At 41.2% G+C, this 72,089-nt stretch overlaps 2 pseudogenes and 1 gene segment (V, D, J or C); 2 read left to right on the forward strand and 1 right to left on the reverse strand.

Moving 5' to 3' along the window:
• Positions 1–7,056: 7,056 nt before the first annotated feature.
• LOC134477453 (UDP-N-acetylhexosamine pyrophosphorylase-like) lies at positions 7,057–39,336 on the reverse strand (annotated as a pseudogene).
• Positions 36,348–37,045, forward strand: LOC134477256 (Ig heavy chain V region 1B43-like; annotated as a pseudogene).
• Positions 39,337–39,637: 301 nt separating the features above from the next.
• Positions 39,638–40,247, forward strand: LOC101787890 (immunoglobulin heavy variable 3-72-like). The segment is given in 2 exon segments: positions 39,638–39,790; positions 39,889–40,247. Coding segments are annotated over 2 exon segments (390 nt in total).
• The last annotated feature ends 31,842 nt before the right edge of the window (positions 40,248–72,089 follow it).

Here is a 72,089-nt window from a genome sequence, read left to right on the forward strand (position 1 = left end):
TATTTGTAAATTTTTCTAAAACAATCAAATATACCCCTATGGTTACTAATATCACTCTTATTGTTACGGTTTTCTGTGACCAGGTACATAGTGAACAGCACGAAATCACTTGCATGCACATCCATGACTCCTGAAGGCAAACTGGAGCTGGCATTATCACACACAGTCCCCATGTCTCAGATATGACCAAGGACTGCACCCTCACACTCATCCCCAGAGACTAACATACCTCCACCTCTACATCCTGCTCTGCTCCTCATGTGGTCCAGCATCCTCGCTGATATGTCCTGTCTACGGACTGAAAATTCACATTCTTGATGTCGTGTCTCAGGGGCATCCGTTGTTTTCCACCTAGGATGCAGACGTCTTTGAAAATATCCCCTTCCCTGAGACGGAGTCTGATCCTCTCCATTTCATCTTCTGAATTATAGTTTCCTGCAGGTCCCTGAAAATCTGAAATATTTTATGAGTTTTCTTCTTTTTCATTTTTCTCTATTATTGTGTTCAGTCACAATTGTGCAGATACCATTTTCAAATTGTGACCTTAGAAATGCAGCTGAAGTAAGAATTCAAATTTATTGTTGCAACTTGTGTTTCAAAAAAAGTAGTGAATGAGACTGTGAGGAACGTGGAGCTCCTGGCTGTGCATCTCACCACGCACCTCAACTGAGCTTTATTCAGCAACACTGCCACTCCTCTGTCTCAGTGTCTCCACATTCCTGACCTGACAGTTATGAAGAGCCTCATTTCTTCTCAGATGTGTTTCACAAAGTTCACCTCCCACCTTAGTTTATGCTCTCCTCTCATATTGGAGGAAAAAAATCCATCAGTGAACCATCCTCACTTCCTAAGCATGAAACCGACCACCATCTTCACTCTGGCTATCAATTTCCTCCTCACTGATACCTTCCAGGTTCCGTGCTCTCCTCTTCATGTGCCAGTATCTGTTAATTGTTGGATCTTCCCACAAGATCTGTAACATGATGTAAAGTACAGGCAATGCTTGTCAATTATAGAACCCACAAATGAAACATGCATTTTCCTAACCTTAGTGACCAAATCCTCACTGACTTCCAAGGCTATAGTAGAGCCTGTGACCCCCTTCCAGCACTAGAGCTTATGCATAACTGAACCTTTATTCTTCTCTCTATGGAATACATGTCAGTCTACCTACAACTCCATTAAAATCATGTAACTCAGAACAGAAATCATAACTGTGCACGCAGCAGTAACTCTAAGAACAACCTCAGAGCAGGGAGGAAGAAGGGTCTTGTATCAAAGATCAGAACCAGTGCCCAACCAGGGAGAAACAAACTGGCCTCCTTCTGGATGTCAGGGTCAATGCTCTCCTGCTTGGACTCAGAACAGCTCCACCCCGTGTCTGGAGCCTACCCTGAGGGTCCACATGTAGCCTGTTAATCTATTTCTCTTTACTACTGTAGATTCAACTGCTATCTGCATTCAGGTCAAAAATGGCAGAAAAGCATGTTGCATTATCTAACACATGATGCATGCAATCATTATATCCTGCAAATATGCACTAATAAAAAATCTTTTAAAAGTAAATTATATCCTGCAAATATGCACTAATGAAAAAAAAACTTAAATAATAAATTAACAGAGAGTCCTTGCTGCATTGTACTGGAAAACATGTGTTTGCACTGAATGTGCAGTGCAACAATAATGCACTGAATGTGCAGTGCAACAATAGTGAACAAGAACTGCACACTTCTGGCTGAAAAAAGATTGGAAATTCAGAGATAAGTTTTAATTTTAGGGACATTCTCACCATGGGTAAAGTGTTTATCATGCATAACTGTTCTCAAAGACACAACTGTAATTAGGTAAGTGTTTGGAATTTAGGACTGACTTTCAGGAAACAAGAGGAGAAGGTGAAACTAGAAAGGAAATGACAACAAGCAACTACACAAGGTCAAAGAGGGAAGGCACACTTAGCACAGACCACCTCCTTCCCTACCCAGTGAGGCTTCTCAGTGAGGGAGGCAGAGGACACACATCCTCATCTCCAGTCTCTACAGGCTCTGGTCAGTGGGACCTGGATCACAGGACATTTCAGAGCAGGAGGCAGGAGGACCTCTCCTGACAACGTTAATGGTGGTGAATCAAGCTCTCCAGAAGCACGTATGACACAAGAGGGGAGAGATCGGGAGAGGAGGAAGGGGCTGTGCTCATCTTTATACTGTGGAAGCAGCACCACAGCCAGTGTGGGAGGGCAGAGTCAGGCTGGGAACAAGAAAGAGAACAGGACCGGAGGAAGCTGGGGTAGGGTCAAGAAGGAGGGGTGATGACTCTGTGCCCTCCACTTCAGGGAAGGCAGCTTTCTGCCTATCACAGACATGGACACCATGCAAGTGCAGGGGAGGAGATTCCTCTCTGCAGCACGAGTACCAGACACACCCTAACATCTGCATCACCACCATAAAGGAAATGGCCTCCCTCATGGAAATTTGTCTCTCAAATCTATACTCAAATTCCCTTCTTGGGCTGATGGATCTGACAGCTCCTTCCTCAGACACCTCTAAGATCTCTGCAGAAGGTGAAGCTGTGGCCTATAATATGAAATTGCTGGGTCTGCTCCTGTGCCTGGTGACAGTTCCGCATGGTGACTGTCCTCGATATCAGACACAGGTCCATGGGGAGATTAAGAAAGCAATTGGCTGACAGGAATTTTACACTTGTTTCAAGGTGTCTTGTCACAGGTGCAGCTGAAGGAGTTGGGGCCTGGCCTGGTGAAACCCTCACAGACCCTGTCCATCACCTGCTCAGTCTCTTGATTATCCATCACAACCAGTAGTTACAAGTGGAGCTGGATCCATCAGCCCCCAGAAAGAGCCTGGAGTGGATGGGGTACATGTATTTCAGTGGTGGCACTAACTACAGCCCTTCCCTCAAGAGCCACATCTCCATCTCCAGAGACACAGGCAAGAACCAGTTTTCTCTGCAGCTGAACTGTGTCACTGCAGAAGACACAGCCATCTATTACTGTCAAGAGACACAGTGTTTGGGGGGACTTCCGGGAGAACATGGTGGATAGATAGCAGCAACTATGGAGGATCTCTGAGATACCCTGCTTAGAATCCAGGAATGAGGTGGTGCAAGGAGTCCTAAGCAAGGAGAGATACACCCTGCCAACCCAGGAATGAACTAAGCTAAGAGAAACCAACTGGAAATGCAATCCCGGTGCTATAACAGGAACAGATAAAATCTCAACGCAGAAACTGGATCCCACACCATTGGAAGCCACGATTTGAATTTCCTGCTGCCACTACTGCATCCAAATTGGCACAGCAGGGAGAGAGACACACGAGTGTCTGAGAGTGGGAATCTGTGAACAGAGTTGAGAACGGGACTGGCAGGGAGCCCCGCATCAACCTGCAGTGAGTGAGTGGAACAGGGACCCTTCCATAGAGTAGGGGGCTTCAGCAAAGGACATACTGGGACCAGGCAGACTAGCTGGAACAGGACGCTGCAGTGTCCTTAGTCGCATATTCCTCTCTCAAGTGGGATTGGTGGGGAGTGCCTGGCCTGGGTGACGCCGCAGACTAAGACCTAGTAGGCTAGCCCAAACCAGGTCCCAGCGCCTGGAGGTGCACCCTAGCAGTGAAGCCTTTGGCAGGTTGACCTGGAGGGGCAGGCCCAGCAGAGGATTCCCAGGTCTGTGTCTCCCTAGTACACTGCAGTGGGCAGGAACACCTAGCCAGTGGATTCAACAAACTGCAACAGACAAAGAAAAAAAATTGAGCCTCCTACATACGCTTGTATGGAAGGAACAAAAAGTATGGGAAAAGGAAGCAACAAGAAAGGGTCCTCAGTCCCCAGTCCTGAGAACACTGATCCAGGAAAGGTAAATGCAAAAGAGAATGAAGACAGAAAACATGCAATATCAGACACGGCATCTATAAACATAAAGCGGTATCTCCGAAGCCTCATAGATGAGTTCAAAAATGAAGTATTTAATGAATTAAAGCAAGAAATAAGTAGAATAGTTAGAGAAATGCTAAGCACTGCACAAGAAAAAATAGATGGTAGAATGGAAGAACAGAAAAAAAGGGGAAAATTGTTTGATGGAGAAAATAGTGAAAACATAGAATATGTGAAGCAGGTTCAAAGAGATTACCAGGAAACTAAAAACTCTATCAAAAGCTGGCATAACAGCTTGAAAGAAACAAAGGGTAGATTATCTGAACTGGAGGGCAGTTTTGTAATGTGGGAGCATGAAATGAAAAACTTCTTAAAAATAACAAGAAAACAAACAGCAATAATACAAAGGCTAGAAGATGATAAGAGGGTCTATAACTTAAGAATTAAGAACATAAAAGAAGAAGTAGGGACACAAACAAATGGACTATAAAAGCTATTCACAGAAATAATCCAGGAGAATTTCCCTAATTTACAAAAGGTAAAGATACTCAGATGTATGAGGCATACAGGACACCAGCCACCTACAACCCAAACAGAGCTACACCCAGGCATATAATAATCAAAATTCCAGAAATCCAATATAAGAACAGAATATTAAAAGCCATCAGAGACAAGAAACAGATCACTTACAAAGGAGCACCCATCAGAATTACAGCAGACTTCTTGGCACAAACCAACAAATCATGAAGAGCATGGGGGGAAATAATCCAAGCTTTGAAAAATAATAACCTCCAGCCAAGATTGATATATCCTGCACAACTGTCCCTAGAAATTGATGGAAAAACCAGGTGCTTCCAGGATAAAGAGGAACTAGGGTAATTTGCAACCACCAATTCAACTCTACAGAGAATACTGAAGGATATTCTAAAAAAGGAAAATATCAAGATTCCAGAAACAGTAGCAGAGAGGCCACAATGAATGGAGTAGAAAGCAAAATGAAGACAAACTGACAACAAACAACAGAAAAAGATCTCAACAGAAATGAGGCAGAGAAGATTGGGTGGTAGGAACAGCTATTTTGGAGAAAACAAGGCATTGTAATAGCTAGTGCTGATTTAGTATTATCTTGTTTTGAAGTCCCATCAACCTTTTATTCTTCTGTCTCCATCGGTCTTAAGTTATATCTTATTGGATTTTATTATATGTGATAATATAAGCAAAAACTTTTATGGACAAGGAGATTATACAGAAACCATTATTCATTTTCTGATAGTTGGTTCTAAATACCCTGTAATACTGTCATTCTCTTTTGGTTTTACATTGTCTTGATATGTTTGGTGCTACAGTATACAAAGTTATACTCAAAGATTTCAAGGAAAGAGACACTATGGTAACTACTTTTACATCAGGATATCTTGTAGTGAAACACTCTTTTTCTTAAATGGTTATGTTTCAACCTGTGCTGTTTTGTTGTTATGCCCTCTTTTATCTCAATATCCTTTTTTTAATTATTTACTTTTTTGTTTTTATCTTTTTAATTAAGGGAAAAATAAAATAAAAATATCAGGATACATTACAGTAACCTACTTTGATTTCCTATTAACTTGATTTGAAACCCGGGATTGCCCTCACCGTCTTGTTTTGACTGATTTTCCCCTATTCTGCTTTGCTTGATAGTACCAAGTTTGAAAGTATAGGAAACAACTGTGAAGACAATAAGATTCATTATGATGCCCATTCTGGTTGACTATTATCTTCTTTTAAAGTCCTGTAATATCTCCAGTGTTTTGGTTTTGTTCTTTACTGTTTTGCTCAATTTTATTACAACAGATCATGAAAAATTCTTTTTAAGATAGCAAGAGGCAGTATGGTAACCATTCTTGATCACCTTGTATTTTGTTTTTACATTATCTATTATGTCCATCCTTTTGATTTGACTGACTCTTCTGTTATGTTATGTCACATTTGGTTTTACTCTCTTCAAAAAAAAAAAAAGGTAATAAGAACTGAGGGAGTAATATAACCCAAAATGTGTGATTGTCATTGTACAAAAGAAAGGAAAAGAAAGTGCTCCAAAGGATATAACTGCATAGATATTTAAGTGTATAAGATGAATAACCATATTACTAAGTTTTGTTGGATCATTGAACAAAACTGTTTGCAGTCTCACTGTTTGAAAGTCCACTTTATATGCTTTAATTTTGTAACTTGAACAACTATTTCTAAGATAACAATATGTAATCTATTAACTAGTGATTTCCTACTGTTTATTCTTTCTGAAATTCTGTATAACTTGTACCCTTTTTCTGTTTTTTTTTTCTTTTTCTCCTTATATAAAATTTTTAAAAAAGAGAGAGAGAGACACAGTGTTTTGATGCAAGTGTGAGCCCAGACACAAACCTCCATGCAGGGAAACTAAGGACCAGCAGGGGGCGCGCAGAACCCATTGATGTAAGGAACCACCTTCCCAGCAAAGGAGGAGAGAAAGTTGAGAGGGTTTTCTCTGCAGTTGATTCACATGCCCATCAATGGCCCCAGGCACAGATTATCCAAGGATCTTTTATATCTCTGATCAAGCAGGGTCATAATTACATGGACTGAGGTTTCTTTGTTTCTTTTTTCAGACATTTATGTCATAATAGGTTGCACAGTAAATTTTTTCAATAAAACTATTGATTATAACTTAATGCACTGTATTTTATCCTTAATTTTTAAGATAAATTTATTTTGTTGTCCAGTTATTTTCTTTAAAACGTTTAATGCTTGATAAAATAAAACAAACTTTTAGTACCATGGGAAACGTCTAGCAAGTACAATGACACATTATTACTACGTACCATTTCACAAAGAAAAGCTTCCACTTCCAAGGAAAGTGTTATTGAATATCCTGACTATCCTTACACTATAAGAAATTTCCTAGATGGCCAGTGTTTCCCTTGACTTGGAAATAAATCAGACAATCTAAAAATATAAATCAAACTTTCAGTGAGCTGAGAATCATGAAAATGCTGTCAGAAGCTCAGTCATCTGGACCTTGAGAGTCTGTGGTAGACGTAAGACTTCAACAAGCAGCATGAAACCTTGTGAATGTTTACCCTTCAGTCTCCTGGGACAGGTCTTGTAGGCTTCCAGTTGGTCTATTAATAATAAAAAGTTATGTCAGAACCTGGTGACTCATAAGCCATTATTCACCAGCTCATGGACTCCATTCCCATCAGTGATTAAAGATGCATGGAATTCTTTACCTGCCACATAACTTTCTCATCCTTCTCAAGTGTAGGAAATAAGAGGAGAGGTTTCACACTGAATTGGTGCATCACTGGCATCTTTCAAACAGGGAATCTCTGGAAGGCAAGAACCATCTCCACCTATGAGCACTGAGCACCCAGCAATGGTGCAGGGAACCAAAACACTCATAGGGTTGTCCTTGCCACTCTGACCATCTGCATCCTTTAACAGAAAAAAATCCATCCTTCCGAAATCCTTCACACACCATAAGCTTCTCTGCAATCTGGAAGATGTCAGAGGCTACTTTTGGTGTCTTTATTCCACTTGACTTGTCTGGTGTAATTAACTCGCCCCAGGATTCCACATACAGAATCTTCCAGTGAGCCAGGTGGCACTGCAGCTGAGGTGCATCAACACCAACAGCATCTCTCAGACATGGGACAGTGAAGACGTGATTGATGGTGCTGCCTGAATTGAACAGCACTGGTACATCTGAGCTTTGTTTCTGAGTCATTGCCAGGGGAATTTCGCTATAATTCTACCACCCAGTTGTCCCTCAAGGCAGTTCATGGTCTTCTTATAGATGTGATGATTTCCACAGATGAGAGGCAGAAGCAGAAACTACTGGCCAATCAGTGGGATAAGCAATAACTGACATTTAAGTGAGAATGTGTACCTAGTATCCAAGATAATGTCACAGTTATACATGGATGAGTCCAACTCCATTATAGTCCTTGGAAATGTAATATGGTTAAAAAAAGTTTCCATGAAGGGAACCAGTAGATGAAATCACATTCACTAGGTGTATTGTTCTGAATTAGTATAAATATTATTGAAAAAAGATGATACAGATAAGTAGGCAGATAAATAGATAATAGATACATATACCAGGTTCTGTCCTAGATCCCCGATCACCCCAACTAGTGTACAACAGAGGTTAAATAAAAAGAGACAAATTGTATGATTTTTAGGGCTCCCGGAGGGTCAAAACCCTTTAATTAAGCTTGAGACTTAGGGTAAAGACAAAAGCTTCTCTGGATCAGTCCACTTATGTTAGGACCAAGGACAAAGAGCAGAGAGACTGAGGAAAGTGCAGGCAGTGAGCAGGACCTTCAAGGACGTCTCCAAATCATGAATCAAGTCAATTCAGTAACACTGTCTTATCATGAAGACATGGTAGAAGTGAGACCTTAGGAGTAATTTTTGCAGCTGGAGCCAGAGTGCCCGAAGCTATGGCCTTATCTTGCCATTTGAGGTATCACTGGCCTCACAGGCCACTACAGGCCTCAGCCAGGACCAGTGATTCAGAGACGTTCACTTACTATGAATCAACTCCCTTCACCAGGCAAGGGGCCAAGGTCTAGGAAACCCACAGATAAACATAGAAAGCCAATTAGTAAAATTGAAATCCTGCTCAGAGATGCTTCATAGTGGTCTCCAACATACATAGATAGATCAATAAAGAAATTATGTTAGACAGATATATAGATTATTTAATGCCTGTATATTATAGTTTTCTTACCAAATTTATGTACATTGTACACAAACCAAATTGCAGCAGCATTTTTGTTTGATGCACCCATGCAAACCTAATTCACCTGAAAGGAAGCAACACTGCCTCCCAGGCGACCTACATCCTTCCTCAATGCTGAGTTACCCGGATGTGCAGAGAGTGACGCATCCCTGAAGCACAGGTAACTCTGCAGGAAGACAAATAAGAGCACATTTTCAGTACAGTAAAGAGGCTCTGTGGATCTCACTGCACATGTCCAACTCTATACTGTAGGTCATGAAGTAGGACCTGGGTCCACTGTACTTCTCACATAATATATCAATAATTGATCACATTATATCATTCACTCTTGCATCTATGAGAAATTCTACATTTGTACAATGATTTGCATGTATATTCTTTGAATCTGTAAAAATAAATTAAGATTATGAATTGGACGTGAACATCATAACAGCATTACATGAAATTCTTATTTTACATAATGATGTTATTTTCACCAAGCTTGATTTGAAAATTCACATGTAATGTGTTTCTGAACATTTTCTGCTTCCTGGCAACAGAGCTATCTATGCAAATAGGGCCTCCCTCTCCCGATAAAAACCAGCCCAGCCCTCACTCTGCAGCTCTGCAGAGGTGCCCAACCTTGGATGTCCAGGTGTTTTCTCTCGAGGATCAGGACTGAGCACAGACGGCCCACCATGGAGCTCGCACTGACCTGGGCTTGCCTTGTTATTGTTTTGAAAGGTAATTAATGAAGAACAAGAGATACTTAGTGGAAGAGAGTGGGATAAATAGACATATGTGACAGTTTCCTGAGCAGGATGTCCGTTTTTCTAGGTGTCCAGGCTGAGGTTGCAGCTGGTAGAGTGCGAGGAGGATTGGTGGAGCCTGGGGAGTCGCTGAGACTCTCCTACATCGCTTCTGGATTCACTTTCAGTGACTGATACATGCACTGGATCTGCCAGGCTCCAGGAAAGGATCTAGAGTGCGTTGCTCTTATCAGAAACAAGGCAAATAGTCACACAACGGAGTATGCTACATCTGTGAAAGGCAGATTCTTATCTCCAGGGATGACGCCAAAAGCATATTTTATCTTCAAATGACCAAACTGAAACCCGAGGACATGGCCATGTACTCCTGTGCAAGAGACACAGTGAAAGGATGTCAGTGTGAGCCTGTGCTGAGCAGGAACAGCAGGGGTTGCACAGGAAACACGGAGTTCAGCCACGTCCCTGACAGGAGCAGAGCATGAACAGCCTGATTTCTTGTGCAGGTGTGAGTCTTACAGTCCACGTGACATAGTCCCTGGGAGACTCTGCACTCATGAGTCTGTGCCTATCTTTCATGCTCCTGAAGGAGAAATTTGACTCAATAGTTAGATATACATCCGTTTCCCCATCCTGGCTGCACTTGGAGAATGGTGGAGCTTCCAACAAGTAGGCGGGCACACGCTATCCGCGGAGCCCAGCCTATTTGGGACTCCTGCACCTCACCATGGGTGTGCAGAGGAGGAGCTGGCAGATCTGGGGCACCTGCATCCCCCACCCATGTGTCTGGAGGACTTTGAATATCTCAGCAAGCAGGGGAGCATTGCAGGTTCCAGAGGCCCTGTGGCCTGTGGTAAGTGCTCAGTGCACTCTGCCCAAAGCCCAGACTGTTTGGGACCCTCCAGGCTTCCGGGTGCAGTGAAGTGGATAAGTAGGTTTGAGGCATCTACATCCGCCTCCCCATCCCAGCTGTGCTTGGAGAACTTTGGAGCATCCAACAAGGAAGGGAGCACACAGTGTCCCTGAAGCTGAGCTTATCTGCAACTACGGAGTTCTAAACAGGCAGAAGAAGGCCATTGGATCTACAGGACCACTGGCTTGGGGTAACAGGGTGCCAGAGTCTCAGGAGCAGCGAACATAGAAGGGGATTTCCAACAGACCTTGAGGAAGCTTTCAAATAACACTTGAAACACAGAAATATAGGAAAATGACAAAACGAAAGACCAAATTACAACCTCAAACCTCCATCCCATCTCAAAAAAACCTAGGAGCAATGTATGTAGAAGAAAATATATGCCATTCACCTCAAATATCAGACACAATAGCTACTGAAATTAACAAGCACCTGCAGGAGGCTTTAAAGAAATTCAAACTCGAAATAATCTCATAGGTAAAAAAACAAATGATAAAAGAAATGAAAGAGATTCTGAATATATCTAAAGAAAACACAGTTAAAAATTGGAGGAACTAAACAAAAAAATAGAATCCCTAGATGAGCAATATAAGAAACAAAAAGAATACATAATGCAGATGCACAGAGATATACAGGAAATAAAAAATTCCACTGAAAGTTGTAAAAACTGCCCTAATGAAAGTGAAGATAGAATTTCAGACCTTGAAGACAGGATCGCAGCTAGTGAACAGGAAAGGAAAGATCTTTTAAAAATAACAAGGAATCAGGAAACAACAATTCAACAACTGCAAGACGATGCAAAGAAAAATAACATAAGAATGATAGGGATTAATGAAAAAGAAGGAGACAACATAAAGGATGTGAAGAGGATATTTTGAGAAGTAATAGCTGAAAATTTCCCAAGCATGAGATCATAAACTGACATCAGGATCAGTGAAGCACATAGAACTCCAAATAGTCATAACCAAAATAAAACTACACGCAGACATATAATAATCACCATCCCAGAAATTCAACACAAGAATAGATTATTAAAAGCTGTCAGAGAGAAAATACAGATCACTTACAAAGGAAAACCTATCAAAATCACAGCAGACTTCTCAGCACAAACAATAAAGTCAAGAAGAGCATGGAGTGCAGTATTCCAGATCCTAAAGCATAATGATTTCCAGCCTAGACTGATGTATCCTGCAAAACTGTCATTCAAAATTGATGGTGAAATACAATACTTCCATGACCAAGAACAGCTGAAGAACTTCATGAACACCAAACCAACCCTGCAAAAAATATTGAAAGACAGTTTAGATATACAAAGGAAAAAACCACTAACCAAAGCAGATAATTAAACAGAACAGAAAGATAAAGAAGCAACAGCAGAGATATAACATGTCAACAATAAACCAGCATTTAACAGTAATAACCATTAGTGTAAATGGTCTCAATGCACCAATCAAAAGAAACAGACTAGCAGAATGGATCAAGAGATAAAATCCAACCATATGCTGTTTACAGTTTCTAACCCAGAAGGATACTCACAGACTGAAAGTCAAAGGATGGAAAACAATACTTCATGCAGCAGGAATCCAAAAAAAGCAGGAGTAGCCATTATGTTTGCAGACAACATGAACTTTAAACCAACAATGACTATAAACCACAAAGAAGGTCACCACATACTCGTTAGGGGAAAACTCCAAGAGAAAGAGATAACTATCTTAAATATATATGCACCAAACTCCAGAGCACACAGTTATGTAAAACAACTATTAACAGAAATGAAAAATCAAATTATCAGTAACACAATTGTAACAGGGGACCTCAATACGCCATTGACACCAAGGGACAAATCAACCAGACAGAAAATGAGCAAAGAAATAACAGAACTGAGTCACACCTGTGAACAAATGGATTTGATAGACATATACAGAATGTTCCACCCAACACCATGAGAATACACATTCTTCTCAGCAGTACATGGGTCATTCTCTAAAACAGACCATATATTAGCTCACAGAACATATTTAAACAAATGCAAAAGAGTTGAAATCATCCATTGCATGTTATCGGATCATAGCGCTCTGAAATTAGAAATTAATGATAAAAGATACTGCAAAAATCCCGCAAACACATGGAAACTGAATAACACACTCTTGAGGAATCAGTGGGTCACAGAAGAAATTAAACAATACCTAAAAGAAAGTGAAAATGCAGATACAACTTACCGGAATTTGTGGGATGTAATGAAAGCCGTCCTGAGAGGAAAACTTATTACACTGAGTTCCCACATCAGGAAATCAGAACGAATACAAATAAATAACTTGATGTTACACCTCAAACAGCTAGAAAAAGAAGAGCAAGTCAAGCCCAAAGCCAGAAGAAGAGAGGAAATTATAAAAATCAGAGCAGAAATCAATGCAATAGAGAGTAAGAAAACTATCCAAAGAATCAACGAATCAAAGAGTTGGTTCTTTGAAAGAATAAATAAAATCAATAAACCCCTAGCCAACCTTATTTAAAAAGGGGGGAGGGGAAGCTCAAATTCACGCAACAAGAAATGAAAAAGGTGAAATAATTACAGACCCAATAGAAATACACCTATTTTGAAAACCTCTACTCTCAAAGGTTTGATAACACAGAAGAAATAGACAGATTCTTAGAAACATATGAAGTACAAAAGCTAGATCAAGAGGATGTAAAACTGTTGAATAACCCAATCTCTGTTAATGAAATTGAAAACATAATTAAGTTCTTACCTACAAAGAAGAGCCCAGGCCCAGATGTATTCACTGCAGAATTCTACAAGAAATACAAAGATGACCTAATGCCGACACTCCTCAAACTATTCAATGAAATTGAAAGGGAAGCAATCCTTCCTAAGTCATTCCTGGAAGCAAATATTACTCTAGTACCAAAACCTGAGAAAGACCCAGCTAAAAAAGAGAACTATAGACTGATCTCCCCAATGAACACAGATGCAAAAATCTTCAATAAAATATTGGCAAATAGGATGCAACAAATCACCAAGAAGATTATACATCGTGACCCAGTGGGATTCATCCCAGGAATGCAAGGATGGTTCAACATACATAAATCAATAAATGTTATCCACCATATCAATAAAGTCAAAAGTAAGCATCACATGGTCATTTCTATAGATGCAGAAAAAGCCTTCGATAAGGTTCAACATTCATTCATGCTAAGAACTTTACAGAAAATTGGAATAGATGGTCTTTACCTCAATATAATAAAGGCCATTTATGACAAACCAACAGCCAGCATCATACTAAATGGCCAAAAATTGAAAGCCTTTACTTTAAAATCAGGCACAAGACAAGGATGTCCTTTATCACCACTCCTAGTTAATATAGTACTGGAAATACTAGCCAGAGCAATTAGGCAAGAAAGAGAAATAAAAGGGGTAAAGATAGGAAAAGAAGAAGTTAAATTATCATTGTTTGCAGATGACATGATACTCTACATAGAAGACCCCCTAAACTCCATTGAAAGACTCTTAGATACAATAAATAAATTCAGTAATGTAGCTGGATACAAAATCAATACTCAGAAATCAATAGCATTCCTATACACGAACAACAAAATCACAGAGAGGGAAAAAAGAGAAACCACACTCTTCACATTAGCAAGCAAAAAAATGAAATATTTAGGAATTACTCTTATGAAAGAAGTGAAAGACCTATACAAGGAAAATTATAATACACTGAAAAAAGAAATTGAAGATGATCTAAGAAAATGGAAAAACATCCCTTGCTCATGGATAGGAAGAACAAACATTGTGAAAATGGCCATTCTCCCAAAACTATTATACAGATTCAATGCAATCCCAATAAAAATACCATCAACATACCTTATAGATCTAGACAAATCACTCCTAAAACTCATCTGGAACCAGAAGAGACCTAGAATAACAAAGGCAATTCTAAGCAGCAAAGACAAAGCAGGAGGCATCACAATCCCTGACTTGAAGTTATACTACAAAGCAACAGTAGTAAAATCAATATGGTATTGGAATCAAAACAGAGCCGAAGATCAATGGAATAGATTAGAAGATACAACCACAACCACAAACACACTCAACCACCTTATCTTTGATAAAGGAGCCAAGCAGGTTCACTGGAAGAATGACAGTCTCTTTAATAAATGGTGCTGGAAAAACTGGCTCTCCATTTGCCAAAAACTAAAGCTAGACCCATGTCTATCACCATGTACTAAATTAAAATCTAAATGGGGCAAAGATCTGAATATTAAAACAGAAACACTAAATCTATTGGAAGATAAATTGGGTAGAAACCTTGAAGACATAGGAGTGGGTAGAGAATTCATTAACAGGACTCAAACCGCACGGGAAATACTTCCCAGAATCTATAACTGGGACCACTTCTTATTAAAAAGTTTCTGCATGTCAAAAGAAATCTCCAGCATAGTGAAAAGAAAACACAAAAACCGGGAATAGATTTTAGTGAACTCTCTCTCAGACAAGGGACTCTTGTCTAAAACATATAAAGAATTAAAAAAACTCAGACCCCCAAAATTCAAAGATCCAATCCAAAAATGGGCATCTGAGATGAATACACACTTCTCAGATGAAGAAATACAAGTGGAAAATAAATACATGAAAAAATGTTCATCATCATTGGTCATTAGAGAAATGCAAATTAAAATCACACGGAGATACCATCTCACTCCTGAAAGAATGGCCAGGATCAAGAAAACCAACAACAACAAATTTTGGAGAGGTTGTGGGGAAAAAGGAACTCTCCTACACTGTTGGTGGGAGTGTAGACTGGTGCAACCTTTGTTGAGGTCAGTCTGGAGATTTCTCAAAAAGCTGGAATTGGAAGTCCCATTTATTCCAGTATTCTTAATACTGAAGTGGAAATATGGAATAAAACAATTAAGAACAGAGAGAATTCAGTGTGGGCTGGACTACCATTCAAAGGATGGTTAGAAAACAAAAAAAAGAGTCACAAAGCAGGAATGCTGGTTCATGTGCCTACTGCCAGAAAATGAAAGTATCAGGAAACAGAATCACAAGATCAAGACTAAGGTGAACTTGTAATAAAATCCACTCTCACAAAACAAAGCAAAGCAAATGTGTGTTTCACATCAGACATGGTGTCACAATCCGGTAATTCTGACCTTAGCAGGATGAGGCAAGAAAACCACAACACATGTGAGGTCAGCCCTTGCTAACTAATGAAAATCAACCTTATATCCTGGGCTGTAAAAATGGCACTGTCTTTCAGAAAAACAACTAAAAAGAATGTGGATTCAATATGATTAGCAAGTGGTCAGGTTGAATATTAGAGACATTCATATCGTTTCCATGGTGCACATAGTATATAATTGTTCAAAACAGAAAATTAACACGAGTTAAATATTTGCAGTGTTGAAATATCTGACAGAGAACAAGAGCAGAAGCTGAATCCAAACAGGCAATGACCACCTAGTTGCTCCACAAGCTCATTTGGGGAGAGGAAAACTAACCCAGATTGCCTCCTTCTCTTCCCAGAGGATTAGAAACTTCTCTGTGAGGTAAGCACAGAACTCATATCCTGATTTCCAGTTTCTTCTGGCTCTGCTCAGCTGAGACTTGGATCATAGAATGTCTTAGAGCAGGAGGCAGATGGACCTCTCCTGACAACAGAAATGACAGTGAAGCAAGCTCTCAAGCAGCATGTGTGGAACCGAAGGAGAGAGACCAGGGAGACACAGAGGGAGCTGTGCTCAGTTTGGCCTGAGAACCAGTACCAGAGCCTGGATGGGAAGAGAGTTGGATTGGGGTACAGGAGGGCAGAACATCCAGGAGGAATCCATTCCTGGGATCAACAAGGTGGGATCATCATTGCCCTGCTCCCACTATTCATCTGAATTTAATGTTCCACTTGCCACAGACTCAATCCAGCTGAAATTCAAAATATTAGTAATAAAGAAGCAAACATAGCATGAACTCAATGTCCCCTTGACATAGGAATTGTGCTCAGTATATGCAAATATATGCTCCAACATTAGATTGAAAGTCTTCCATCGAATGTGGGAGCTCACAGCTCCATCCCCAGACAGGGCTAAGGTCTCTCAGCAAGGCAGCAGTGTGTTATATAAGATGAGACTGCTGGATCTTCTCCTGTGCCTGGTGACAACTCCCCAAGGTGAGTTTTCTCGATGTCAGACATGAGTTCATGGAAAGGTTACCCAAGCATGTGACTAATGGCTTTTTATTGTCCCCCAGTATCCTGTCCCAGATGCAGCTGCAGGAGTTGGGGCTTGGCCTGGTGAAGCCCTCACAGATCCTGTCCCTCACCTGCTCAGTCTCTGGCTACTCCATCACAACCAGTTATTCCTCCTGGACCTGGATCTGTCAACCCCCAGGAAAGAGCCAGGAATGGTTTGGGCACATAAACTAAGATGGTAGCACTAACTAAAATCCTTCCATTAAGAGCTGTAGCTCCATCTCCAGAGACATGGGCAAGAATCAGTTCTCCCTGTAGCTGAACTCTGTCACCTCAGAAGACTCGGCCGCCTAATACTGTGCAAGGGACACAGTGCTTTGATGCAAGTGTAAGCCCAGACATAAACTTCCCTGCAGGAAAATTCACATCCAGCAGGGGGCGCACTGCACACCCTGCTCTAGGGAACCAAGTTCACACCCCTGTGGTAAAAGCCTGGAGGGTTTTTTCAGTATCCAGGGACAGACACTCTATGAATCTCTTGTATCACTATTCCTACAGTGTTATATTTTCTTGAAACCAGGGTTTTATTCGTTTCCCCATCTATTTATGATTCATTACACAATGCATTTTCAATGAAGACCTTGTTCAAAGTGAAAGTGATTACACTGTCTCAATAGTTTTTAGGTGTAGAAATATTTAACCATGAAAATTATTTCTCTGTTGACTACAAGTCTTGTCTCCACGTCTAAGGCTTCATCCTGAGGGGCACTTTCCAATTCTGTTCATGCAGAGACTTTTACTCTGAACAGCTAGATATCATTGATCTGAGTGTTAACCTGTTATTGGAGCTGTTCATTTCACTGCCCTTGGCAATGTAGGGCAATGCCTTCGAGACCTGTGCTAGATCCCACTGTGGAGGGGCCTTTCTCGGCATCTCATTGGTAGAGACCATCACACTGTCACACATCCTACAGTCATACAGCACTGCCTGAGCATTATTTATTAGATCTTAGAATCAGTAGCAGTGAATCTCAGAAACTCTTAGAGAATGTCTTAAACATCGTGTCTATTGGCATTACAAAGTGAATCTGGTATATTCACATTTCCATTCATAAAATTTGAACATCAAAAGCTGGCATCAGCACATTTGGAAACAATGTCGCCCAAATCTGTCAACTGAGAAGGGAACACTGAGGGACCTGACCATGAATCCACAAAAGAACAAGATACCCACAGCATAGTCTAGACCAGAGAGAAAGCCGGGGCCTGCCACAGAGGAGCCTGGACTCCAGCTCTTTATGTGCCCTCCTGGGTCCCTGAGGACGAGCCTGGGCCAGGACTGGACACTGACTCCCTCTCATGTGAAATGATTAGGAGAGAGCTTTGGGATCACCAGGATTTAGGGACATGGGAAAATGTTGAGTTGATTCCCTAAGATGCAGATCATTCCTGCTGTATCTCTAGAGCTTCAGCTATATAACAGTAATTTATTTATAGTTTCAAAATTATGATCAAAATTAAGTATTACAGAGAGAATCTGGCCAATAATTTTAATATGACTATGCATCTTTCTATGATCTGTTGATTGAACTATTTGTCTATATTTCCTTCTATCATCATTATATCTATCTATGCTCTGACATATCTACAGACCCATCAATTCTCTACGCAGTTGCTGTTCATTTATGTATGTACTATAAATTTATTATTTATTCACATACTTGTTATTTATTTTTTAACATTGTGCCTTGTAATTTTCTGTCCTTTGTGCCTTTGTCATCCAAAATAGACTATTTTGTATCACTGTGTCCACACACATCTTGAATATTTCATCAATTGCCACCTATCTATCATTTGTGGATGTACCATCTGCTTATCTTAACTACTTTATTGACATAGATGACACACAAAACAGTCAATATGTAGTCTAAAGATTGATACACTTGAGAAAGTTGCCTAAGAGGCTAAGAAAATGGTATACCCAACAATACCAGCTTCCCATGATTTACTCCCATTTGTAAAAATCCTTGACAGCACTATGCTGAAGGAGACCACATTTTCTTTTAAACTTGTGCTTGCAAGAGGCTAGGAAGCTGGAGTGAGTGTCTTCTCACCATGCCCAAGCCCAGCTTGTTAGGGATCCTCGCTCAGCCCCAGACAGGGAACTCTACATCTTCCTGTTGCACTGGACCAACTCAGTGAGTCTTAAGTGGGCCTCGCAGCTCTCTTCCATGCTTGGTGGACTCTGGAGTTCTAGGCATGCTGGTGCCATCACTTCCAGAGGCTGGGCAGCCTGGGGTGAGTGTCCCCCCATGATCCACGAGCCCAGCTAGTTTGGAACCCTCAGTCGGCATCGGGCAGGGAACTCCATGTCTTCCTGTAGTACTGGACCAGCTTAGCAGGTCTTGAGCCAGCCTGCCCTACCCCCAGTGACCCTCTGTCAGTCCAGGGAACTGGGCAGCCAGAGTCACAGGAGCTGAGGGCATAGAAGAGGATTTCAAACAGGCCCTGGGGAAGCCTTGGAATAACACTTGAAACACAGAAATATAGGAAAATGACCCAAAAAATGACTAAATTACAATCTCAAACCTCTAGCCCATCCCAAGAAACCTTAGGAGCGATGTACATAAAAGAAAATATATGCCAAGCACCTGATATATCGGACATAATAGCAATTAAAATAAAGAAGCAACTCCAGGAAGCTTTAAAGGAATTCAAACTAGAAATGATCTCCCAGGTAAAAGAAGAAATGATAAAAGTAATGAAAGAGATACTGAACAAATCTAAAGAAGACAAAGTTTAAAAACCTGGAGGAACTAAACAAAAGGTAGAATCCCTGGATGAACAATATAAGAAACAAACAATACATAAAGCAGATACAAAGAGATATACAGGTAATCAAAAATTCCATTGAAAGCTGTAAAAACTACCTCAATGAAAGTGAAAATAGAATTTCAGACCTCAAAGACAAGATTTCAGCTAGTGAACAGAAAGGCAAGATCTTTTAAAAACAACAAGGAATCAGAAAATAACAATTCAACAACTGCAAGATGATGCAAAGAAAAACAACATTGATAGGAATAAATGAAAAAGAAAGGTACAACATAAAGGATGTCAAGAGGATATTTAGAGAAGTAATACATGAAAATTTGCCAACCATGAGACTGGAAATTGACATCAGGATCAGTGAAGCATATAAAACTTCAAATAGCTATAACCAAAATAAAACTAAACCCAGACATATAATAATCACCATCCCAGAAATGCACCATAAGAACAGAATATTAAAAGGTGTCAGAGAGAAAAGATAGATCACTTATAAAGGAAAACCTATCAGAATCACAGCAGACTTCTCAGCACAAACAATAAAGTCAAGAAGAGCATGGAGTGAAGTATTCCAGATCCTAAAGCAAAATGACTTCCAACCTAGACTGATATATCCTGCAAAAGTATCATTCAAAATTGATGGTGAAATATGATACTTCCATGACAAAGAACAGCTGAAGAACTTCATGAACACCAAACCAACCCTGCAAAAAATATTGAAAGACAGTTTAGATACACAAAGGAAAAAACCACTAAGCAACGCAGATAATTAAACAGAACAGAAAGATAAAGAAGCAACAGCAGAGAGATAACATGTCAACAATAAACCAGCATTTAATAGTAATAACCATTAATGTAAATGGTCTCAATGCACCAATCAAAAGAAGACTAGCAAAATGGATCAAGAAACACAGCAGACTTCTCAGCACAAACAATAAAGTCAAGAAGAGCATGGAGTGAAGCATTTCAGATCTTAAGCAAAATAATTTCCAACCTAGACTGATGTACCCTGCAAAACTGTCCTTCAAAATTGATGGAGAAATAAGACACCTCCATGATACTTCCATGACAAAGAACAGCTGAAGAACTTCATGATCACCAAACCAATCCTGCAAAGAATACTGTAAGACAGTTTAGATACACTTGGGGAAAAAAAAACCCTAAACAAAGCAGACAATTAAACAGAACAGAAAGATAAAGATGCAATAGCACAAATATAACATGTCAACAAAAAAACAACATATAACAGTTATAACCATTAATGCAAATGGTCTTAATGCACCAATTAAAAGAAACAGACTAGGAGAACATGGTGGACAGATAGCAGCAGCTACGGAGGCTCTCTGAAAGACCGAGCTTAGAATTCAGGAATGGTGTAGAGTAAGGAATCATAAGCAAGTGGAGATATGCCCTGCTGACCCAACAACGAACTGGGCTGAGAGAAACCAACTGGGAATGCAATCCTGCTGCTATAACAGGAACAAAAAAGCCTCAGTGTGGAAGCTGGGGCCCGTGCCATTGGAAGCCGCAATTTGGGTTTTCTGCCACCACTGCTGCATCTACATCTGCTTGGCAGGGAGAGAGACAAGCGAAAGCTCTGAGAACGGGAATTGGTGAACAGAGTTGAAAGCAGGACAGGTAGGGAGCTGTGCATTGACCTGCAGTGAATGAGAGAAACTGGGACTCTTCCACGGTCTAGGAGACTATAACAGAGGACATTCTGGTACTGGGCAGACTTGAGGGAACAGGGCGCTGCAGTGACTTCAGTCACATATCCACCTCTCAAGCAGGACTGGTGAGAAATGCCTAGCCTACGTGACACTGCTGGCTGAGACCCAGTAGGCTAGCACAACCCAGGTCCCAGCGCCTGAAGGAAGATTGACCTAGAGGGGCAGGCCCCGCATAGGCTGCCTGGTCTGCAACTTCCTGGTGTGCTGCAGTGGGCGGGAACACTGACACAAATCAGACTGTGGCTGAGAGGGAAGGAAACTGGGCCTCTAACATACGTTTGCATATGTAAGGAACAAAGAATATGGGAAGAGGCAGCAACAAGAAAGGCTCCTCGGTCCCCAATCCTGAGAAAGAGGCAATAGCAGACACAGCACCAATAGATATAAAGCGCTATCTCCAGAGCCTCATAGACAAGTTCAGGAATGAAGTTATTAATGACCTGAAGCTAGAAATAAACAGAATAGTTAGAGAAATGCTAAGAACCACCCAAGAAAAAACAGATGGTGGGATGGAAGAACAGCAAAAGGGGGAGAATTGTTTGATGGAGAAAATAGAGAAAGCATAGAATACGTGAAGCAGGTTCAAAGAGATTACCAGGAAACTAAAAACTCTATCGAAAACTTGCATAACAGCTTGAAAGAAACTAAGGACAGATTATCTGAACTGGAGGACAGATTTGTAATATGGGAGAATGAAATGAAAAACTTCTTAAGAATAACAAAGAAACAAACAGCAATAATACAAAGACAAGAAGATGATAAGAGGATCTATAACTTAAGAATTAAGAACATAAAAGAAGAAGTAGGGACACAAACAAATGAACTACAAAAGCTACTCACAGAAATAATCCAGGAGAATTTTCCTAATTTAGCAAAAGGTAAAGATACTCAGTTGTATGAAGCATACAGGACCCCAGCCAACTACAACCCAAACAGAGCAACACCCAGGCATATAATAATTAAAACTCCAGAAATCCAATATAAGAACAGAATATTAAAAGCCATCAGAGACAAGAAACAGATCATTTTCAAGGAAACACCCATCAGAATTACAGCAGATTTCTCAGCACAAACCATCAAATCACAAAGAGCGTGGGGAGAAATAATTCAAGCTTTGAAAGATAATAATATCCAGCCAAGATTGAGATATCCTGCACAACTATCCCTGGAAATGAGTGGAAAAACAAGGTGCTTCCAGGATAAAGAGGAACTAGGGGAATATGCAACCACCAATTCAGCTCTACAGAGAATACTGCAAGATATTCTAAAAAAGAAAAATATGAAGAATCCAGAAATAGTGGCAGGGAGGCCACAATGAATGGAGCAGAAAACAAAATGAAGAAGACAAACTGACAACTAATGACAGAAAAAGAGCTCAACAGAAATGAGGCAAAGAAGATTGGATGAGAGGAACAGCTATTTTGGAGAAAATGACATCCTAATAGGTAATGCTGATTTAGTATCATCTTGTTTTGAAGTCTCATCAAGCTTTTGTTCTTCTGTTGCCATTGGTCTAAACAGGTTGTATTTTATTGGATTTTGTTATATATGATAGTATAAGCAAAAACTTTTATAGACAAGGAGATTATACAGAAACCATTGTTCATTTTCTGTTAGTTGATTCTAAATACCCTGTAATACTGTCATTCTCTTAAATGGTTTTACATTGTTTTGATATATTTGATGCTACAGTATACAAAGTTATACTCAAAGATTTCACAGAAAGAGACAATATGGTAACTACTTTTATGTCGGGATTATCTTGTGGTGAAACACTATTTTGCTTAAATGGTTATGTTTTGATCTGTGCTGTTTTGCTGTTATGCCCTCTTTTATCTCAATCTCCATTTTATTATTTACTTTTTTATTTTTATCCTTTTAATTAAGGGAAAAATAAATAAAAAAGTAGCAGGATATATTACAGTAACCCACTTTGACTTTCCATTATCTTGATTTAAAGCCCTGTATTGCTCTCACCATCTTGTTTTGACTGATGTCCCTCTATTCTGTTTTGCTGGATAGTACCAGGTTTGAAAGTTTAGGCAACAGCTGTGAAGATAGTGGGATTCATTATGATGCCCATTCTAGTTGACTATTATCTACTTTTGAAGACCTGTAATATCTCCAATGTTTTGGTTTTGTCGGTTTTGTTCTTTACTCTTTTGTTCGATTTTATTATAACTGATGATATAGGCAATTCTATTAGAGATAGCAGGAGGCATTATGGTAACCATTCTTGATCACCTTGTATTATGCTTTTACATTATCTATTATGTCCACACTTTTGATTTGACTGACTCTGTTCTGTTATGTCACATTTGGTTCTACTCTCTTCCAAAAAAGTAATAAGAACTGTGGGAGCAACAAATCCCAAAATGTGTAATTGTCATTGTACAAAAGAGAGGAAAAGAAAGTTCTCTAAATGGTATAACTGCATGTACATTTAAGTGTATAAGATAGATAATGATATTACTGAGTTTTGTTGGATCATTGAACAGAACTGTTGCAGTCTCACTGTTGGAATATCCACATTATAAGCTTCAATTTTGTAACTTGAACAACTATTTCTAAGATGACAATGTGTAATCCATTAACTAGTGATTTCCTGCTGTTTATTTTTTTCTGTAAATCTGTATAACTTATACCCTTTCTCTGCTTTTTTTATTTTTCTCTTTAAATAAAATTTTTAAAAAACAATAGAAAAAAAGAAAGAAGGCACCTATCCATCAGTGTGCAGAGGAGGGGCTGGGCAGATCTGGGGAGCCTGCATCAGCCACCCCATGTGTCTGGAGGACTGTGGATATCTCAGCAAGCAGGGAGGGATTGCAGGTTCCTGAGGCACCGTGGCCTGCGGTGAGTGCTCAACGCACTCTGCCCAAATCCCAGATTGTTCCGGACCCTCCAGGCTTCCGGGTGCAGTGAAGTGGAGAAGTGGGTTTGAGGCCTCTACATCCGCCTCCCCATCCCAGCTGCACTTAAACAACTGCTGAGCTTCCAACGGGTGGGTGGGCCCACACTATTCCCAGAGCCCAGCCTGTTTCAGACTGCTGCACCTAGCCATCGGTGTGCAGAGGAGGGGCTGGGCGAATCTGGGGGACCTGTATGGGCCTCCCTGTGTGTCTGGAGGACTGTGGATGTCTCGGCGGGCAGTGGAGTATCGCGGATTCTGGAGGCCCTGCAGCCTGTGGTGAGTGCTCAGCACACTCTGCCCAGAACCCAGACTGTTTGGGTCCCTCCAGGCTTCCAGGTGCAGTGACGTGGAGAGGTGGGTTTGAGGCGTCTACATCAGCCTAAACATCTCAGCTGTGATTGGAGAGCTGTGGAGCTTCCAAGGGGCAGGTGGGAGCACAGTGTCACTGAGGCCCAGCTTGTCTGGAACTGTGGAGTTCTGAGCAGGCAGAGGAGGGCCATTGGTTCTGCAGGCCCAGTGGCTTGGGGTAGCATGGTGCCAGAGTCTCAGTAGCTACAAACATAGAAGGGGATTTTCAACAGATCCTGAGGAAGCTTTTAAATAACACTTGAAACACACAAATATAGGAAAATGACAAAACGAAAGACCAAATTACAACCTCAAACCCCAGCCCATCTCAAGAAACCCTAGGAGCAATGTATATACACGAAAATATATGCCATTTACCTCAAATATCGGACACAATAGCTACTGAAATTGACAAGCAACTCCAGGAAGCTTTAAAGAAATTCAAACTCGAAATAATCTACCAGATAAAAGAAGAAATGATAAAAGAAATGAAAGAGATTCTGAATATATCTAAAAGAAAAAACAGATAAAAAGTTGGAGGAACTAAACAAAAAGATAGAATCCCTAGATGAGCAATATAAGAAACAAACAGAATACATAATGCAGATGCACAGAGATATACAGGAAATAAAAATCTCCACTGAAAGTGTAAAAACCGCCTTACTGAAAGTGAAGATAGAATTTCAGACTTTGAAGACAGGATTGCAGCTAGTGAACAGGAAAGGAAAGATCTTTTAAAAATAACAAGGAATCAGGAAACAACAATTCAACAACTGCAAGATGATGCAAAGAAGAATAACATAAGAATGATAGGGATTAATGAAAAAGAAGGAGACCAAATAAAGGATTTGAGGAGGATATTTAGAGAAGTAATAGCTGAAAATTTCCCAAGTATGACATCAGAAACCGACATCAGGATCAGTGAAGCATATAGAACTCCAAATAGTCATAACCAAAATAAAACTACACCCAGACATATAATAATCACCATCCCAGAAATCCAACACAAGAATAGATTATTAAAAGCTCTCAGAGAGAAATGACAGATCACTTATAAAGGAAAACCTATCAGAATCACAGCAGACTTCTCAGCACAAACAATAAAGTCAAGAACACCATGGAGTGAAATATTCAGGATCCTAAAGCAAAATGACTTCCAACCTAGACTGATATATCCTGCAAAAGTATCATTCAAAATTGATGGTGAAATATGATACTTCCATGACAAAGAACAGCTGAAGAACTTCATGAACACCAAACCAACCCTGCAAAAAATATTGAAAGACAGTTTAGATACACAAAGGAAAAAACCACTAAGCAACGCAGATAATTAAACAGAACAGAAAGATAAAGAAGCAACAGCAGAGAGATAGCATGTCAACACTAAACCAGCATTTAATAGTAATAACCATTAATGTAAATGGTCTCAATGCACCAATCAAAAGAAGACTAGCAAAATGGATCAAGAAACAAAATGCAACTATATGCTGTTTACAGGAAACCCATCTAACCCAGAAGGATACTCACAGACTGAAAGTCAAAGGATGGAAAACAATACTTCATGCAGCAGGAATCCAAAATAAAGCAGGAGTAGCAATTCTGTTTGCAGACAACCTGAACTTCAAACCACCAATGACCATAAAGGACAAAGAAGGTCACTACATACTCGTAAGGGGAAAACTCCAAGAGGATGAGACAACTATCTTAAATAGATACGAACCAAACTCCAGAGCACCAAGTTATATAAAACAAGTATTAACAGAAATGAAAACTCAAATTATCAGTAACACAATTGTAACAGGAGACCTTAATACACCATTGACACCAAGGGACAGATTAACCAGACAGAAAATGAGCAAAGAAATAACAGAACTGAATCATACCCGTGAACAAATGGGTTTGATAGACATATACAGAATGTTCCACCCAACAACATCAGAATACACATTCTTCTCAGCAGTAAATGGATCATTCTCTAACATAGACCATATATTAGCTCACAGAACATATTAAAACAAATGCAAGAGTTGAAATCATCCCTTGCATGTTATCAGATCATAGTGCTCTGAAATTAGAAATTAATGATAAAAGATACTGCAAAAATCCCGCAAACACATGGAAACTGAATAGCACACTCTTGAGTAATGAGTGGATCACAGAAGAAATTAAACAATACCTAAAAGAAAATGAAAATGCAGATACAACTTACCGGAATCTGTGGGATGCAATTAAAGCCGTCCTGAGAGGAAAATTTATTGTACTGAGTTCCCACATCAGGAAAGCAGAACGAATACAAATAAATAACTTGATGCTACACCTCAAACAGCTAGAAAAAGAAGAGCAAGTCAAGCAAAAAGCCAAAAGAAGAGAGGAAATTATAAAAATCAGAGCAGAAATCAATGCAATAGACACTAAGAGAACAATCCAAAGAATCAACGAATCAAAGAGTTGGTTCTTTGAAAGAATAAATAAAATCAATAAGCCCCTAGCCAACCTTATTTTAAAAAGGGAAGAAAAAGCTCAAATTCATGCAATAAGAAATCAAAAAGGTGAAATCACTACAGACCCAATAGAAATACAGAAGATCTAAGGAGTAATAAAATCCAAAATGTGTAAATTTTGTTGTAAAAAAGAGAGGGAAAAAAAAAGAAAAAGAGCTCTAACGGATATAACAGCAAGTGTGTTTAGGGGTGTTAAATAGCTGACTATATCAATGTTTTTGGATCATGGAACACAGCTGTTTGCAGTCTCCCTGTTTGAATGTCCACCTTGTATTCTTTGATACTGTGATTTGAGGAACTATTTTCAAGATGATAATATGTAATCTACTAACAGGTGATTTCTTACTGTTATGTTTTTTTTTTGTAGTTCTGTATTATGTGTACCCTTACACCACTTTGGTTTGTTTTGTGTTTTTCTCTTTTTCCTCTTAAATAAAAAAAAAGAAATACAGAAGATCATCAACACCTATTTCGAAAACCTCTACTCTCAAAAGTTTGATAACACAGAAAAAATAGACAGATTCTTAGAAACATATGAAGTACCAAAACTAGATCAGGAGGATGTAAAACTGTGGAATAACCCAATCTCTGTTAATGAAATTGAAAATGTAATTAAGTCCTTACCCACCAAGAGAAGCCCAGGCACAAATGGATTCACTGCAGAATTCTACAAGAAATACAAAGATGACCTAATGCCGACACTCCTCAAACTATTCAATGAAATTGAAAGGGAAGCAATCCTTCCTAAGTCATTCCTGGAAGCAAATATTACTCTAGTACCAAAACCTGAGAAAGACCCAACTAAAAAAGAAAACTATAGACCGATCTCCCTAATGAACACAGATGCAAAAATCCTCAATAAAATATTGGCAAATAGGATGCAGCAAATCATCAAGAAGATTATACACCATGACCAAATGGAATTCATCCCAGGAATGCAAGGATGGTTCAACATACGTAAATCAATAAATGTAATCCACCATATCAATAAAGCCAAAAATAAGAATCACATGATCATTTCTATAGATGCAGAAAAAGCCTTTGATAAGGTCCAACATTTATTCATGATAAGAACTTTACAGAAAATTGGAATAGATGGTCTTTACCTTAATATAATAAAGGCCATTTATGACAAACCAACAGCCAGGATCATACAAAATGGCAAAAAATTGAAAGCCTTTACTTTAAAATCAGGCACAAGACAAGAATGTCCTTTATCACCACTCCTATTTAATATAGTACTGGAAGTACTAGCCAGAGCAATTAGGCAAGAAAGTGAAATAAAAGGGGTAAAGATAGGAAAAGAAGAAGTTAAATTATCATTGTTTGCAGATGACATGATACTCTACATAGAAGACCCCCTAAACTCCATTGAAAGACTCTTAGATACAATAAATAAATTCAGTAATGTGGTTAGATACAAAATCAATACTCAGAAATCAATAGCATTCCTATACACGAACAACAAAATCACAGAGAGGGAAATAAGAGAAACTGCACTCTTCACATTAGCAAGCAAAAAAATGAAATATTTAGGAATTACTCTTATGAACGAAGTGACAGACTTATACAGTGAAAATTATAATACACTGAAAAAGGAAATTGAGTATGATCTAGGAAAATGGAAAGACATCCCTTGCTCATGGATAGGAAGAATAAACATTGTGAAGATCGCCATTCTCCCAAAACTGTTGTATAGATTCAATGCAATCCCAATACAAATACCGTCAACATACCTTATAGATCTAGAGAAATCACTCCTAAATTTCATCTGGAATCAGAAGAGACCTAGAATAGCAAAGGCAATTCTAAGCAGCAAAGGCAAAGCAGGAGACATCACAATACCTGACTTGAATTTATACTACAAAGCAACAGTAGTAAAATCAACATAGTATTGGAATCAAAACAGAGCCGAAGATCAATGGAATAGATTAGAAGATACAACCACAACTACAAACACACTCAACCACCTTATCTTTGATAAAGAAGCCAAGCAGGTTCACTGGAAGAATGACAGTCTCTTTAATAAATGGTGCTGGAAAAACTGGCTCTCCATTTGCCGAAAGCTAAAGCTAGACCCATGTCTATCACCATGTACTAAATTAAAATCTAAATGGGTCAAAGATCTGAATATTAGAACAGAAACACTAAATCTACTGGAAGGCAAATTGGGTAGAAACCTTGAAGTCATAGGAGTGGGTAGAGAATTCATGAACAGGACTCAAACCACACAGGAAATACTTCCCAGAATCAATAACTGGGACCACTTCTTATTAAAAAGTTTCTGCATGTCAAAAGAAATCTCCAGCATAGTGAAAAGAAAACCCACAAACTGGGAAAAGATTTTAGTGAACTCTCTCTCAGACAAGGGACTCTTGTCTAAAACATATAAAGAATTAAAAAAAACTCAGACCCCCAAAATTCAAAGATCCAATAAAAAATGGGCATCTGAGATAAACACGCACTTCTCAGATGAAGAAATGCAAATGGAAGATAAATATGAAAAAATGTTCATCATCATTGGTCATTAGAGAAATGCAAATTAAAACCACACTGAGATACCATCTCACTCCTGAAAGAATGGCCAGGATGAAGAAAACCAACAACAACAAATGCTGGAGAGGCTTTGAGGAAAAAGGAACTCTCCTGCACTGTTGGTGGGAGTGTAGACTGGTACAGCCTTTGTGGAGGTTGTCTGGAGATTTCTCAAAAAGTTGGGATTGGAAATCCCATTTACTGCAGGTATTCCACTTCTAGGCATATTCCCAGAAGAACTGAAAGCATCATACCACAGTGATATATGTGCACCTATGTTTATAGCAGTACAATTTGTAATTGCCAGATCTTGGAAACAACCCAAGTGTCCATCAACTGAGGAATGGATAAAAAAAAGTTGTGGTATTTCTATACAATGGAGTATTATTCAGCTATAAAGAAGGATCACATTGAGATATTTATCAATAAATGGGCGCAGCTTGAGGCCATACTCATAAGTGAAATAAATCAATCTCGCATGTGTGAATACAGAATAGTTTCCCTAATGTAAGTAATGATTCAAATATATAAAAATATGTGGTAATCATGATTCCCCATTATGTGGCCTTGAAGCCTTATAAAGTTTTCACTTATTAATTGGAAAGGCTTTATTCTGGGCTTCTTGATATGGAAATATTTGAAGCTATAGTATATGAGGTTTTATTCAAATATTTCAAGGAAAAAGACAGACACTATGGTAACTGCTATTAAGTTGGGTTATATGGAGGTGAAGCACTAGGTTTCTGAAACAGTCATGCTTTGACCTGTATTGTTATATTGTTATGTCCTCTTTTATCTCAATCTCTCCCTTGTTCATTAAAAAAATTATTTAGTTATTTCTTATGTTTTTTTTAATTAAGGGGAAAAATTAAAAAATTAGCAGGATATACAATAGTAACTTTTTTTGATTTTCTATTAACTTGTTTTGAAGTCCTGTAATACTCCCACGATCTTGTTTTGATTGATTAGACTCTATTCCATTCTGTATGATAGTATCAAGTTTGAGGGTATAGGCAACTACTTTGAAGGCAATAAGATTCACTAAGATGCCCATTCTGGTTTGACTATTGTCTCCTTTCGAAGTCCTGTAATGTTTACAATGCCTAAGTTTTATTGGTCTTGTTCTCTACTGTTTTGTTCAACTTTATAATATCTAATGAGATAGACAATTCTTTTAAAGGAAACAAGAGACATTGTTGATAACCATTGTTGATAACCTTTTACTCTGTTTTACATCATGTGCTATGTCTATCCTTGATTTTGACTGACAGCTTTGTTTTGCCATATTTGACTTTATTCTCTCCCCCCCCAAAAAATAAGAACTAAGGAGTAATAAAACCCAAAATGTGTAAATTTTGTTTAAAATTTGTTTTGTAAAAAATTTGTTTAAAAAAGAGAGGGAAAAAAGAGCTCTAAAGGATTCAACAGCAAGTGTGTTTAGGGGTGTTAAATAGCTGACCGTATTAATGTTTTTGGTTGGATCATTGAACACAACTGTTTGCAGTCTCACTGTTTGAATGTCCACTTTGTATGCTTTGATAAACTGTGATTTGAGCAACTATTTCTAAGATGATAATATGTAATCTATTAACTGGTGATTTCTTACTGTTTTTTTATTTTTTTTTGTAGTTCTGTATTACGTGTACACTTACACCGCTTTGTTTTGTTTTGTGTTTTTCTCTTTTTACTTACAAATAAAAAATTCAGTTAAAAAAAAGACCAAGAATTCATCTCATGATGAGTTTTTATGTTGTCTTGAATGACATCATTGTAGCCAAATATTCTCAGCACATTAACATCAGATGGGAGCTCTGTGCTTTCTGAGTTTTTGATGCCCAGAGCTGTCTATATAGCAGGAGGCCATGCAAATAGGGCTTCCCTGTGCTCATGAAAACAAGCCCATTCTTCACCCTGCAGCTCTGCAAAGGAGCCCAGCCCTCGATACCCAGCTGTTCCCACTTGGTGATCCAGACTGAGCACAGACAATCACTATGGAGTTTGGGCTGAGTTGGGTTTTTCTGTTTGCACTTCTGAAAGGTAAATTATTGAGAACAAAGGATACGGAATGAGAAAATGGACATGTCTTGGACAAACAGTGGACATGTGTGACAGTTTCCTGAACAGAATGTTCTTGTGTTTTTCAGGTGTCCAGGCTGAGGAGTAGCTAGTGGAGTCCCTGAGACTCACCTGGGTGACCTCAGGATTCACCTTCAGTAGCTATGACATGAGCTGGATACCCCAGGCTCCAGGGAAGGGGCTGGAGTGGATCACATACATCAATACTGGTGGTAGCACATACTATGCAGACTCTGTGAAGGGCAGATTCACCATCTCAAGACACGACGGCAAGAAAACGCTGTCTTTGCAGATGACCAGCCTGAAAACTGAGGACACAGCGGTGTATTATTGTGCCAGACTAGTGTGAACCCAAAAACCTCACTGCAATGGAGCACATGGCCAGCAGAGGTAGCTGTGGTCCGTGGAGAACTAGACAGGGCCTAAGGAGCAGGTGCAGAGAAGGAAGCAGAGGAGAGAGGGCTTCCTGGGGCCTCTGGGGTTCCCTTCTGCTTTAAGGCCTTCGGTCCTGAATTGAACCACAATGAAGTACCCAAGCTCAAGCAAAATTTCTCTGTTACATGGAATTGTGTGAGTACATAAGAACTGATATTTTTTTTCATTTTCTGTGTATGAATTTTACTTGCACCCATCTCAACTAACCTATGCCTTTTATATAGTTAATTTTTTATTCAGTGTCATATTCTCATCATATAGAAATGGATCTGCTCGTTTAGTTTGGGTGATGAGGAACTATCTCACGCAGTAATAAATGCTTCAGATTAGGAAATTAAATCCTTCCCATCTCTCTCTGTGGGAACTCAGATCACACAGCTCCCTCCCCTCTTTGGCCACCTCAGGAGACCTGGTCCCCAGGCTCAGCCCCAGCACCATGAGGAGCCCTGAGCTCAGGAGAGGAGAGAGAGGGGCAGCCTGACTGGACTCAGGGCAGTATCTGTGGGCGGAAATTGCTCTTCCTAGACAAGAGGGCTGAGTAGGACTTGGTCCTGTGCCTTTCTTTTGTACCTGACAAATTAAAAAATTTATAAAATACAGCAAAACCATCCTCTATCTTAATCTCCATTTCTCTCTGTTGCACCACTTTCTTTTCCTGTTTTTTTACATTTTTACTTTACAGTGAAACAAAACAAAACAGTGATAGGACAGTAGGAGACTCACCATTGTTACTATACTGCATATCCTCATCCTCTAATTAGTTGCTCAGGCTCTGGCCCCAGGCTTGCAAAGTCAATCAAACAATTTAAGTGTCCGGTCGCTGTCTTACTTCAATCAGTAACATCCTAGCCTGCACTGCATCCCATTGCTTATGTGTGTGTTACTGAGGGGCAAGAGGGATAGGCTGCATGGCTTCCTTGCTGCTTCTCCCCACTTGACAGGGCCTCCACCAGCACATGTGGTGAAGGGACTGCCCTGCTTCCAGCTGTTTTCCTCATCCAGCCAGACCAGCACCCCTGGCTCTCTTATTCTTGCTTGGTCCCTGAATTCTCTCTCTCCATGGATTTCAACTCACAAGTGCGACCCTTCCCGTGTCCATGGGCCTCACTGCTGTTTTCCTGCTCTCCCTCATGTTGCTTTGATCCAGGGTCTGGATAGCAGGCAAGGAGCAGTTCTCCCTGGAACTCACTCCTCCTCCGTTCTCCTGTGTTGTCTCTTTCTTACTCATCTCTCCGTTTCAGTCTATCAGGAAAACAATGGAGAATAGAGGAGATGAAACCCTCCAGTCTCACAGAGTTCATGGTTTTTCCTAAATGGATTCTCATGATTCTGCCTTGATGCATTTTATTTTATCTCACTTAATTCTGCATTTGACAGTCATCCATGTATTTGGAAATTTTTCTAAAACAATCAAATATACTCCAATGGTTACTAATATCACTCTTATCACTACAGTTCTCTGTGACCAGGTCCCTAGTGAACAGCACTAAATCACTTGCATGCACATCCATGGCTCCTGAAGGCAGAGCAGAGCTGACATTCTCACACACAGTCCCCATCTCTCAGATGTGACCAAGGACCTCACCCTCACACTCATCCCCAGAAGCTAACACACCTCCACCTCCTCACCCTGCTCTGTTCCTCATCTGGTCCAGCATCCTCACTGATGTGTCCTGTGGTTAAGGACTGAGAATTCATTTTCTTGATGTGATGTCTCTGGGGCATCTGTTGTTTCCTACCCAGGACCTCCCCATCTTTGAGAATATGCCCTTCCCCAAGATGGTGTCTGATCCTCTCCACTGCACTTTCTGAATTACAACTTCCTGCAGATTCCTGAAAATCTGAAATATTTTATGAGTTTTCCTTGTTTCGTTCATCTCTGTTGCTCTGAGTTAAGTCATGATTGTGCAGATACCATTTTCAAATTGAGACCTTAGAAATCTGGCTCAGGTAAGAGTTCAAATTTAGCATTAATGTTGTAAAAAGAAAAGTAGTGAATGGAACCAGGAGGAACATGGAGCTCCTGGGTGTTCATCTCATCACGCACCTCAGCTGAGCTTTATTCAGCAAATCTGCTGCTCCTCTGTGTCAAAGTGTCTCTACATTCCTGACCTGACAGTTATGAACAGCCTCATTTCTTCTCAGATGTGTTTCACAAAGTTCACCTCCCACACTTAGTTTATGCTCTCATCTCATCATGGAGGGAAATCCATCAATGAGCCATCCTCACTTCCTACTTATGAAATCCACCACTGCCTTAGTCCCTGGTTTTCAACTTCCTCATCACTGCTACCTTCCAGGGGTTTTCCTCTTCCTCTTCCGGTGTCAGTGTCTGTTAATTGTTGGAACTTCCCACCAGAACTGTAACACAATGTAGATTACAGGCAATGCTTGTCAGTTTAAAAACCCACAAAGGAAACAGGCACTTTCCTAACCTTAGTGAACAAATGCTCACTGGCCTCCCAAGGATTTAGCAGAGCCTGTGACCTCCCCTCCCCACCACGAGAGCTTATGCATAACTAAATGATTATTCTTCTCTCTGTGGAATATATTTGTCTTCCTACAAATCTGTCAAAGTCGTGTAATTCAGAACAGAGATCAGAACCGTGGATGCAGGAGTAACTCTAAGCATGACCTCAGAGCAGGGAGGTAGAGGGGTCTGGTATCAAAGATCAGAACCAGTTCCTACCCAGAGAGGTACAGACACACTTACTTCTAGATGTCAGGGTCAGTGCTCTCTTACTAGGATCAGAACAGCTCCACCTGCTTGACCTGATCCTACCCTGAGAGTTCATGTACAGCCTGGTAATCTACTTCTCCTTATTATTATTGACTGCACAGTTACCTGCATGCAGGCTACCTGAATTGAGTAGATTTGGGGAAGGAGATAAAAAGGGTAAAAAGCATATTGTATTGCCTAACTAACCCTGATGAATATAATCATTATATCCTGAAAATATGTACTAATGAAAAATATCTTTAAAAATGATAAATGTAAACAGAGTGCATATGCTAGATTGAGGTCTCTATCCAGGGAGTGACATGATGAAATAAGAATTTCAGAGGACATGGATAGAGATCAGTCAATGCATTGAAAGGACAGTGCACTGAAGGGCAGGGTCCCATCCCAGTCACAGGTGTGACACAATAGCACAGTAGACCTAGTCTTGTAGATCACAGGTAAGATTTCCATGGGTCTTTTCCTTTTCCAAAGTAGACAAATAGCACTCAAGGCAGTGGTGATGATGTTGGACATTTGTGTCTCCCTGCTGAAGAGGTCCCACACACAGAGTGACCCCTTCATCCAGAATCTGCTCCTCTTCACACTGGAGGTCAGAATGCACAGTCCCCATGCTCAGGGTCTCCCAGTTAGGTGGAATGGCGCTGGGCTCAGATCTCCATCATGACTCACTCAGGAATCCTCAGCCCCACTTTCCTGACTCACAGATGAATTGATAAGGAGGTGAGCTCACACAGGAATAAATTTGGGACATCTAATTAATGACATTGGTAGATTCCATCTCTTTGTGGTAACCTTAGAAAATTTATAAAGTGTTTGCTATGGAACTGAGTGGCAAGAAATCATTAGAGTGCTTGCTGCACTGCACTGGAAAACATTTCACCGAATCCCCAGTGTACCAACAGTGACCAAGTACTGCAGGCTTCTGGCTGAAAAAGATTGGAAAGTCAGAGGTAAGTTTTAATTTTAGGTACATTGTCATGATGAGCATAGTGTTTATAGTGGATAATTGTTCAAAAAGGGACAACTGTAATTAGATAAGCATTTGGAATTTAGGAATCACTAAACAAGAGATGAAGGGGAAGCTAGAAAGGAAAAGATAGCCAGCACCTACAGAAGATCAGGTAGGGAAGGGACACTTAGCACAGACAACCTCCTTCCCTCCCCCAGTGAGGCTTCTCTGTGAGGGAGGCACAGGACACACATCCTCATCTCCAGTCTCTGTGGGCTCTGGTCAGTGAGACCTGGTGTCTCAGAGCAGGAGGCAGGAAGACCTCTCCTGACAAAGTTAATGGTGGTGAAGTGAGCTTTACAGCAACACAGACCAAACCAGAGGGGAGAGATTGGGGAAAGGTGGAGGGAGTTATGCTCGTCTTCATCCTGTGGAAGCAGCACCAGAGCTCCTGTACGAGGGCACAGTCAGTATGGAAACAAAAAGGGAGCAGGACTGAAGGAAGCTGGTGTAGGATTAGGAAGGAGGGGTCATGGCCATGCTTCCACCACTGCAGGGAAGGCAGCTTCCCACCTCTCACAGATGTGGACACCACATGAGTGCAGGGGAGGAGATTCCTTTCTGCATCACAAGGACCAGAGATATCCTGAACCGTACGTCATCATCATAAAGAAAAGGAGCCTCCCTAATGCAAATTTGTCTCCCAAATCTAGACTCAAATTCCCCTCTTGAACTGGTGGAATGGACAGCTCCTTCCTCAGACACCTCTAAAATCTCTGCAGAAGGTAAAGGTGTGGCCTAGAATATGAAATTTCTGGGTCTTCTCCTGTGCCTGGTGACAGGTCCGCATGGTGAGTGTGCTCAGTGTCAATGTTGGGTCAATGGGAAGATTAGAAAACCAGGTGGCTGATAGGAATATTACCCTTGCTTCCAGGTGTCCTGTCTCAGGTGCAGCTTCAGGAGTAAGGGCCTAGCCTGGTGAAGCCCTGGAAGATCCTGTCCCTCACCTGCTCAGTCTCTGGATTCTCCATCACAACCAGAGGTCATGACTGGAGCTGGATCCATCAGCCTCCAGGAAAGAGCCTGGAGTGGATGGGGAACATAAGTATCAGTGGTGGCACTGATTACAGCCCTTCCCTCAAGAGCCGCATCTCTATTTCCAGAGACACAGGCAAAAACCAGTTCTCCCTGCAGCTGAACTCTGTCACCAAGGAAGACACAGCCACCTATTACTATGCAAGAGACATGGTGCTTTGATGCAAGCATGAGCCCTGACATAAACCTCCCTGCAGGGAAATCAAGGAACAGCAGGGGCATGCAGAACACATTGATATAAGCAACCACCTGCCCAGCAAATAAGGAGAAAAAGTTGAGAGGTTTTTCCCTCCATTTAATTTGCATGCCCTTAAGTGGTCCCAGGCACAGAGCTCCCATAAATCTCCTATATGCCTGGTGAGGCAGCGTCATGCTTACGTGGAATGAGGTTTCTTTCTTTTTTTCTTTTCCAACTTCTGTATCACAATCTGTTGCACAGTAATTTTTTTAAAGACTATTGATTACAACTCACCTGACTGCAGAGTCTCCTTAGTATTTTTAAGGTGTTTATTTTGTTGTCCAATTATTTTCTTAAGAAAGTTTAATGCAGGGCTGGGGATTTAGCTCAGCGGCATAAGGGCCTGCCTTGAAAGCAGGCAGTCTCGAGTTCGAACGCTGGTACTGGTAAAAATGAAAAAGCAAAAAAAAAAAAAAAAAGAAGAAGAAGAACAAGAAAGTTTAATGCCTGATAAAATAAAATGAACTGTTTTTACCGTAAGTACCTTCTAACTAGTACAATAATATATTGTTACTATGTACAATTTCAAAACAAAAGCTTCCACTTCCCAGGAAAGTGTTGTTGAACGTCCTCACTAAGCTTGATGGAAGCTATAAGAAATTTGCTTGATGACCAATGTTTTCCTTGACTTGGAAATAAATCAGACAATGAAAAACATAAATCAAACTTTCAGTGAGCTGAGAACCATGAAAATGCTGTCAGAAGCTCAGTCATCTGGACCTTGGGAGTCTGCAGTAGCTATAAGAGTTCATCAAGCAGCATAATACCTTGTGACTGTTTTCCCTCTAGTCTACTGGGACAGGTCCAGTAGGTTCCAAGTTGGTCTATTAATAATAAAAAGCTGTGCCCTGTTGTGTCAGAACCTGGTAAGTGACTCGTAAGCCATTCTTTATCAGCTCATGGATTCCATCACCATCAGTGATTAAAGCTGTATGGAATTCCTTACCTGCCACATTACTTTCCAGTTCTTCTCCAGCATAAGAAATAAGAGGAGAGGTTTCACATTGGATCTGTGCCTCACTGGCATCATTCAAGTGGGGAATCGCTGGAAGGGGAGAACCATTTCCACCTGTGAGCACTGCACACCCAGCAGTGGTGTAGGGCAACAAAGCACTTGGGTTGTCCTTCCCACTGTGACTGTCTGCATCCTTTAGCTGGGAAAATCCATCCTCCGATAAACCTTCATACACAGCAAGCTTCTCTGCAATCTGGAAGATGTCAGAAGCTACTTTTGGCAATTTATTCCACATGACTTGTCTGGCATAATTAACTCACCCCAGGAATCCACATATGGAATCTTCCTGTGAGCCAGATGGCGCTAAAGCTGAGGTTCATCAACATCAACAGCATCTCTCAGACATGGGACGATGAAGATGTGATTGGTGATGCAGCCCACACAGAACAGCACTTGTCCATCCGAGCTCCGTACCTGAGATGTTGCCAGGGAAATTTTGCTCTATTCTACCACCCATTATCCACCAATCACCGCACAAACCACTCCACCTGGCTCTGTAGTGTTATCTCCTCTATCATCTTTGCTCCACAGTCTGCCCTTTCTCAACATGGAATTCAATAACCATTGGCTTCACTTTAACCAATGCATCATCCACGTAGCAGATGCAAGTGCACCAGGTGCCTTTTTGTTCCACATCCTCCACCATATCCTGGGCTGCAAAACCCTGAAAAAAACCTCATTTCCATCTGGGGCCATAGAAATTTTGTGCTTTTCTTCCAAAGGAATTTTCCCATTAAAACTCATAACAGGCAGCATGCCCTGATCAAAATAGATTACATTTTCTTTTTTCAACCAAAGTGCTTGTGTTTTATGAAGAACTCCTTTGACACTTCTGTTTTTCTGCCACTGGCCCCTATCTAGCATGGACTGATCCACTTGAGGCCATGATAGCTTTAGCTAACAGCTGTAGCTTCAGGACATACTCTGCTAAATCTGAAAATGTCTTATGGGATAGTGAACCCACATCACACTTCCTTCTGGGATATGCCATTCCAACTGTTGCCCTCTGTCCATCTTCTAGCAGGGGAACTGCTCCTTTGTTCTAAAAAATCTGGAAAAGTCACTGTCTCAGGCCTGGCACTGATCTTGGTCCCTAGTAGCCCCGCCACCACCACTCCAGGGGCAGTTTTCATTGGTGCATCTGCTTTCTCATGCTAAGAGAACTAGTTAAATCCTTCAGTTGGTGTTTGATACATCTGTGCATACCTGCTTCACCTGATCTGAATCAAGGCTGTCTCCCAGGCAACCTACAGCCTTCCTCAATGCTGCTCAACCTGGATGTGCACAGGGGGATGCATCCCTGAACCACAGATTAAGTCTACAGGTAGAGAAATAGGAGCAAATTTTAACTACAGGAAAGAGGCTCTGTGAATCTCACTGCGCATGCCCAACTCTAATCTGCAGATCACAAGGGAGGACCTGGTTCCCCTGGACTTCTCACACCATGTATCAACACTTGGTCACACCTAATCACTCACTTGTGTTTCTGTAATGAATTCAACATTTGTACAATGGAGCAAACACTAACACCTGTTTAATGTATTTAAATATGTAAAAATGAATTAAGGCTATGAATTAGAATTGAGTGTCATAACAGTTACATGAAATTCTTGTTTTACATAATGATATTATTTCCACCAAACTTGATCTGCAGACTTACATGTAATCTGCTACTGAAGTTTTTCTACTTCCTGGCCTCAGAGCTCTATCTATAGCAGGAAGCCATGCAAATAGAGCCTCCCTGTCCCAATGTAAACCAGCCCAGCCCTCACTCTGCAGCTCTGCAGAGGAGCCCAGCCCTGGAGTCCCAGGTGTTTCCTTTCGGGGATCGGGACTGAGCACAGACAGCCCACAATGGAGCTTGCGCTGAGATGGGTTTTCCTTGTTGCTGTTTTAAAAGGTAATCAGTGAAGAACAACAGATATTTAGTGGGAGAGAGTGGGATAAATGGTAGACATACGTGACAGTTTCCTGAGCAAGATGTCTCTGTGTTTGTAGGTGTCCAGGCTGAGGTGCTGCTGGTGGAGTCTGGGGGAGGCTTGGTGCAATCTGAGGGGTCCCTGAGACTCTCCTGCGTGACCTCGGGATTCACCTTTAGCAATTACTACATGCACTGGATCCGCCAGGCTCCAGGAAAGGGCCTAGAGTGGGTTGGATTAATTAGAAACGCGGCTAAGAGTCACACTACAGAGTACGCTGCATCCGTGAAAGGCAGATTCACCATCTCCAGGGATGACTCCAAAAGCACACTGTATCTTCAAATGACCAAACTGAAACCCGAGGACACCGCTGTTTACTACTGTGCAGGAGACACAGTGAGAGGACATCAATGTGAGCCCTGACACAAACCTCCCTGCTGTGGTGCTCTGGACCAGCAGGGGGCGCACAGGACACACGGAGTTCAGCCTTGTGCAGGACAGGAGCACAGGATGGAGCAGAATTATTTCCTGTGGAGATGTGAGGCTTCGGTCCACGTGACGTATTTCCCGGGAGACTCTGCATTCATGAGTCTGTGCTTATCTTTCATGCTCCTGAAGTAAAAATTTAACTCAATAGTAAGAGTTATTCTCATCTGTACGCATGTTCAAGTGTATTTGTTGAAGGTAAAAATGGGTCTTCTGTGATCACAGGACTGGAACTTGAGGACACACAGGCAGTAATTCAAACTTTTTTCCATTGAAAAGGTCCTTATTGATGTTTCCTTTCACCACCAGTTTTGGTATTTAGATTAGAGGCAGAAGAGAGATAACCCGAGATTAATAATGGATAAAACTTTGGAAAACTTATATCTTACATTCCTTGTGCTGTATAACTGCATAAATCAAACTCAGAGCTCATTTAATTATCTTTTTAAATAATGTATATTTCACTTAGTTTTTATTCTCCAATCTGTTTTTTAAATCTACTTTCTTAGAATGAAAGACAAGACCTTCCTACAGAATCTCCCATGGACTCACCAGTGTACACCCATGTGTGCCCTGGTCCCTCAGGAAGAGAGCTAGGAGACCAGTGGTATCCAATGCACGGAGAGCAGGACATGAGAAAGAGCCGCCAGGAAATATTTGACAGGAACTGAAGGTGCATCCACCATAGAACGTCATCTTTTAAAATTTTCGTATCAATATATCAAATACGTCTCCTTCATCTAAGAAAATGATCTTGACAAAGTAAACCAAGAACCACTGACTCTAATACCATGTGTAGAATACCTTCACTACTCTCCCATAACTAGAAACAGACCCAGCCACACCTGTGCAATTTATTTTTACAGCGTAAGACAGTAGTTGACTAGAGGTGTTTATTTCAACGAATATTTAAACTAATAACAAGATGAATAATAGCAAGTGTTATAAAGTATGTTGAAGAAATGAAACCCTAGTGCATCGTTGGAGGGAATGTAAATTATTGCAATGAGGGAGTGATTATTCTATAGGACAGCGACTCTGGAATCTTCTGAGCGCGCTTACGACCAATTTGCCGGAAGAATTCGCCGCGTCCATTAAGAAAACCAGGGAAGCTTTGAAAAGCCAGGAGTAAAGCCCTTAAATGCTACTATGGTCAGGCTTGATGAGAGTTACACAGGAGAGCATAGTCCAGAAGAGAATTGCTTCTCTGGCGGCTCAGCTGTCAGACAATAGAGCAGAAGCCAATCAGCAATGAAGGCGGCGCCTGGATGAGCTACCCAATCAGGTGGGCCGAGGGGAAGGGCACGTCCTGTGTCATGGCATACAGTGGCCTTCATTGGTGTTGCTGAGAGTCCCTGCTGGCTAGACCGGGTTTTGTGTGCTATCGCCTGGAATCGCCATGCATTCAAAGGCTCCCAGGAGACCATCAAGCCACACAATGGTGACGTTGTAGGACGGGAGCCGAGGATTGGACGAAATCGGGTGTATTCTGGAGGGAAGTGGTCGGAAACGGCTGTGGCAGTGCACAGCCTCCCTGCTCAGCTCCAGACGCCGAGGTCTCCCTGGTCCTTGGTGCTATGTCGTCATTCGTAACACTTCCTCCTTTGCTTGGGCAGGGACAGTGCTGGGTCCCCAGGGCACAGTGCTAGCTCGCACACTGCTAACCTAGGATGTCTTGGTTGGCCCCGGCGCAGCTGTGTCTGCACCATTCAGCAGGGAGCAAGAGCTTTGGGCAAACCATCACTGTAGTTTTTCACGTGATTCCTCCACTTGCAGTGATGTTACTGAAGGAACAAGGTTCTTGGTCTCACAGCATTGAAGAATGAGGTTGCAACCAAAGGAAAAATGTTAGCAGAGAGTTTATTGGAAGTAGGAATAATACTAGCGCGCTGATTCTGGAAGTGTCCCAAGTGAGTTGCCCCATAGCCCTGCAATCCAGAGCTAATTATGAATAAGCAGAGCCCAGGAAATACTCAGCTGTTTAGTGACCACCTATCACTGAGGGCTCTGTGGATTAAAACAACTCCTTTGAACTCAGGCTCTCTCACCCATTTCCTCAGCATGCACTGTTAAAAAGAAAATGGGATTTTAGAGAAACGTTAGATAACTTGTATTTTCTTTCATTTGACTTTTAAATTTTATTTATTTATTTATCTATTCTTGTGTCTTTTTGAGACAGGGTTTCATTCTGCAGCTTAGATTGGCTTTAAACTTTATTTTGTAGAGCAAAAGAATGTTCCTGTGTTTGCAGGTGTCCAGGCTTACAAGCAGCTGGTGGCGCCTGGGAGACGCTTGGTGCAGCCTGGGGCATCCCTGAAACTCTCCTGCATGACTTCAGGATTCACTGTCAGAAGCTGTGCCATAAGCTGGATCCAAAGGCTCCAGGGAAGGGGCTAGAGTGGATCTCATACATAGGTACTGGTGGTAGCACATACTATGCAGACTCTGTGAAGGGCTGATTCACCCTCTCCAGAGACAACGGCAAGAACATGCTGTATCCATAGATGAGCAGCCTGAAACAGGAGAACACAGCCCTGTATTAGTGTCCATGACACACAGTGAAGGAACATTAGTGTGAGCCCAGAAAAAACCTCCTGGAAACAGGGCTTATGCCCAGCAGAAGTCGATGTAAGGCGAGAGAATCACATGCAGGCCCCAGAAGCAGGAGCTGAGAAGAAAGCAGGGGAGGGAGCTCTTCCTGGGGACTCTGGGGTTCTCTTCTGTTTTAACGTTTTAGGTCCTGAACCAACCCACATTGAAGTACCCAAGTTCAAGGAAAAATTCTCTGTTAAATGTAATTGCATGAGTACATAAGAAACACTGATTTTTTTTTCATTTTCTGTGTATGAATTGTACTTATGGGTAAACAAAACTTGCACCCATCTCAAAGTAACTTGTGCATTTTGTGAAGTTAATTTTGTTTTCAGTGTCAAATTCTCACCATCTAAAGTGGGTCTGTTGGTTTAGTTTGGGTGATGAGGAACTGTCTCACGCAGTAATAAATGCTTCAAATTAGGAAATTAAATCCTTCTCATCTCTGTCTGTGGGGTCTCAGATCACACAGCTCCCTCCCCTCTTTGGCCACCTCAGCAGACCTGGTCCCCAGGCTCAGCCCCAGCACCATGAGGAACCCTGAGCTCAGGGGAGCAGTGAGAGGGGCAGCCTGACTGGACTCAGGGCAGTGTCTGTGGACCTAGATGTGCTCTTTCTAGACAAGAGGGCTGAGTAGGACTTGGTCCTGTGCCTTTGTTTTGCACCTTACAAATTAAAAAAATTGATAAAATACAGCAAAACCATCCTCTATCTTAATCTCCATTTCTCTCTCTCTCTCTCTCTTAACATTTTGGGTTTTTTTTAATTTTATTTTAAACAAGAAAAATAGAACATTAAAGTGAAACAAAACAGAACAGTGTTAGGACACTGGGGAATTCACTGTTGTTACTGTATTAGATAATCTCATCCTCTAATTAGTTGCTCAGGCTCCCTGTCCCAGGCTTGCAAAGTCGATCAAATAATTTAAATGTTGCTGCCTTAATTTAGTTAGTAACATCTTAGCCTGCACTCCGTCCCATTGCTTATGTGTGTGTTACTGGTGGAGAAGGGGGAGGCTGCACAGCTTCCTTGCAGCTTCACCCACATGACAGGGCCTTGCCAACACATGTGGTGTGGTGACTGCAATGCTTCCTGCTATTTTCCTCATCCAACCACACCACCAACCCGGCTCTCTTATTCTTGCTGTGTTCCTGAATTCTCCCTCTCTGGATTTCAACCCACGGGTCTGACCCTTCCCGTGTCTGTGGGCCCCACCTCTGTCGTCCTGCTCTCCCTCATGTTGCTGTAGCCCAGGGTATGGACAGCAGATGAGAAGCAGAGGGTCTTCCTCTGCTGCTCACGGCTTCTCCGTTCTCCTGTTAGTGTTGTCTCTTTTTTACTCATTTCTCAGTTTTCAGTCTTTTCGGAATACAAGGGAAAATAAATGAGATGAAAATCTCTATTCTCAAAATGTGCATGGTTTTTCCTAAATGGATTCCCATGATTCTACCATGATGTATTTTATTTTATTTCAATAATTTCTGTATTTAACAGTCACACATGTATTTGTAAATTTTTCTAAAACAACCAAATATACCTCTATGGTTACTAATATCACACTTATTGTTACAGTTTCCTGTGACCAGTAACATAGTGAACAGCAGGAAATCACTTGCATGCACATCCATGGCTCCTGAACAAAGCGAAGAGCTGAAATTCTCACACACAGTCCCCATCTCTCAGATGCGACCAAGGACCTCACCCTCACACTCATCCCCAGAGGCTAACACACCTCCACCTCGAGCTCTGCTCTTTACCTAGTCCAAGGTCCCAATAATGTGTCCCTTGTCTAAGGACTGAAAATTCATGTACTTGATGTGATGTCTCAAGGGCATCTGTTATTTTCCCTCAGGGTAGGGACATCTTTGGGAATATGCCCTTCCCTGAGATGGAGTCTGATCCTCTCCATCGCACCTTCTGAATTACAGCTTCCTTCAGATCACCGAAAATCTGAAATATTTTATGAGTTCCCTTCCATTTCATTTGTCTTTGTTGTTCAGAGTTTAGTCATGATTGTGTAGATATCATTTTCAAATTGAGACCTTAGAAACACACCTCAAGTAAGAGTTCAGATTTAGCACTAATGTTGTAACTTGTGTGTCAAAGAAAAGTAGTGCATGACACCAGGAAGGACATGGAACTCCTGGGTGTTCATGTCACCACGCATCTCAGCTGAGCTTGATTCAGCTATGCCGCTGTTCCTCTGTGTCACTGTGTCTCCGAATTCTTGACCTGATAGTTACGAAGAGCCTCATTTCTTCTCAGATGTGTTTCACAAAGTTCACCTCTCACCCTTAGTTTGTACTATCATCTCATCTTAGAGGAAAATCCATCAGTGAACCATCCTCATGTCCTAAGCGTGAAATCCATCACTGTCTTAGTCCCTGATTTTCAACTTCCTCCTCACTGACACATTCCAGGTGTTTTCTTCTTCCTCTTCATGTGTCAGTATTGGTTAATTGTTGGATCTTCCCACCAGAACTGTAACATGATGTAGAGTACAGGCAACACTTGCCAATAACAAAACCCACAAAGGAAACATGCACATTCCTAACTTTAGTGACCAAATCTTCACTGACCTTCCAAGGATTTAGTAGAGCCTGTGACATCCTCCCCACCACAAGAGCTTAGGCATAACTGAACCTTTATTCTTTTCTCTGCGGAATACATGTCAGTCTTGCTAAAATTCCATCAAAGTCGTGTAATTCAGAGCAGAGATCAGAACCGTGGGTGCATGACCTCAGAGGAGGGAGGTAGAGGGATCTGGTATCTAAGATCAGAACCAGTGCCCACCCAGAGAGTAACAGATTTGTCTAATTCTGGATGTCAGGGTCAGTGCTCTCTTGCTTGGACTCAAAACCGCTCAAACCCCTTGTCCAGAGCCTACCCTGAGGGTCCATATAAAACCTGTAAATCTATTTCTCCTTACTAATGTGGACTCGACTGTTACCTGCATTCAGGCCACATGATTATGACTAGATTTGGGGAGAGGGAGGAAAAAGGTAGAAAAGCGCCTTGTATTATCTAACTGACCATGAGGAATGCAATCATTATATCCTTCAAATATGTACTAATGAATAAATAATAATAGTACAGAGTACAATATTCTATATTTCAGTCACTCTCCAGGAAATGACATGGAGAAATAAGAACTTCAGAAGACATGGATACAGACCAGTCAATGTATTGAGTGGACAGTGCACTGAAGCCAGGGACACATCCCAGTCACAGGTGTGACACAATAGCCTGGGGGTCTTGTGGATCACAGGTGAGGATTCCAATGGGGCTTTTCCTTTTCCAAAGTTGACAAGTAGGCCTCATGGCAGTGGTGATGATGCTGAACACTGTGCCTCCCTGCTGAAGAGGTCACATCCAGAGTGACCCCTGATTCCAGCCTTTGCCTCTCTTCACATTGGAGATCATAAGATGCAGTCCCCATCCTCAGCGTCTCCCAGTGATGGAGCTGGCCTCTGCTCTCCATCGTGATTCACTCAGGAATCCTCAGCCCCACTTTCCTGACTCATAGACACGTTGATAAGGATGTCAGCTCAGAGAAGAATTCTTCAAAGAGATTTCAATAATGGAATTCATAGATTTCATTTGTTTGTGGTGATCTTAATGAATCTGTACAGCATGTGCTATGGATTTGGGTAGCAAAACATCATGAGAGTTCTTGCTACACTGTACTGGAAAATATTTCACTGAATGCCCAGTGCACCAATAGTGAACAAGAAATGCCCACTTCTGGCTGAAAAAAGATTGGAAAGAAAGAGGGAAGGTTTAATTTTAGGACATTGTCTTCATGAGCATAGTGTTCATAATGAATAATTGATCACAAAGGGAGAACTGTAATTAAGTAAGCATTTAGAATTTAGGAATCACCTCCAGGAAACAAAAGCAGGAGAATCTAGTAAGAACATGCTGCCCAGCACCTACACTAGGTCAGTTAGGGAAGGGCCATTTAGTACAGACAACCTCCTTCCTTCCTCCAGTGAGGCTTCTCTATCAGGGAGGCACAGGACCCACATCCTCATCTCCAGGCGCTGCATGCTCTGTTCAGTGGGACCTGGATCACAGGACATCTCAAAGCAGGAGGTAGGAGGACCTCTCCTGACCACGTTAATGGTAGTGAAGCAACCTCTACAGCAGCACAGATGGCACCAGAAGGGAGAGATCAGGGAGGGGGGGGCTGTGCTTGCTTCATTCTGTGGAAGCAGCACCAGAGCCTGTGTGGGAGTACAGAGTTAGAACACGAAGGGAGCAGGACTGGAGGACGCTGGGGTGGGAACAGGAAGGAGGGCTCATGGCCATGCTTCCTCTACTCCAAGGAAGGCAGCTTCCCGCCTAACACAGACATGAACACCACTTGAGTGTAGGGGAAGAGATTATTCTCTGCAGGATAAGGAACATAGACATCCTGGGCTGTGTCTCACCATCCTAAAGTAAAGGGGCCACTCATGCAAATTTGTTTCCCAAATCTAGACTCAAACTTCCCTCCTGGGCTGAAGGAGCTGATAGCTCCTTCCTCAGATACCCCTAAGATCTCTGGAGAAGGCAAAAGTGTGGCCTAGAATATGAAATTTCTGAGTCTTCTCCTGTGCCTGGTGGCAGGTCCGCATGGTGAGTATCCTCAATGTCAGACATGGGTCCATGGAAAGATTAGGAAAGCAGGTAACTGATAGGAATGTTATTCATGTTTCCAGGTGTCCTGTCCCAGGTGCAGCCACAGGAGTCAGGACCTGGCCTGGTGAAGCCCTTGCAGACCCTGTCTCTCACCTGCACGATCTCTGGATTCTCCATCACAACCAGTGGTTATGACTGGAGCTGGGTCCATCAGACTCCAGGAAAGACTCTGGAGTGAATGGGGGCCATAAGTAACTGTGGTGGCACTGGTTACAGTCTTTCCCTCAAGAACCACATCTCTATCATCAGTGAAAGAGTTTTCCCCTAGTACAGATTTCTGTACAGTTATGGCAGTGGTCTAATGTGGCAGAAGGCAAAATCAGAAATGCCTCTCGCTTCCTGCTTCTTCTTCTGCCCTAAATGCAACACCTCTTCCTGGTTACACACAAGGAGAATTCCAATTGGTTCCTCACACATCATCAATATCTGCCCCATGGGCCACTTCAGTCAGATGTCATGTAACTTTCTGGCTCTCTGGATCTGGTTGAAGGAAACAGCCCAGCCGCCATGGGTCACGTGCTCCTTTCCACATCCTCAACTCAATAAACCTGTTCATTTTGTACTTTTGCTTCTCTATTCTGCCAGAATATTCTAACAGTCAGGTTTTCGATGAATTCTGAAAATATAAAAATTGGAGGAGAAATAGGGAACCAATAAAGATAAGTGACTGTAGTTGGGAACTAAATTTCTAAATGAATGAAGCCACAAAACAAGATTGCTACGAAGTATGCATATTGCCATAAAATGGAAGTCTTAGGAAACAAAATCACAAGATCAAGGCTAAGATGAACTTGGAATATAAGCCAATTTTCACAAAACAAAAGAAAGAAATGTAAGTTATGAAGCAGGCATGGTGTCACCACCGTGTAATACTGACCCTCAGAAGGACAAAACGGAAGACTGTCACACATTTGAGCCCAGCCTTTGTCACCTAAAGAATAGGAAGGCAATCTCATAGCATGTACTGTAGAGTGACATTTTCTTTCAAAATCCAAACAGCAAAAAGAATGTAGAAACAATATGATTAGCAATTGTTCAGCTTTATGTTTAGAGACATTGTTATCCTATGCATGATGCTCATAGTACATGATTGCCCAAAAAATGAAAACTACAATGTGATACATTTTTTGATTTAGGAATAAACTCCAGAGAACAAGAGGAGAAGCTGAATCTGGAAAGATAATGAACACTCAATAGACACACATGGTCATGTGAGTGCAGGAAATCATACATTCTGTGAGATTACAAATTTCCCTGTGAGGTAGCACAGAACTCACATGCTTATTTCCATTTTTTGTGCTCCTCTACTAAGGTGGGACTCGGATCCCAGGATGTCTTAGAGCAGGAGGCAGGTGGACCTCTCCTGAAAACAAAAATGACAGAGAAGCCAGCTCTCAAGCAGCATGGATGGAACCCTAGGAGAGAGACCAGGGAGACACAGAGGGAGCTGTGCTCAATTTGGTCCTGACAATGAGCATCAGAGCCTGGGTGGGAAGAAAGTTGGACTGCGGTAAGGTAAGGGAGAAGGACCAGGAGGAATCCATTCCTGGGATTAGAAAGGTGTGGTCATCATTGCCCTGCTTCCACCACTCCTCTAAACTTAACTTCCCACTTATCACAGACTCAAACCCAGCTGGAATTCAGAACAGGAGGCTCCTCTCAGTAGCACAAAAGGAGCAGTCATAGCGTGGGATCAATGTCCCCTTCATATAGGAAGTGTGTACCCTATATGCAAATATATGCTCTGAATTCAGATTCATAATCTGCTCACAGTTTGTGGAACTCACAGCTCCATCCCAAGACATGGTTGAGGTCTCCCAGGAGGGCAGAGGGGTGGTCAAAAGACGAGACTTCTGGGTCTTCTCCTGTGCCTGGTGACAGCCCCTCATGGTGAGTGTCCTCAGTGTCAGACATGGGTCCATGGAAAGGTTAACAAAGCATGTGACTAACTGGTTTTTATTTTCCCCAGGTTTCCTGTGCCAGGTGCAGGTGCAGGAGTCAGGACCTGGCCTGGTGAAGCCCTCACAGAACCTGACCCTCACCTGCTTAGTCTCTGGCTACTCCATCACCAGTGATAGTGTTTGGAACTGGATCCATCAGCCCCAGGAAAGAGTGTGCAGTGGATACGGCATGTTTGGTATGATGGTGATACTAAGTATAACCCGACTCTCCAGAGTCGCATCTCCATCTCCAGAGACACAGGCAAGAACCAGTTCTCCCTGAAGCTGAATTCTGTCACCACAGAAGACACAGCCACCTATTACTGTGCAAGATGCACAGTGGTTTCTCACAACAGTGAGCCCAAACATAAACCTCCCTGCAGGGAAATTCAGGACCAGCGTGGGGGCGTGCTGTTCACACTGCTCTAGGGAACCAACTTCTCAACCATGTAGCGGCAGCCTGGAGGATTTTTCAGTAATCAAGTGATAGAGATTCTAGGTATCTTCTATGTCGCTGATCCTACACTGCTGTGTTTTCATGGAATCAAGCTTTTTTTTCGTTTCCCTGCCCATTTTATTATTGATTGCACAACATATTGTCAATGAAGTCTTCGTTCACAGCACAAGTGATTACAATGTCTCAATAGTTTTTAAGGTGTAAAATGTTTAATACTTATTTATCTATTGACTGGAAGTCTGCCATCCACCCTCAGATACATCTATGAGACCTCTCATCCTGAAGAACATTTTCCAATTCTGTTCATGCATACTTTTACTGTGAATAGCTGGACATCACTGTGTGTTGATCTGAGTGTTCGCCTGTTATTGGAGCTGTTCATTTCCCCACCCTTGGTGATGTAGGGTGATACGTTGGAGAGCTGTGGTAGATTAGACTGTGCAGGGTCTCTCTCAGGATCTCATTTGTAGAGAACATGACGCTCTCACACATCCTGCAGTCATGGAGCATTGCCTGAGCAGTGTTTATTAGGACCTACGGTCAGTAGCCAAAAACTCTTATACAATGTCTTAAATATTGTGTCTATATTTACCGCAAAGTGAATTTGCTGTATTTACATTACCCTCCATAAAACCTGGACATCTCAGCAAACTGCTATCAGTGTGTCTGGAAACACTGCTGTCCTCATCTGGCAGCTGACCTGAAAGAACAAGGTGCCCACAGTAGAGTCAAGACTATAGAGAAGACCAGTGCCTTCCCAAAGAGGAACCTGGGCTCCAGCTCTCTCTGTGCACTTCTGAGTCCCTGAGGACAAGGCTGGCCAGGCCAGGACACTGACTCCTACCTGGTGTAAAAGTGTGAAATCATTGACAGAGAGATTTGGGATCAATGGGATTTGGGTGCCTGGGAAAATGTCACCAAGAGGATTGGTTCAGATGCAAATCATGGTGGCTGTATCTCTATACATTCAGATATATAAGCAGTCATTTATTCGTAGTTTTGAAATTTTGAACAAAATTAAATACTAGAGAGAAAATCTGAGCAAGGATTTTATATAACTATCCATCCTGTTATCATCTGTCCATTGATCTATGTGTGTTAGTATCCATGATCACCATTCTATCCATCTGTGCTCTGTCATATTTCTATTCACCCACCAACTCTATGCATGCACCTTTCATCTATGTATCTATTATAAATTTATTAGTTATACACGTTCGTCTTATCTGTTTTTAATTTTTTGCCTTGTAATTATCTGCCCTTCATATATGTATCACTCAAAATTTAAGTAGTTTATATCACTCTGCCCCTCCACATCTTAACTGTTTCATCATCTTTCATCTGCCTATCAGTGGTGCATATATTATCTGCTTTATTCTTAGGTGCTTTATTAATACAGGTGATACAAGAAGCTGTTGGTGTGATTGTAAAGATTGATATACTTTAGAAAATTCTCTAAAGAGGCTGAAAATAGGGTATAACACAAAAACCACTTTCTCATGATTTACTTCCTCATCTCAATCAACTAACAGCTCTACACTGGAGAAGACTACATTTTCTCAAAAAATTAAGCTTCCACATAACGCAAAACTATCCTGAGTGTTTTTTAAAGCAGAGTAAAATTTGATGTTCATTGTGCAACCAGCAGTTCTGAAGCACACTTAATGCAATGTGTGTGTTTAAAACTAGAATCACTACAAATGAGTTTTAAAGTTGGAGCAGGTGTGCAAACTAGAAGTCATCCATAGACGGACAAAAATTTTTCCATAAAAGCGATATGTATTCCTGCACATGCTTCAGGAGTTTGGATCTGACCTAATGAAGCCCTCATAGACCCTACTCCTCACTGGGTCCTGTCTGTTCACTCCCTCACTGTTGATATCTCTGGGGGCTGGATCTATCAGCACAGAGAGAAGGAGACTGAACAGAGGGGGTGGGATGGTGAGAGCTGACACACAGCTGATAACTCACCACTGATTCACGAAATTAACATCACCTCAGAAAGAGGGTTCTGGGGGAAAAAGAAAAAAGCGGTAGAGGAGCAGAGGGCCCTGGGGATCCAAAGAGAACCAGGAAGTGTCAAAAGAACAGGTGCAGAGAGGGAAGTGGGGAGCCGGCTTGCTGTCAGCCTCTGTAGTTTCCTTGTTGGCTTAGCATTATGTGAACTGACCATCATGCATCCACTCTAGGTAACATAGGAGGTTTCCACACTCCAAACTCCAAGCAAAGAATGTAAGGGTTTATTGATGATCAGTTACAACACACACACACAAACACACACACACAAACACACACACACACACACACACACACACACACACACACACACCAAATACATTGCATATGTATTTATGAATTTTATCTGAAAATAGGTAGCAGGGATATTATTACTTTTTATATTGCAAGGAACTATGATTTTAAGAAATTAAATGCTTAAATAACTCCAGTCATGATGATCATCACCATCAATTCATCTGCTAATTTCTGTGGGGAAATATTGTCTCATGGAGGGCTAAACATTTCAGTTTAGAAAAATGTACCATATAAGAAGACATAGGAAAGATGTCTTTGTAGAAAAGTATAAAAGAACTTATGGGTACCACCTCTTCACTGGATCCTGTCTGTTCACTCCCTCACTGTTGCATGCAGGGGATGCATTACATTCCCTGACCACGAAAATGAATATAATAATACTAAACAAATTACATGGTGTTAAAATGTATGTCATTAATTCATAATTAAAATTAATATGTATTCCATATATAACTATTCTGGGATAATAAAGCTGGAGATAGATCATAATTCAAGATACAGCACACTCTATAACATACTTATGATAGAATCATGGTAGTCTAATTATTATGAGAAGTTGAAGGGCAGAAAAATCGTGTCATGTTCTCTCATTGAGGAAGGAGTTTGACAACATCACTGAGCATGACTTCTCTCTTGTAAGTTTGCAGGGCCAATTCATCACCACAGGAAGATTTCTAGACCCAAATCCATAAGATCATATCACACATGAGCTCACATCTCATAGGTCTGTTGTGTTTCTGGTAATGTATCACATCTGCAAAATGCAGAAAGTGACCAAAATATTTAATCTCATACATATATAATGGTGAGAAAACTAATAAGTTTTTCAGAATACAAATACATAATGAAGAATCATATCCCCATTAGTATAAGGAATATTGCAAAATATCTCTCAGATCATTCTCTTGTGCACTGTACCTTCCCTATCTGAGGGATCCACACAATACAGGAGTCTCTGTAGCAGGGGCCCCAGCCCAGCCTGCAGCCTGCAGATCTGCAGAAGAACCCAGCCCTGAATGTCAGGTGTACCTGCTGCAGAACAAGGACTGAAAAGAGATGGTGCCATGGAGTTTACAATGAGTTGGCTTTTCCTTCTTGCCATTTTAAAAGGTAATTCATGAAAGAACAAAAAGTGATATTGAGTGTGTGAGTGAACATGAATGGGATAAACACTGGACCTCTGTGAAAGTTTCCTGATCAGGATGTCTCTGTATTTGTAGGGGTCCAGTGTAAGGAGCAGGTGTTGGGGTTCAGGGAAGGCTTGGTGCAGTTTTCAGGGTCCCTTACACTCTCCTGTGCAGCCCCTGGATTCAGCTTCACTGATTACTGAACCTCAGTCAAGTAGCTCCGGGGCCTACAGTGGGTTTCAAGTGATGGTAGCACATAGTACCTCAAATGTGTGAAGAGCTGATTTACCATCTCCAGAGGGAACACAAAGAACACATTGTATCTGCAAATGAACAGCCTGATATCCAGGGACACAGCCATATGTCACCATGCAAGAGACACAGTGAGGGACCTCAGTGTGAGCCCAGAAACAAAGCTTCCTACAGGGCACCCAGGATTAGCAATCAGCATTCGGGTCACAGACAGAGCACCGGGTCTACCTCAAGAGAAGATTTAGAAGAAGGTAAAAGGAGGTTTCTTGTCAGGATCCAGGATTTCTCTGTATAATATTTACCCTGGATACTCCAAATTCATGTGTCTGTCCTTACCTCGGAAGTCTCTCAGTTAGGTATGGTCATTTGTCTACAATTTATTCTTCTTTATAACTCTGAAATATTTCATGATGTACAAATACTATATTTTCTTTATACATTCATATGTTTATGATATACTGGCTGATTCCAAGATTTAGCTATCATGAATCATGCTGTACACAGATTGCTATGTATATAATGCTGTACTGTGATGCTTTTGCTTATAGCTCTTTGAGGAAGATGTGTAGAATGGGAATAGCTGGATCCTATGGAGTTTCTAACTTCACTTCTTTGAAGAATATCCATACTGATTTAAAATCTCTGAACTACTTTCCATCCCTAGCAACAATGTAGCAGGGTTCATAGGAAGGAAAGTTAACATGAAGCAGACCATGAGGATGGTCTCGGGCTGCCTGGTGACAGGATGCGGGAGGGAAGCAGGGAGGGAAGGATTGCAGAGCAACCTCAGGACACACTGAAGATGACACCTGTGCTCCCTGCTTCGGATGTGTGTGGCTGTGCAAGTGTCCATGTGTGGAAATGCTTCTCAGGGACACACATTATGTGCGGGCAGCCCATGCCTTATGTCTGGTGAAGCTTTTACAGATAAACAAAAGGTGAGAACAGAAGAAGAGTGAGAGTGATAACAACAGTCAACTATGAGAGAGCTGCTAACAGGCACCAACACAACCACCACTCGTTTTCCCCTCAGCAGGCAGTGGAATGCAGCAAAGTCACACAAGTTCTCACCACAGGAAGAGGGGACATGAACTTCAGCAGCTGTGTCCCTCTCTGTCCACGACCCGGATCAGGAAGCTCTCCACAGCCTAGGAGAGCACAGAGCCAGACAATGGGTACAAACTTATGACATGAGATCTAATGTAGATAATGCAATGGTTTGTGATACTGTCATTGTTTTTGCATGATTACAAAATATGCCACATCAAGAAAAATCCATGATCTGTGTACATGGCCATAGTGAAGGGAGCACCATTGATATACATAGAACAAGACTCTATCACATAGCTGCATTCATAATTATTTTCACTGCTGTCTTTGTTACCAAATTACCTCAGTACACTAATGCCTGCAGTGTGTGATGCTCTCTCTGAATTATCCAATTTCAGAGCTGTCTAGATGGCAGGATGCAATGCAGATAGGGCCTCCCTGGGTTGATGAAAACCAGCCCAGCCCTCACCCTGCAGCTCTGCAGACGAACCCAGCCCTAGAGCCCAGCTGTTCCCTCTTGGTGTTCAGCACTGAGCACAGAGGGCTTGCCATGGCATTCACAAGGAGCTGGGTTTTCCTTCTTGCTCTTTTAAAAGCTAATTCGAGAAAAACAAGACACACTAAGGGTTCGAGTGGACATGAATGGGATAAACACTGGACAGCTGTCACAGTATCCTGAGTAGGATATTTCTATTTGCAGGTGTCCAGGCAAAAGTGCAGCTGGTGGAGTCCAGGGGAGGCTGGGCACAGCCTGGGGGGTCCCTGAGACTCTCCTACATGGCCTCAGGATTTACCTTCAGTGATTACTGGATGCACTGGATTCACCAGGCTCCAGGGAAGGGGCTGGAGTGGATCTCACACATCAGTAGGAGTTGTAGCACGTTCTAGGTGAAGGACCAATTTACCATCTCCAGGGACAATGGCAAGAACATGCTGTATCTGTAGATTAGCAGTCTGAGCCCCGAGGATACTGCTGCATATTACTGTGCACAGTGAGGGGACATCAGTGTGAGCCCAGATAAAAAAAACTTCCAGGCAGGGGCGCTTGGGACCAGCAGGAGGAGTAGGGGACACATAGCTCAGAGTCTACCCCAGAGGACATCTAAAATACTGGGCAAAGAAACAAAATATTGAAGGCTGAGTAGAGGAGGGCAAGGAGATGGCCCTCATGCAGTAGGGAAGGAGTCCAAAGAAACAAAGACAAGTGGTGAAGTGGAGGGAAAAAGGAAATGAGTAAAATTTTGTTGTATAGAGGAGCCCAATAACTTCAATTACTGTAAACATTATATGCCGTAACATGAGCTAAATAAGATTAATATCCAAAGGAGTGAAAAATGGAATGTGGAAATTAGAGGAGGGAAGTTAGATATGAGGGGGCAGAACGGGATTTAAAAGAAGCAGCCAAGCTTTAAGGTCTGCACCTAGATCTCGCTGAGGACTTGCAGTGCTGGCGCTGGTCCTCCAGGTCTGGTTTCAGGAAAGCCAGGCCTGGGAGGCCTCTACATCTGCCTCCCCATCCCAGCTGCACTTGGAGAAAGGTGGAGCTTCCAACAGGTGGGCAGGCGCACGCTATCCCCAGAGCCCAGCCTGTTTGAGACTCCCACACCTAGCCATCGTTGTGCAGAGGAGGAGATGGGCAGATCTGGGGCACCTGCATGAGCCTCCTATTGTGTCTTGAGGACTGTGGAAGTCTCAGCGGGCAGGGGAGCATGGCAGGTTCCAGAGGACCCGTGCGTGGCCTGTGGTGAGTGCTCAGCGCACTCTGCCCAAAACCCAGACTGTTCGGGACCCTCCAGGCTTCTGGGTGCAGTGAAGTGGAGAAGTGGGTTTGAGACCTCTACATCTGCCTCCCCATCCTGGCTGCACTTGGAGAACTGATGAGCTTCCAACAAGCAGGCAGGCACACGCTATCCCTGCAGCCCAGCCTGTTTGGGACTCCCGCACCTCACCAGGGGTGTGCAGAGGAGGGGCTGGGAAGATCTGGGGCACCTGCATCAGCCTCCCCGAGTGTCTGGAGGAATTTGGATGTCTCAGGGGGCAGTGGAGCATCGCAGGTTCCAGAGGCCCCACAGGCTGTGGTGAGTGCTCAGCGCACTCTGCCCAAAGCCCAGACTGTTCGGGTCCCACCAGGCTTCTGGGTGCAGTGAAGTGGAGAGGTGGGTTTAAGGCCTCTACATCCACTTCCGCATCCAGGCTACACTTGGAGAGCTATGGAGCTTCCAACGGGCAGGTGAGCGCACAGTGTCCCTGAAGCCCAGCTTATCTGGAACTGCAGAGTTCTCAACAGGCAGATGAGGGCCATTGGTTCTGCAGGCCCAGTGGCTTGGGGTAATGGGGTGCCAGAGTCTCAGGAGCTGCAAACACAGAAGGGGATTTCCAACAGACCATGAGGAAGCTTTCAAATAACACTTGAAACACAGAAATATAGGAAAATGACAAAATGAAAGACAAAATTACAACCTCAAACCTCCAGCCCATCTTAAGAAACCCTAGGAGCAATGTATATAGAAGAAAATATATGCCATTCACCTCAAATATCGGACACAGTAGCTACTGAAATTAACAAGCAACTCCAGGAAGTTTTAAAGAAAATCAAACACGAAATAATCTCTTAGGTAAAAGAAGAAATGACAGAAGAAATGAAAGAGATTCTGAATATATCTAAAGAAAACACAGTTAAAAAATTGGAGGAACTAAACAAAAAGATAGAATCCCTAGATGAGCAATATAAGAAACAAACAGAATACATAATGCAGATGCACAGAGATATACAGGAAATAAAAAACTCCACTGAAAGTTGTAAAAACCGCCTTAATGAAAGTGAAGATAGAATTTCAGACCTTGAAGACACGATTGCAGCTAGTGAACAGGAAAGGAAAGATCTTTTAAAAATAACAAGGAATCAGGAAACAACAATTCAACAACTGCAAGACGATGCAAAGAAAAATAAGAAAGACAGGGATTAATGAAAAAGGAGACAACATAAAGGATGTCAAGGGGATATTTAGAGAAGTAATAGCTGAAAATTTCTCAAGCATGAGATTAGAAACTGACATCAGGATCAGTGAAGCATATAGAACTCCAAATAGTCATAACCAAAATAAAACTACACCCAGACATATAATAATCACCATCCCAGAAATCTAACACAAGAATAGATTATTAAAAGCTGTCCAAGAGAAAAGACAGATCACTTATAAAGGAAAAACTATCAGAATCACAGCAGACTTCTCAGCACAAACAATAAAGTCAAGAAGAACATGGAGTGAAGTTTTCCAGATCCTAAAGCAAAATCATTTCCATCCTAGACTCATGTATCCTGAAAAACTATCATTCAAAATTGATGGTGAAATACGATACTTCCATGTCAAAGAACAGCTGAAGAACTTCCTGAACACCAAACCAACCCTGCAAAAAATATTGAAAGACAGTTTAGATACACAAAGGAAGAAACTACTAAGCAAAGCAGATAGTTAAACAGAACAGAAAGATAAAGATACAACAGCAGAGGGATAACATGTCAACAATAAACCAGCATGTAACAGTAATAACCATTAATGTAAATGGTCTCAATGCACCAATCAAAAGAAACAGACTAGCAGAATGGATCAAGAAACAAAATCCAAACATATGCTGTTAACAGGAAACCCATCTAACCCAGAAGGATACTCACAGACTGAAAGTCAAAGGATGGAAAACAATTCTTCATGCAGCAGGAATCCAAAAAAAAGGCAGGAGTAGCCATTCTGTTTGCAGACAATGTGAACTTTAAACCAACAGTGACCATAAAGGACAAAAAAGGTCACTACATACTCGTAAGGGGAAAACTCCAAGAGGAAGAGATAACTATCTTAAATATATGTGCACCAAACTCCAGAGCACCCAGTTATTTAAAACAACTATTAACAGAAATGAAAACTCAAATCATCAGTAACACAATTGTAACAGGAGACCTTAATATGCCATTGACACCAAGGGACAGATCAACCAGACAGAAAATGAGCAAACAAATAACAGAACTGAATCACACCTGCGAACAAATGGATTTGATAGACATATACAGAATGTTCCACCCAACAACATCAGAATACATATTCTTCTCAGCAGTACATGGATCATTCTCTAAAATAGACCATATATTAGGTCACAGAACATATTTAAACAAATGCAAAAGAGTTGAAATCATCACTTGCATGTTATCGGATCATAGCGCTCTGAAATTAGAAATTAATGATAAAAGATACTGCAAAAATCCCACAAACACATGGAAACTGAATAACACACCTTAAATAATCAGTGGGTCACAGAAGAAATTAAAGAAGAAATTAAACAATACCTAAAAGAAAATGAAAATGCAGATACAACTTACCAGAATCTGTGGGATGCAATGAAAGCCGTCCTGAGAGGAAAATTTATTGCACTGAGTTCCCACATCAGGAAAACAGAAAAAATACAAATAAATAACTTGATGCTACACCTCAAACAGCTAGAAAAAGAAGATCAAATCAAGCCCAAAGCCAAAAGAAGAGAGGAAATTATAAAAATCAGAGCAGAAATCAATGCAATAGAGACTAAGAAAACAATCCAAAGAATCAATGAATCAAAGAGTTGGTTGTTTGAAGAATAAATAAAATCGATAAGCCACTAGCCAACCTTATTAATAAAGGGAAGAAAAAGCTCAAATTCATGCAACAAGAAAGGAAAAAGGTGAAAACACTACAGACCCAATACAAATACAGAAGATCATCAACACCTATTTCGAAAACATCTACTCTCAAAAGTTTGATAACAAAAAAGAAATAGATTCTTAGAAACACATGAAGTACCAAAGTTAGATCAAGAGGATGTAAAACTGTTGAATAACTCAATCTCTGTTAATGAAATTGAAAATGTAATTAAGTCCTTACCTACAAAGAAGAGCCCAGGCCCAGATGGATTCACTGCAGAATTCTACAAGAAATACAAACAAGACCTAATGCTGACACTCCTCAAACTATTCAATGAAATTGAAAGGGAAACAATCCTTCCTAAGTCATTCCTGGAAGCAAATATTACTCAAGTACCAAAACCTGAGAAAGACACAACTAAAAAAGAGAACTATAGAGCAATCTCCTTAATGAACACAGATGCAAATATCCTCAATAAAATATTGGCAAATAGGATGCAGCAAATCATCAAGAAGATTATACACCATGACAAAGTGGGATTCATCTCAGGAATGCAAGGATGGTTCAACATACGTAAATCAATAAATGTAATCCACCACATCAATAAAACCAAAAGTACATGATCATTTCTATAGATGAAGAAAAAGCCTTCGATAAGGTCCAACATTTATTCATGATAAGAACTTTACAGAAAATTGGAATAGATGGACTTTACCTCAATATAATAAAGACCATTTATGACAAACCAACAGCCAGCATCATACTAAATGGCCAAATATTCAAAGCCTTTACTTTAAAATCGGGCACAAGACAAGGATGTCCTTTATCACCACTCCTATTTAATATAGTACTGGAAGTCCTAGCCAGAGCAATTAGGCAAGAGAGAGTAATAAAAGGGGTAAAGATACGAAACGAAGAAGTTAAATTGTCATTGTTTGCAGATGACATGATACTCTACATAGAAGACCCCCTAAACTCCATGGAAAGACTCTTAGATACAATAAATAAATTGAGTAATGTGGCTGGATACAAAATCAATACTCAGAAATCAATAGCATTCCTATACACGAACAACAAAATCACAGAGAGGGAAATAAGAGAAACTACACTCTTCACATTAGCAAGCAAAAAAACGAAATATTTAGGAATTACTCTTATGAAAGAAGTGAGAGACCTATACAGTGAAAATTATAATACACTGAAACAAGAAATTGAAGACGATCTCAGAAAATGGAAAGACATCCCTTGCTCATGGATAGGAAGAACAAACATTGTGAAAATGGCCATTCTCCCAAAACTGTTATACAGATTCAAAGCAATCCCAATAAAAATATCATCAACATACCTTATAGATCTAGAGAAATCACTCCTAAATTTCATCTGGAACCAGAAGAGACCTAGAATAGCAAAGGCAATTCTAAGCAGCAAAGGCAAAGCAGGAGGCATCACAATCCTTGACTTGAAGTTATACTAAAAAGCAACAGTAGTAAAATCAACATGGTTTTGGAATCTAAACAGAGCTGAACATTAATGGAATAGATTAGAAGATACAACCACAACTACAAACACACTCAACCACCTTATCTTTGATAAAGGAGCCAAGCAGGTACACTGGAAGAACGACAGTCTCTTTAATAAATGGTGCTGGAAAAACTGGCTCTCCATTTGCTGAAAACTAAAGCTAGACCCGTGTCTATCACCATGTACTAAAATAAAATCTAAATGGGTCAAAGATCTGAATATTAAAACAGAAACACTAAATCTATTGGAAAACAAATTGGGTAGAAACCTTGAAGACATAGGAGTAGGTAGAGAATTCATGAACAGGACTCAAAACGCATGGGAAATACTTCCCAGAATACTTCCCACTTCTTATTAAAAAGTTTCTGCATGTCAAAAGAAATCTCCAGCATAGTGAAAAGAAAACCCACAAACTGGGAGAAGATTTTAGTGAACTCTCTCTCAGACAAGGGACTCTTGTCTAAAACATATAAAGAATTAAAAAAAACTCACACGCCCAAAATTCAAAGATCCAATCCAAAAATGGGCATGTGAGGTGAATACGCACTTCTCAGATGAAGAAATGCAAATGGAAAATAAATGCATGAAAAAATGTTCATCATCATTGGTCATTAGACAAATGCAAATTAAAACCACACTGAGATACCATCTCACTCCTGAAAGAATGACTGGGATCAAGAAAACCAACAACAACAAATGCTGGAGAGGCTGTGGGGAAAAAGGAACTCTCCTACACTGTTGGTGGGAGTGTAAACTAGTGCAGCCTTTGTGGGTCAGTCTGGAGATTTCTCAAAAAGCTGGGATTGGAAGTCCCGTTTATTCAAGCTATTCCACTTCTAGGCATATTCCCAGAAGAACTGAAAGCGTCATACCACAGTGATATATGTGCACCTATGTTTATAGCAGTACAATTTGTAATCGCCAGATCTTGGAAACAACCCAAGTGTCCATCAACTGAGCAATGGATAAAAAAAGTTGTGGTATTTCTATACAATGGAGTATTATTCAGCTATAAAGAAGGATCACATTGAGATATTTATTAATAAATGGGCACATCTTGAGACCTTATTCATAAGTGAAATAAATCAACCTCGCATGTGTGAATACCGAATAGTTTCCCTAATGTAAGTAATGATTCAAATATATAAAAATATGTGGTAATCATGATTCCCCATTATGTGGCCTTGAAGCCTTATAAAGTTTTCACTTATTAATTGGAAAGGCTTTATTCTGGGCTTCTTGATATGGAAATATTTGAAGCTATAGTATACGAAGTTTTATTCAAATACTTCAAGGAAAAAGACAGACACTATGGTAACTACTATTAAGTCGGGTTATTTGGTGGTGAAGCACTAGGTTGCTGAAACAGTCATGCTTTGACCTGTATTGGTATATTGTTATGTCCTGTTTTATCTCAATCTCTCCCATATTCCTTAAAAAAATTACTTAGTTATTTTTTATGGTTTTTTTAATTAAGGGGAAAATTTTTAAAAATTAGCAGGATATATAATAGTAACTTTTTTTGATTTTCTATTAACTTGTTTTGAAGTCCTGTAATACTCACACGATTTTGTTTTGACTGATTAGACTCTGTTCCATTCTGTATGATAGTATCAAGTTTGAGGGTATAGGCAACTAATTTGAAGGCAATAAGATTCACTAAGATGCCCATTATGGTTTGACTATTGTCTCCTTTGGAAATCCTGTAATGTTTACAATGCTTAAGTTTTATTGATCTTGTTCTCTACTGTTTGGTTCAACTTTATAATACCTAATGAGATAGACAATTCTTTTAAGGAAACAAGAGACATTGTTGATAACCATTGTTGATAACCTTGTACTCTGTTTTACATCATGTGCTATGTCTATTCTTGGTTTTGACTGACAGCTTTGTTTTGCCATATTTGACTTTATTCTCTCCCAAAAAAATAAGTAATAAGAACTAAGGAGTAATAAAACCCACAATGTGTAAATTTTGTTGTAAAAAAGAGAGGGGAAAAAGTGCTCTAAAGGATGCAACAGCAAGTGTCTTTAGGGGTGTTAAATAGATGACCATATTAACGTTTTTGGTTGGATCATTGAACACAACTGTTTGCAGTGACACTGTTTGAATGTCCACTTTGTATGCTTTGATACTGTGATTTGAGCAACTATCTCTAAGATGATAATATGTAATCTATTAACTGGTGATTTCTTACTTTTTTTTGTAGTTCTGTATTACTTGTACCCTTACACCGCTTTGTTTTGTTTTGTTTTTTCTCTTTTTCCTTTTAAATAAAATTTTTTTAAAAATGGTCTGCACCTAACCACTCCCCAGGATGATTGTCGAGAGCATGAGCTGCAAATATAAACCAATAAAATTATAACATAAAGAAACTGAGGTAAAATGTGGCTTCCTACCAGGATCTGGGGCCTCTCCATGTAATATTTATCTCAACTGTTTCAAATTCACATGTCCATCCTCATCATGAAGTCTCATCCTAGTGGTTGGATAGAACATGTTCTCAGCTGTGCAGAATTCACATTATAGTGGGTCAAAATGACTCTGCTGTGTTCATCTGGCACAGGACCCAGTGAAGCTCAGCGAACCTGGTAACAGTCTGGATGGAAGCTGGATCCACTGTGAGGAGCAGTCAGTGTGAGCCTAATCACAACCCTCACGCCTACAGGGAACAGGACCCACAGACCCTGCATTTCACAGCCCAGGGGTGTGCAGTCCCCTCAGAGGGAGCCAAGGAGCGCTCAGTAGGATCAGGTTTCCCAGGACTCAGCCCTCCCAAGTCCCAGCACAGGAGCAGCTGCACGGAGACCCATTAGCTGCTGAGACCCTGGTCCTCCTCACTCCTCATCCTCCTTTCCCACTTTCCTCTATGGAAGTAGAGTAATAATGGGCCCTGTGTGTCTTTCATTACATGTTTTACATAGATGTTAGGATAATAACATTTTATAAGCATTAATCTGATAATCATTTACAAACTTATTGAAATAACTTGTATATCAAAAATGTCACCAATTAAAAGTTTAAAGGTCATTATTTGTGAATTTATGCTATGAAAACTGCAACCATCCAAAGTCCTTTTAAATCATATTTCTAAATTCCAAAGGGACACCACATTTTTTGCTGTCCTGTCCATTCTTGCACAGCCCACTACCTAATTCCACCACATGAGAATAAAACTATTTCTGTCGTTATGGGTTTCCCATTTCTGGAAATTTTTCTTAAGGTTCCTAAAATAAGGAAGGTTTTATCCAAATTCAATGCTTAGCAAAACAATTTCAGTTGTTTGCATTTTATGCCACTTTCTGTGGTTAGGCTACAAACTACAGGAAATACACAGACTACTGTGGATGTGGAAATATTAGAGTCCTTAAAAATGTTGGTGAAAGTGACAGATTTCCTAGCTCATCTAGTAGATTAGTATCTTTTAAAATTAACACAAGGAATTCCTCATGTGACTTTACAGTTGGGTAACTAGCCAACAGTATTGAAACTGCATATTTATACAACATTTTTAACCTAAGATTCCTGTAAAAATTCTTCTTGGTAAGCAAACTTAGAAAATACCCAAAAGTCCATCACTTCAGAGAACGAAATCAACTAACTTATGTCCACATGCGAGATATCCTTCATCCATAAAGGAAATGAAATTTATATCTTTGTGATTGCATGAATGTTCCTTCAAAAACATACTCATAGATATAAAAAATCCCTCCCATGTGACTCTACAGATGTGTAATATCCACATTTTTTGTAGCATTGCATCCAGAAAATAGTTATACCTTCCAGTGATACAAGGACATGGATTACACAGGGAAAATATAGAAATATCATGAATTTAAATTTTTTTTAAAAATAAATATCATGAATTTCCTTACAATGCTGAACATGCAGAGTAAGTGCTCTTAGAAGAGAGTCACAAATAACTTAATGCTGAAAATCCCACTCAACTGTGTACTTACAATTTGCTCTCACTGTATGTGGGTAAAATTCCTGCAAAGTGCCATCGTAAAAGATAAATCAAAAGAGCTAACACATAATACATTTCTGAAGCAAGCAAACAGTCCAAAAAACAAATTTAAAGTTCAAAAACTACTGTAAAGTTCTAGCAATACACTAATGTGGAAACCATGCACAGATGTATAAGAATAATACAAGGGACTTCCGGGAGAACATGGCGACAAATGACAGCAGCCACGGAGGCTTTCTGAGATTACCAGCTTAGAATCCAGGAGCGGTGCCGTGTGAGGAGCCCTAAGCAAGGGGAGATGTATCCTGCCAACCCAGGAACTGAACTGAGAGAAACCAACTGGAAATGCAATTCTCAGGCTATAACAGGAACAGATAAATTCTCAGCGTGGAAGCTGGATCCTGCACCATTGGAAGCCATGATTTGAATTTCCTGCTGCTGCTGCTACTATGTCCCAATCTGCACCGCAGGTAGAGAGATGCGCAAAAGCTTTGAGAGTGGGAATCGACAAACCAAAGAGCGTTGAGAGGGGGACTGGCAGGGAGCCCTGCATCAACCTGCGGTGAGTGAGAGAAATGGGGACCCTTTCATAGGCTAGGAGGCTCCAACAGAGGACATTCTGGGAACAGGCAGACTAGCCGGAACAGGGCCCTGCAGTGACTTTAGTCGCATTTCCCCTCTCAAGCGGGATTTGTGGGGAGCGCTTGGCCTGATGACGCATTTGCTACACCAGAATCAGATTTGATGATCATTCTGCTATAAGCAATCTTGCAAAACAGTTAGTGCATTGTGTGTTTTGAAAACTAGAAATAGCAAAAATGAGTTTTAAATATGGAGCAGGGGTACAAACTAGAAAGCATTTGGAGACTCTCTCTCTCTCTCTCTCTCTCACACACACACACACACACACACACACACACACACACAGGGATTTCAATACACATATCCATTTCATTTAAGAAAAATATATTTAAACTTTGAATGCCCACATTTTCACAAAATTCATTTATCTTTGCCAGAGCTCTCAGTTTCTTTATTGTGCTTCATTACTTGTGTAATTATCAATCACTCATCTGTATGTGATGTTGCATGAAATAGGAAATGACTTCTGAAAACTAAATAATGTCTCCCTCCTATAATCAGTTTCTTGTGAGTTAAGAATACACTGACCTGAAGGAAATGACCTACACTGCTGACCCCTTCACATTCATGACTCCTGAAGGCAGAGCTAGTGATGTCCTGACACTGAAATACCTGCCTCTCTCAAGTCACAATGGACTTCACCATCAAGCTCATCATGTGAAACTAAACAACCCTCATCTCTTCATCCTTCACTGCTCCATCTGGCTGTCAGAGCAAGACCCAGACCAACTCAGGTGCAGGAAGTGAACTGCGCAGAAGGTAGGAAACTGCAGAGCCTCCCGAAAAATGACGCCAGCACAAGAGTGGGATTGGATCCGGGGCAGAGAAGCCACAGAGTGCACGTCTGTGGTCTCATTTGTTGCAAAACCTTGACCTACAGAGTCATCATCATAAAAAGCGGTCAAGGATACTTCAGGCTTCAGCCACCCTTCATTTATTTAGAGGATATTTGCATTCGACCTTTAATTTGGTACTAGACAGATTGAAAGCTTTGGGGCCATTAAGAAAGAGTAAAATGACTTCAGTAAGAGATAGAAGGAGGATGGAGAAGAGGATGGAGAGCTAGGTCTGAGAGACTAGGCTCCCAGTGTTTCCATATGGGAGCTCATGAGTCCCTTGGAGGACGTCATTACCACGTGGAGTCTTTTTTGAGAGATTTGCCTGGAAGAGAGCAGAGTTCCTAGTTGAAATCAGTTGAGACATGAGCTGATCTCTTGTTTTGCCTCCCTGCAATGGAGGGACCCAGTGTGCATCTCTTCCACTATCTGAGGGTGCAGAAACTAGACAAGAGTTAGAGCACACAGCTGAATCCTGCCAGGTACCAGCTCCGTCATTGCCTGATCTTGAACTTTCAGGACCAGAAATGTAAGAAAAAACATGTATTTCATGTAAGTTGCTCTTGTGGAGTATTTTTACAGGGGCTGTCATAGACATGCTCACCCCCTAAGTTTCTGCACCTATCTGTTAACACTCCGATGTTTCAGCACACGCAGCCTTTAGTAATCCAGAAATTGCTTCCAGGTTAATCACCTGATCACATGGACTAGGATGACCTGGGACCTAGGTAGATAAAGTTTCATCCTATTTATTATGTAAAGCTTGTATCCCCAAATTCTGTATATTTTTTGCCTTATAATTTCATTCCTTTTATGTGGCTACAAATTATTGGTTTAGTTAATCCAGTTTTTTATGGTTGTACTGTTTGTTATTTAAAAACAACTTTTTTGGTCTGTCTACATTTTGAAGATGATGATCAGAGGCCTTTGTAATGACCAGAAGCTTGGAACACTTAAATGAACACTAACAGACTACCTGAGGAATCAATCTGAAGCATTTAACCATTAACTTACTGATTATTTTTAAGTTACTGGGGAAGAAAAGTCCTCAGAATCAATAGGTAAATAGCCTAGCACTGAGCTGTATCTCCAGTTTTATTTTTACATATTTGTGAGTGAATCAGCTTAAATATCTGTGACTGCTCATTCATATAGTCATATACAGATATCTCAAATAAATATTCTGTGTTAAACATAACCAGCATTATAGAGGGTATGCTCTTAGTATATATGTTGAAATAGGAAAGTTAATGTAAAGCAACCTGAGGATGGTCACAATCTGCCTGGAGTAGGGGAGGGAGGGATTGCAGAGGAGCCTCAGGATACACTGAGGATGACCCATGAGTTCACTGCTGAGATTGTGTGGGTTGTGGTACAAGTGTTCCTGTGTTTAAATCCTTCTCAGGTGCACACTTTTTCTATGGGAAATTTATGTGTTATGTCTAATGAAGCTATCACAGACACACAAAGGCTCAACACACAGAAAGAGTGAGAGAGTTCATGAGAGGTGAAACTAAGAGCCTCAGTAGCAGGCATCCACATGGACAAAGCTTGTGTTTTCTCTCAGCAGATAGAAGAATGCAGCAAAGTCACACATGTCCTCCCTGTAGGAAGAGGGGAATCAGTCATCCCAGGGGTGTGTGATCTATCCAGGACGTGGACAGGAAGCAGTTTGTTCACAGCTTAGGAGAGCGTAGGCCCAGAGATTGGGAGGACATTTACAGCACATCAGCTCTCCTATAGGAAAGGAAAATGTTCCTGACAATTTTATAAATTTACAAATTTCCAAGGCAGAAAAATATAAATAATCATGTTATGAGTACACGAAAAATAAAGATAGACAAAGAGATAAAGACCAACAATTCATCTCATGATGAGTTTTTATGTTGTCTTGAATGACATCATTTAGCCAAACATTCTCAGCACATTACCATCAAATGGGAGCTCTGTGCTTTCTGAGTTTTTCATGCCCAGAGCTGTCTATATAGGAGGAGGCCATGCAAATAGGGCCTCCCTGTGCTCATGAAAACAAGCCCAGCCTTCATCCTGCAGCTCTGCAAAGTAACCCAGCCCTCGATGCCCAGCTGTTCCCACTTGGTGATCCAGACTGAGCACAGACAATCACTATGGAGTTTGGGCTGACTTGGGTTTTTCTGTTTGCACTTCTGAAAGGTAAATTATTGAGAACAAAGGATACAGAGTGGGAAAATGGACATGTCTGGGATAAACAGTGGACATGTGTGACAGTTTCCTGAACAGAATGTTCTTGTGTTTTCAGATGTCCAGGCTGAGGAGTAGCTAGTGGAGACCCTGAGACTCACCTGGGTGACCTCAGGATTCACGTTCAGTAGCAATGACATGAGCTGGATCCCCCAGGCTCCAGGAAAGGGGCTGGAGTGGATCTCATACATCAGTACTGGTGGTAGCACATACTATGCAGATTCTGTGAAGGGCCGATTCACCATCTCCAGACACGACAGCTAGAACACGCTGTATTTGCAGATGACCAGCCTGAAAACCGAGGACATAGCGGTGTATTATTGTGCCAGACACACAGTAAGGGAACATTAGTGTGAGCCCAAAAACCTCACTGCAATGGAGCCCATGCCCAGCAGAGGTCGCTATAGAGAACTAGGCAGGGCCTAAGGAGCAGGTGCAGAGAAGGAATCAGAAGAGAAAGGGCTTCCTGGGGCCTCTGGGGTTCCCTTCTGCTTTAAGGCCTTAGGTCCTGAATTGACACACAATGAAGTACCCAAGTTCAAGGGAAAATTCTCTGTTACATGGAATTGTGTGAATACTTAAGAACTGATATTTTTTTCATTTTCTGTTTATGAATTTTACTTGCACCCATCTCAACTAACCTATGCCTTTTATATAGTTAATTTTTTATTCAGTGTCATATTCTCATCATCTAAAAGTGGATCTGCTGGTTTAGTTTGGGTGATGAGGAACTATCTCACGCAGTAATAAATGCTTCAGATTAGGAAATGAAATCCTTCCCATCTCTCTCTGTGGGATCTCAGATCACACAGCTCCCTCCCCTCTTTGGTCACCTCAGGAGACCTGGTGCCCAGGCTCAGCCCCAGCACCATGAGGAGCCCTGAGCTCAGGGGAGGAGGGAGAGGGGCAGCCTGACTGGACTCAGGGCAGTGTCTGTGGGCCCAAATGTGCTCTTCCTAGACAAGAGGGCTGAGTAGGACTTGGTCCTGTGCCTTTCTTTTGTACCTTACAAATTAAAAAATTTATAAAATACAGCAAAACCTTACTCTATAGTAATCTCCATTTGTCTCTCTTGCACCACTTTCTTTTCCTGTTTTTTTACAGTTTAACTTTACAGGAATAAAGTACAACAGTAAAGTGAAACAAAACAAAACAGTGATAGGACAGTAGGAGACTCACCATTGTTACTATACTGCATAACCTCATCCTCTAATTAGTTGCTCAGGCTCTGGCCCCAGGCTTGCAAAGCCAATCAAACAATTTAAGTGTCAGGTCGCTGCCTTACTTCAATCAGTAACATCCTAGCCTGCACTGCGCCCCATTGCTTATGTGTGTGTCACTGAGGGGCAAGAGGGATAGGCTGCATGGCTTCCTTGCTGCTTCTCCCCACTTGACAGGGCCTCCACCAGCACATGAGGTGAAGGGACTGCCCTGCTTCCTGCTGTTTTCCTCATCCAGCCAGACCAGCACCCCTGGCTCTCTTATTCTTGCTTGGTCCCTGAATTCTCTCTCTCCGTGGATTTCAACTCACAAGTCCGACCCTTCCTGTGTCCATGGGCCTCACTGCTGTCTTCCTGCTCTCCATCATGTTGCTGTGATCCAGGGTCTGGATAGCAGGCAAGGAGCAGTTCTCCTCTGCTGCTCACTGCTCCTCCGTTCTCCTGTGTTGTCTCTTTCTTATTCATCTCTCCTTTTCAGTCTATCAGGAAAACAAAGGAGAATAGATGAGATGAAACCCTCCAGTCTCACAGAGTTCATGGTTTTTCCTAAATGGATTCTCATGATTCTGCCTTGATGCATTTTATTTTATCTCACTTAATTCTGCATTTGACAGTCATCCATGTATTTGGAAATTTTTCTAAAACAATCAAATATACTTCAATGGTTACTAATATCACTCTTATCATTACAGTTTTCTGTGACCAGGTCCCTAGTGAACAGCACTAAATCACTTGCATGCACATCCATAGCTCCTGAAGGCAGAGCAGAGCTGACATTCTCACACACAGTCCCCATCTCTCAGATGTGACCAAGGACCTCACCCTCACACTCATCCCCAGAAGCTAACACACTTCCACCTCCTTTCCCTGCTCTGTTCCTCATCTGGTGCAGCATCCTCACTGATGTGTCCTGTGCTTAAGGACTGAGAATTCATTTTCTTGATGTGATGTCTCTGGGGCATCTGTTGTTTCCTACCCAGGACATCCCCATCTTTGAGAATATGCCCTTCCCCGAGATGGTGTCTGATCCTCGCCACTGCACCTTCTGTATTACAGATTCCTGGAGATTCCTGAAAATCTGAAATATTTTATGAGTTTCCCTCTGTTTCATTCATCTCTGTTGCTCTGAGTCATGATTGTGCAGATACCATTTTCAAATTGAGACCTTAGAAATCTGGCTCAGGTAAGAGTTCAAATTTAGCATTAATGTTGTAAAAAGAAAAGTAGTGAATGGAACCAGGAGGAACATGGAGCTCCTGGGTGTTCATCTCACCATGCAACTCAGCTGGGCTTTATTAAGCAACACTGCTGCTCCTCTGTGTCACTGTGTCTCTATATTCCTGATCTGACAGTTATGAACAGCCTCATTTCTTCTCAGATGTGTTTCACAAAGATCACCTCCCACCCTTAGTTTATGCTCTCATGTCATCATGGAGGGAAATCCATCAGTGAGCCATCCTCACTTCCTACTTATGAAATCCACCACTGCCTCAGTCCCTGGTTATCAACTTCCTCCTCACTGCTACCTTCCAGGGATTTTCCTCTTCCTCTTCCTGTGTCAGTGGCTGTTAATTGTTGGATCTTCCCACCAGAACTGTAACACAATGTAGATTACAGGCAATGCTTGTCAGTTTAAAAACCCACAAAGGAAACAGGCACTTTCCTAACCTTAGTGAACAAATGCTCACTGGCCCTCCTAGGATTTAGCAGAGCCTGTGACCCCCCCCTCCCCACCATGAAAGCTTATGCATAACTGAATGTTTATTCTTCTCTCTGTGGAATATATTTGTCTTCCTACAAATCCGTCAAAGTCGTGTAATTCAGAACAGAGATCAGAACCATGGATGCAGGAGTAACTCTAAACATGACCTCAGAGCAGGGAGGTAGAGGGGTCTGGTATCAAAGATCAGAACCAGTTCCTACCCAGAGAGTTACAGACACACTTACTTCTAGATGTCAGGGTCAGTGCTCTCTTACTAGGACTCAGAACAGCTCGACCTGCTTGACCAGATCCTATCCTGAGAGTCCATGTACAGCCTGCTAATCTATTTCTCCTTATTATTATTGACTGGACTGTTACCTGCATGCAGGCTACCTGAATTGAGTAGATTTGGGGAAGGAGATAAAAAGGGTAAAAAGCATACTGTATTGCCTAACTAACCCTGATGAATGTAATCATTATATCCTGAAAATATGTACTAATGAAAAATATCTTTAAAAATGATAAATGTAAACAGAGTGCATATGCTAGATTGAGGTCTCTATCCAGGGAGTGACATGATGAAATAAGAATTTCAGAGGACATG

Source organism: Cavia porcellus, unplaced genomic scaffold (genome assembly GCF_034190915.1).
Source record: "Cavia porcellus strain 051 isolate PalLab524CR breed Dunkin Hartley unplaced genomic scaffold, mCavPor4.1 scaffold_8, whole genome shotgun sequence".
Taxonomy (NCBI): domain Eukaryota; kingdom Metazoa; phylum Chordata; class Mammalia; order Rodentia; family Caviidae; genus Cavia; species Cavia porcellus.